A 72,089-nucleotide genomic window follows, 5' to 3' on the forward strand; every position below is an offset into this window, starting at 1 on the left:
TGCTCGAATGTTTGGTCTGGCCAAGGACTTTGTGAGCCTCATGCTCTGCCAGGGAGGAGGGGAGGCCGGGAGGAAGCAGAGACAGGACACCTGACCCAAACTGACCAAAGAGGTATTCCATACCACAGCACGTCATTCCCAGGATGTAACTGAGAGTGACCCGGAAGGGGTAGAGGGACTACAGGGTTGGACGAGGTATCGGTCGGTGCTTGGCTGGGGGGAGTGGGGTGAGTTATTGGTCGGCTGGTATTGAGGTGTTGTATTCTTTCCTCTTGTTATTTCCTTTAGCACTATTATTATTGGTGGTAGCAGCAGTGATTTGTGTTATACCTTAGTTACTAAACTGTTCTTATCTCAACCCGTGGGAGTTGCATTCTTTTTGATTCTCCTCTCCGTCCCTCCAGAAGCAGGGGGAGGGCAAGAAGGGGGGGAGTGAGTGGACGACCTGTGTGGATTGGTTTAAACCACGACACTCCTCCTTATCAATACCTGATAGGACAGAGGCAGAGGGTGCTCCTCTCGGAGGTACCTGTGATATATAATTTTCTTGATGACTGTCCCAATATCACAGGCTGAACAACATCTCTCCAGCTTAGCTTTCTGTTTTTCCCTGTCCTTTTCCAAAACCAAAATTAGGGATCTGGCAGAGTTATATTAATTTCACATTCTGTCTGCCACTCCAGGTGCTTTCTTAAAGTGAAACATATCTGCATACATTACTTCACTGCATTTTCTTGGCCACCTCAAAACCAACATACATTGAAAAAAAAAATGCATTAGAATTCAGAGTTCCATTTTCAGGCCATTTTCCTGATTTTCCAAAGTTTATAAAGGCCACCATTGGTTACAATATTTTACCAATGTTTTCTTGTTTACCGAGCCCCCAGAAGAACCTCCCAGTTCTTTCCAATGTGCCAAAATGTAACCCAATGGGCTTTTCTTCAGAATTCCCTTGTTTTGACCGGCTCCCATTTCAAACAATCTCTTACAAATCTCTATAGCTTCTCTTTCCCAGTGCTCTGCAAATGCACTTAAAATATGAGAGCACCTACACACAAGTTTTATGATATTCTCAGGGGATTCAGTAAGATAGTATCTCTGGGTTCTGCAGATCAACTCCCCTGTCATTAGAACATAGTTTCAGTTCCAGCAAAATTTACACTGCCCTAGTATCCACAGCAGGTTCCACTGTTCAAAACTTATTATGCACTCATATGTCAGGTTACGAAGGTTTTCCTAATATCCCCCGTTGATTGTCCCAAAAAGAGAGACATTAATTGTTGTATTCCCATTTTTTTTTTTTCCTTTGTAACCACATCTTCTCAAATTTTCTTTGATACCTTTTATAAACCCTTTCTCAGTTTTCCATTCTAACTTCCCGGAAGTCCGCCAGGATTTTGTGGCTTTTCTCCACAAAGTAATCTTTTATTTCTGGTCACCGATTAGATAATTATAATTTTCTACCTGGCAGTGTTTTGTAAGACACTCCGAGCAGTATCTGCCCCACCGGTGTCCTGAGTGGCAATATCCACGTGAAATGCCACCCGTCCCATACAGTTACACTCCTACAAGGCACATACTCTCACAGGGCATATAGGAAATTCCCTGCCCTTGTATTTCGTAAAATTATCCACTGCGGGAGGGGTAGCCGGACCTTCCCCCGCTTTCTAAGCTGCTTGATGGTTATACACAGACAAGACACAGGACAGAAAAACATAAACGCTTCGTCCGTCTCCGGCCGCTCCCCTCGCGGAGACACGGAACTGCGGATTAGGACTCCACACTCGCTTCGTAGCTACGCTACGTCTCAGTCACACAGAAACACATGGGATCCCACACACTCACGCTATGGTTCCGCTTACCCTTCTCCTGCTTCCTACACGGTCATTAGCAGGTCCGCCCTGGCTCCAAAACTTGGGATGCAGCGAAAACTCGGGCTCGCCCGATCCGCCTCCAGGATCGCTTGCAGCCGCGCTATCGGTCGACGAGCCCCCCCAGCTTGCAAGCCCTACCTGCCACGGGGAACTCCGCTGTGCGCCAGACGTCTCTGCACGCCTTACCAGCAGCCCCGGGCCACGCGTACGCCCTACAGGCCCCCCAAAGTACCTAAATTCCAAGCATACCGCCTCTCCGCAGCCGGCGCAGGTCGCTGTCTGTCCCCGCAGTGAGCGGATGAGAAGCGGAGCTCCTCCAGGCAAGCGGCCTGGGGGGGGCTTAGGATGTCCGCTCCTCACCCGATCCTGCAGCCGAACAGAGGCCTCCTGGCTGGCTCGCCAAATTGATACGCGGATTGACTCCACAACTCGTTAAAGTTGTAAAGTAGGTATGCTTTATTCAGCGCTGAGGTGCATGGGGATCGTTCCTCCAAAGTATGCACACCCAGGGTCGTTTTTCCTTTACACTTATTCCCTTACGCCTATACATATTTAGTATCTGTCCCCGCTTCATGTTATACCTTCTTTTTCTTTTGTTTAGTTTTTATCTCATTCAGCGGGTAAAGTCTAGCTCCCGGTCTTTTTAGCCACACTTCCGCATATTGACTCTCCTCTGGGTTAAGGGTTTTTTTTTATTATTAACCCAGAGGTTTAATTGCTGTCTTACCCAATCTTCTTCTGACCCATAGACTGGCCAAAAAAAAAAAAAAATTTTTAAAAAATCTTCTTCCCTCCCCATATCTTAGTACAATATTCTATCATTTTTTGCTTATCTTTCCCTAGGGTTCCAGGGAAATATCTCCAATTGTCTAAGATATATGCCAGAGGGGTATTCCTAGGTACAATGGGTACCCTTCCCATGGGAGTCGAAGGCTTGCTGCCCTTCGCCCCCATCTTCTGGAATATCTCCGAACACACACTCACTCGCTCCCCCTTGTTCCTGGCCCAGTCCCTCGCGGGAGATGGGAACCGCAGTACTTAAGGGTCCACACTCGCTTGGTTCAGTATATCGAACCTCTCATTCGTTATATTCCAGGAAACCCAATCCCGCCCGAACGGTAAACCTGCGAGCAACTCTGCCGTGAACAATCACTCTGCAGATCTGCCATGAACAATCTCACTCTGCAGATCTGCCGTGAACAATCACTCTGCAGATCTGCCGTGAACAATCACTCTGCAGATCTGCCGTGAACAATCTCACTCTGCAGATCTGCCGTAAACAATTTCACTCTGCAGATCTGCCGTGAACCAATTTCACTCTGCAGATCTGCCGTGAACAACCAATACCCCCCTTTTTGTTCCAAGACAGTTTTTACCATATGTGGTGCAAACACTTCAATATGTTTTCCCAGAGTCAGTTTTCTGGCCTCCTGTATTAGAACAATAGTTGCCGCTACCGCTCTTAAACATGAAGGCCATCCCGCACTTACCGGATCTAGTTGTTTTGAAAAATATCCTACTGGTCTTTTCCAGCTTCCAATTTTCTGGGTTAATACTCCCAACGTCAATCTCTGCCTCTCATGGACAAATAACTGAAAGTCCTTTGTCAAATCTGGGAGTCCCAATGCTGGTGATTTTATTAACGTCTTCTTCAGTTTTTAAAGGCCTCTTTCTGTGGTTTGTCCCAAACAAAAGCATGTGATTTTTGGGCTTCATACAGGGGTTTAGCAATAAGTCCGTAATTCATTATCCACAACGTGCACCATCCTGCCATGCTCAAAAATGTTCTTAACTCATGCAAATTCCGTGGTTCTGGAATGGCACAAATTGTCTCTATGCAGTTTTTCTTCCTAGCTGGTTCAGGATTTCAATAGTCACTTTTATGCATAATGATTTCTGTTCTGCCACAATAAAGATACCATCTATGTATTGCAATCGGAGATATTGTGATCTCGGTACCTGTACCTTTCCTTGAGTAGTCCATGTCTCCAGTTCCTTAGCCAATTGATTCCCAAAAAGGGTTGGATTGTTTTTGAATCCTTGTGGTAGTTTGGTTCACGTTAGTTCTGTTTTTCGTCCCCTCTGTGGATTCTTCCCATTGAAATGCAAACAGTTTCCTGCTATTTTTATTAAGAGGAATGCAGAAGAAGGCATCTTTTAAATCAATCACTGTAAACCATTTATATTTTTCCTTCACAGATGTTAACAGTGTATAAGGATTTGCTACTACTGGGGGGGATATCTTTTGTTATTTTATTTATTGCCCTCAGATCCTGTACTAACCTATATTCACTGTTTCGTTTTCTTACTGGAAAAATTAGTGTGTTATATTCTGATTCACATTCTTCCAAAATTCGATATTTCAAAAATTTCTCAATTGTTTTTATAATCCCAAACTTTGCCTCTAGCTTCGGAGGATATTGTTTAACTCTTACTGGCCTAACCCCATCTTTTAATTCCACTGTTACTGGTTGAGCTGCTTTTGATTTTCCCGGGATTTCTGTCTCCCAAACTGTCGGTATCACAGCCACTTTTACCTCTTTTGGAAATTGAGCAATGGGGTTTTTTTTAAGAACCAAAATCTGTCCTGCTTTTGATTTGGGGATTTGCATTATTAATTCACCATCTTCAAAATGATCATTGCATCCAATTTGGCCAATAAGTCACGTCCTAAATGGGGAATGGGGCATTCAGGTACATATAGAAATTCATGTGTCAATTCTTTTCCTTGAAATCGTAATTTTAGGGGTTGCAAAAATGGTAGCACTTCTTCTTTCCCTGTGGCTCCTACAATTGTAGCTTTCTTTCCTATTTTTCCATGCAAGTCATTTAAAACTAAGTGGCCCCTGTATCTATTAAAAATTTTACTTCCTCCTCTCCTAGTTGGATCTTTACAAGGGGTTCTTTATTTTCTGCTTGGCTTAGTCAGCTTTGATTAACAAAATCCCCCAACAACATTGTTTTAGCCATGTCGGATCCTGCAAAAGGATTTCTTGTTGACATGAACTGCCCCCCTTTTGACGGACATTCATTTTTCCAATGTCCTTCCTGCTTGCAAAGGGCACATTGATTATATCACATTCTGTCTACATTCATTCTCTCTCTTTTTTTTTTTTTTTTTTTTAATTACAAAATCCTCTTCCTCCCCCCTTTCTTCATTTAATGCTGGTGGGGCTGATGGGGCAACTGTCAAATCCAAGCTTTCAATATCTTTCTGATGTTGTAAATTATTCTTTAAAGCAAGACACCCTATACCTCTTTTCTTAGTAACACATCCCTTACATTGTTCATTAGTATTTACCTTAACAACAATTATTCCACAGGATTTCTGCCATTCATCTTTTCTCTTTTTTTTTTTTTTTTTTTTTTTCCTTTTCCTTTTTTTTTCTTTTTTCTGAAGGGAGGGAAAGGGAATGGGGACAGGAGAGGGGTAAAGGAGGAGGGGTAGGTGGGTGGGAGGAAGGCAGCAGCAGGGCTTTCCAGCTCGCTTCTGCCTCCCTTGAAACTCGTCCCATTTCCCTTCCCTTTTGCAATACAACACCAACTGCAAGATAGTATTATACTGTAAAGTTCCATTCTCAGGCCATTTTTCCTGGTCTTCTAATTCATATTGCATCCACCGTACATTACAGTAATCAATTAGTTTACTCTTTTGCATGCTCTGCCCAAACCGACCCTCCTTGCAGTGACTTAAAAAAAACAACCTAATGGAGACGACTTAGGGACCAATGGCATTTTGTAAATACAAAGAGATCTCCAAAACACACACAAACACTTACCACTACGTTACAGGAATTATACAGACAGATGCTGATCCTGCAGCACAAATACCAATACCATAACCACATTTGCCGAACCTGCAGAGCTTTCGCTACTGTCTTTCAGACGGCGCCTAGGCTTTTACCCCGAGAGCTCTCTAGCCCCAACCAAGCGCAGCTTTCACCGCGTCTAACAGGCAGGCTTTACTACTAGCCCAGCCAAACGCAGCTTTTCGCTGCACATTACAGGCAGGCTTTTACCAGACCTTACCAAAGGTCAATGCACCATACTTTTACTAGAAACCGGTTCTGTAACTTAAATAAAGCACCTTTCTTACCGTGTCAGAGGTCCGTCGTGAGCAGCAGAGGTCGGTCGCGGTCGATGGCTCCCCGAGAATTTCTCGGTGCCGGCTGGAGCGGGATCGAAAAGCGATCCGCCTCAGCAATGCCCGCGAGGTTCCATCTGGGTCGCCAAAATGTCAGCGTAAGAATAAACACATAACCACCGGAATGGTTATATGAGGTGCTTTACTGCAGCGCTGGGAAACCAGGGGCACTCGCCCAAATCTGGCTTCCACCTCGTCACATCGCGTTCGCAATTTATACACTAAAAATTTGGTTACTAATACATATTCAACACAGATTGCATCATTAACTAATACATATGTATCAAGGATTGCCACATCAGTCTATTACGACATCAGCCTCTTCTGCGCTTGTGCAGCCTCCTCTGGTGGTCGCATTGATGAAGTAAGAAGTCTTCCTCGCTCTGTCCTTCTTCACCTTTCTGTTCTTTGGATATATCCCAACCATTGTGTGGACGCCAGCATTGTCTTGTTCTCACTTGACTACCCTGGTGTGTCCATTAATTTCTACTTCGATAGACTTTCACAATACTTTTTAAATCCACCCGTATGCTCTTTACCATATGTAATTATGTTAGCTCTTGCCACCTAGCCTACCATTGTTAACATTGGTTACTGAATAACTCTGGTACAAAACTACAAACAGTACTGGAAAATTACAGTATTTCCAAACCCACACTACTGATTTATAAATTTTCAAATATAATCATTTCTAATATTTAGTTATCGTAAAATTTTGCCCTTTTCTCTAACATTAGTGCACCAGAGAAATGTTCGCGATGTCTGTCACACCCGAGTGATGCCTAGTGCAGAATGTCAAACAGACCACCGCCTTGTGCGTTGCAAACTTAACCTCCACTTCAAGTCCAAACCTAAGAGGGGTGGCATTCTGAGGAGGAGGCTCAATGTTAATAATCTTCAAATAGCCACAGTGAGGGACAGCTTTCAGGCTAACCTTCAAACTAGGCTTGAAGACCATCTTATAGATTCTTCTCCTGAAGTGCTTTGCCAACGTATTAAAAATAGCATCCTGCAGTCCTCTGGAGAATCCTTTGGGTTCTCCTTAAAGAAAAACAAAGACTGGTTTGACAATAACAATCAGGAGGTCCAGGAATTGCTGACAAAGAAGAGATCTGCTCACCAAGCACACCTCGCTCAGCCATTCTGCCATGTAAGAAAAGTAGCCTTTCGTCTTGCATGTAGTAAACTCCAACAGAAACTTTGAGACATCCAGAACAAGTGGTGGCTCAACCTAGCAGAAAAGACTCAATTATGTGCAGATTTGGGTGACCACAGAGGATTCTATGAGGCTCTGAAAGCAGTGTATGGACCCACATTTCAGGTTCAAAGCCCCTTAGTGCAGATGGCCAAACGCTTCTTACAGATAAAATCTCCATCCTGAATCGTTGGTCTGAACATTTTCAAACACTCTTTAGTGCTAACCATGTAGTCCAAGGCAAAAGAATTTTACAACATCTGGTGAAAAATGAATTGGATATAGCCCCTACCATGGGAGAGACTCTTAAGGCTATACAGCAGGTGAAAACTGGCAAGGCAGCTGGGGTCGATGGAATCCCACCTGAAATCTGGAAGCATGGAGGCCAAGCACTTCATGCTAAATTTCATGAGCTAGTTGTGCGCTGTTGGGAACAAGGTAAACTACCATTTTTGTGACGCAATCATCATCACTCTGCATAAGAAAAAAGGTGTAAAGGCAGACTGTTCAAGCTACCAAGGTATAACTCTGCTTTCCATTGCTGGAAAAATCCTTGCAAGAATACTATTGAAAAGATTAGTACCCGCTATTGCAGAAGAACTTCTACCCGAAAGTCAGTGTGGTTTCAGAGCTAATAGAAGTACCACAGATATGGTATTTGTTCTCAGACAACTGCAAGAGAAGTGTAGAGAACAGAATAAGGGGCTCTATGTAGCCTTCATTGACCTCATCAAAGCTTTTGACACTGTGAGCAGAAAAGGCCTGTGGCTGATCTTGGAACGATTAGGTTGTCCCCCCAAATTCCTCAAAATGATTATTCTGTTACATGAGGATCAGCACGGCCAAGTCAGATATGGTGATACACTCTCTGAGCCCTTCTCAATAAACAATTGTGTGAAACAAGGTTGCATTCTTGCACCAACTTTATTCACAATCTTCTTCAGCATGATGCTCCAAAGGGCTATTTCCTCAGATGCCACAATCGACAAAGACAACAGAATAGCAAAAGCATATAGAGCCTTCAGAAAACTCCATAAAAGAGTCTGGTGCAATAAACACCTGAAGTACAAAAATTAGTGTCTATAGAGCCATTGTACTGTCTACTCTTTTATATGGGTCTGAATCATGAGTTATCTACCGCCATCACCTGCGACTCCTCAAATGCTTTCATCAGTGTACATCCGTGGATGACGGTAGATAATTCATGATTCAGACCCATATAAAAGAGTAGACAGTACAATGGCTCTTAAAAAGACTCTTAAAAAGGCTCTTAAAGCCTTTAAGACTTAAAAAGCTTGTACGGCTTTAAGACTTTAAGCTCCGTACAAGACTGACTGGTCTGTTGATCCCTGGGTCTTACATTTTCCCCTTCTTGAAAATGGGGTTATAGTTCCCTTTTTTCAGTCATCAGGAACTTCACCTGACTGACATGATTTTTGAAATATGACAGCGGCTTAGCAACTTCATTCACCAGCTCCTTCAGGACCCGTGGATAGATTTCATCAGGTCCTATGGACTTGTGCATATTTAGGTTCCTAGGATGACCTTGAAACTTATCCTATCCTACAGTGGGCCTAAGGTTTTCATTCTCACAGTCCCTGCATCTGCCTTCCAGAACTTGAGTGGCGTCGTCAGAGCACTTGACAGTGAAGACTGAGGCAAAGAAGTCATCCAGAACCTCAGCTTTCTCCAAATCCAGGCTAGCCAGCTCTCCCATTTCTTTCTGAAGAGGGCTCACATTATCCCTAGTCTGTCTTTTGCTTGCTAAATGCCTATAGAAGCCTTTACTGTTATCCCTGACATCCCTGGCAGGACTCAGTTCTAACTGGGCCTAAGCTTTCCTGACCTGGTCCCTAGCTTCCTGGACAATATCCCTGTATTCTTCCCAGGACACTTGTCCTTGCTTCCACCTTTTATAAGCCTCTTTTTTCCCCCTCTAAGTTTCCTCAGCAGCTCCTTATCCATACATGGAAATCTCCTGGCCCTCCTGCTGCTTTTCCTTCTAGTTGGGATGGAACACTCCTAAGCTTGTAGCAGGTGATCACTGAATATCAACCAACAGTCTTGGGCCCCCCTGCCCTCTAGGGCTTTAACCCATGGAACCTTACTAAGCAGGTTCCTGAAGAGGCCAAAGTCTGCTGTCTTGAAGTCCAGGGCAGTGAGCTTGCTGTGTGCCCTTCTCACTGTCCTGGGGATCTCAAACTCCACCATCTCATGATCACTGCAGCCAAGGCTGCCCTGGAGTATCACATTCCCAAGAAGACCCTCCCTGTTGGTGAGCAGCAGGTCAAGCATGGCACCTCTTCTTGTCGTCTCCTCTATTACTTTCAGAAGGAAGTTGTCATCCACACAATCAAGGAACCTCCTGGATTGCTTGTGCCCGGCCATACCGTCCCTCCAACAGATATTGGCGTGGTTGAAATCCCCCATGAGGATAAAGGCCTGTGAGCTTGAGGCTGTTCCTCTCTGTCTATAAAGGGCTTCATCCAAACAGGCCTCCTGATTGGGCAGCCTGTAGCAGACCCCCACAGTAATGTCCCCCATTAATTTAATTAATTAAATAAATTAAAATTGGAGAACAGACTACCATGGATTTGGAGAAGGCTGAGGTTCTTAATGACTTCTTTGCCTTGGTCTTCACAAAGACATCATATTTGAAAAATTATGGCAGTCAGGTGAAGTTCCCGATGACTGGAAAAAGGGAAATATAACCCCATTTTCAAGAAGGGGAAAATGCAAGACCCAGGGAACTAAAGACCAGTCAGTCTCACCTCTGTGCCTGTCAAAATCTTGGAGCAGATTCTCCTGGAAGGCATGCTAAGGGACATGAAAAACAACAAGGTGCTTGGTGACAGCCAGCATGGCTTCACTAAGGGGAAATGCTGCCTGACCAATTTGGTGGCCTTCTATGATGGGGCTACGGAACTGATGGACAGGGGTAGAGCAGTTGATGTCATCTACCTGGACTTGTGCAAAGTGTTCGACACTGTCCCACACGACATCCTTGTCTCTAAATTGGAGAGATATCAATTTGATGGATGGACCACTCGGTGGATAAAGAACTGGCTGGACGGCCACACACAAAGAGTTGTGGTCAATGGCTCAATGTCCGACTGGAGACCGGTAACGAGTGGTGTCCCTCAGGGATCGGTGTTGGGACCGGACTTGTTCAACATCTTTGTCAGTGACATGGACAATGGGATTGAGTGCACTCTCAGCATGTTTGCTGATGACACCAAGCTGTGTGGTTCCGTTGATACGTTGGAGGCTGTGTGGAGATCTCATACAGCCTTCCAGTACCTGAAGGGAGCCTATAGGGATGCTGGGGAGGGACTCTTCATCAGGGACTGTAGTGACAGGACAAGGGGTAACAGGTTAAAACTTAAACAGGGGAAGTTTAGATTGGATATAAGGAAGAAGTTCTTTCCTGTAAGGATGGTGAGGCACTGGAATGAGGGACAGGGAGGAGAATCGAAAGAATATAACACCTATGGACTGAGATAAGAAAAGCCCAGTAACTATGGTATAACACAAAGCCACTACTGCTACCAACAATAATAATAATGATAATGGAAATAAGAAGGGAAGAGAATATAATACCACCCGCTGATATTGAGCCCAACCCGAGCAGCGATCAATGCCTTTCGGGTCATTGCCCCCAGTTTATGTACTGAGCATGACATGATGTGGTATGGAATACCTCTTTGGCTAGTTTGGGTCAGGTGTCCTGTCTCTGCTTCTTCCCGTCTTCCCCTCCTCCCTGGCAGAGCATGAGGATCAGAAAGTCCTTGGCCAGACTAATCATTCGAGCAGTAACTAAAAGCATCACTGTTATCAGCGCGGTTCCCAGGGCAAAAGTCAAAACCACAGCGCTGCACCAGCTACTAAGAAGGAGAGAAAATGACTGCTACTGCTGAACCAGGACAGTATTCACCCCTTATTCCATACCATTCATGTCATGCTTAGATCCCACATTTTCAATATACCAACGCTCTTACATATGTACATATATACATATATATATATACATCCACACACACACAGAAAGAGAAACCATTCCTTAGTGCATGGACCAATTCCTATAAAGCTGACGAGTCCATTTGGTCCATGATGTCGGGTTCCATATCTTGTAACAGTATTTCAGAGCAGGAGAGGATGCGTACAGTGTTGGATCGTTGCCTGCTGATGCTGATCGTTCCTTTATCGCAGAACTCATCTGGTTCTATCAAAGTTCATTCTTTGTTGGGATGATGGTCGGAAGGAAGCCAGGCCAGTCCCTGGTGACCTGAAGATATTTAGTTGGTGGTCTATGAAAGTGCTACATAGCAGGCAACAGCATGTAATTGAATTCATTGGCTGTTTTCCCCTAAAATCAAATCCCCTTGAGGTATACATCGGACTTCCCCCTCTTCCCGCATTGCCCACCAAGTATATCCGGGTCCCTGAGCAAAAGCAATCCCACGAGTGGGTTTGCCTTCACCTGAAGCAGGAATAACCCAGACTGTTTTCCCCAGCAAATTCTTAATGTGCACCACAGGAACTTAAAAAAAACAACCTAATGGAGACGACTTAGGGACCAATGGCATTTTGTAAATACAAAGAGATCTCCAAAACACGCACACACACTTACCACTACGTTACAGGAATTATACAGACAGATGCTGATCCTGCAGCACAAATACCAATACCATAACCACATTTGCCGAACCTGCAGAGCTTTCGCTACTGTCTAATGGACGGCGCCTAGGCTTTTACCCCGAGCTCTCTAGCCCCAACCAAGCGCAGCTTTCACCGCGTCTAACAGGCAGGCTTTACTACTAGCCCAGCCAAACGCAGCTTTTCGCTGCATATTACAGGCAGGCTTTTACCAGACATTACCAAAGGTCAATACAACATACTTTTACTAGAAACCGGTTCTGTAACTTAAATAAAGCACCTTTCTTACCGTGTCAGAGGTTCGTCGTGAGCAGTAGAGGTCGGTCGCGGTCGATGGCTCCCCGAGAATTTCTCGGTGCCGGCTGGAGCGGGATCGAAACGCGATCCGCCTCAGCAATGCCCGCGAGGTCCCATCTGGGTCGCCAAAATGTCAGCGTAAGAATAAACACATAACCAACGGAATGGTTATATGAGGTGCTTTACTGCAGCGCTGGGAAACCAGGGGCACTCGCCCAAATCTGGCTTCCACCTCGTCACATCGCGTTCGCAATGTATACACTAAAAATTTGGTTACTAATACATATTTAACACGGATTGCATCATTAACTAATACATATGTATCAAGGATTGCCACATCAGTCTATTACGACATCAGCCTCTTCTGCGCTTGTGCAGCCTCCTCTGGTGGTCGCATTGATGAAGTAAGGAGTCTTCCTCAGATGAAGTAAGAAGTCTTCCTCGCTCTGTCCTTCTTCACCTTTCTATTCTTTGGATATATCCCAATCATTGTGTGGACGCCAGCATTGTCTTGTTCTCACTTGACTACCCTGGTGTGTCCATTAATTTCTACTTCGATAGACTTTCACAATACCTTTTAAATCCACCCGTATGCCCTTTACCATATGTAATTATGTTAGCTCTTGCCACCTAGCCTACCATTGTTAACATTGGTTACTGAATAACTGTGGTACAAAACTACAAACAGTACTGGAAAATTACAGTATTTCCAAACCCACACTACTGATTTATAAATTTTCAAATATAATCATTTCTAATATTTAGTTATCGTAAAATTTTGCCCTTTTCTCTAACACCTGGGCATACGTACATTACGTCATTTTCCAGAAAGTTCTGCGCATGCGTACAGAATTGTGCTGGTGGTCTCTGAGGGTCGTTTACTTCTTCCAACAATCTTCATCACTTCTGGCAGCCTTTGGAGCACGTGCAGTAGATGCTCATACCAGTTTAATTGGTTCGTTAGCACCGGAGACATCATAATCCTCCTATTCTCCTAGTTATCAGTTAGTTTAACTGTAGCCCATCCTGGACACCTGCCATTCCCAGATACTCCTTATCCCTGTGTCCTGTTCTTCTTGCCTGTTTTTCTTAAAACTCTGTCAACTATAACAATTTATCTTGTACAAGAATGCTCAGTGTGTTCTCTAGGTGCACTCTATTTTTTTTTCTATGTATCATGCACTTTAGTAATTTTCCATTGCTACTGTTACAAAGCCATCAAACTTAACATTACTTAAAACTGATTCTAAAGGTTTTTATATTCCATTTTGTGATTTTCTGTTCCCCTTGTTTCAATAGTGGATATTTCTAATGCCCAAAGCTAATCCAGTGCAGGACTTAATATGCACAGGATTTCCAAAATGCTTTCATAGAATCATAGAATCATAGAATAGTTAGGGTTGGAAAGGACCTCAAGATCATCTAGTTCCAACCCCACTGCCATGGGCAGGGACACCTCACACTAAACCATCCCACACAAGGCTTCATCCAACCTGGCCTTGAACACCGCCAGGGATGGAGCACACACAACCTCCCTGGGCAACCAATTCCGGTGCCTCACCACCCTAACAGGAAAGAATTTCCTCCTTATATCCAATCTAAACTTCCCCTGTTTAAGTTTTAACCTGTTACCCCTTGTCCTGTCACTACAGTCCCTAACGAAGAGTCCCTCTCCAGCATCCCTATAGGCCCCCTTCAGGTACTGGAAGGCTGCTATGAGGTCCCCACGCAGCCTTCTCTTCTCCAGGCTGTACAGCCCCAACTTTCTCAGCCTATCTTCATACGGGAGGTGCTCCAGTTCCCTGATCATCCTCGTGGCCCTCCTCTGGACTTGTTCCAGCAGTTCCCTGTCCTTTTTATGTTGAGGACACCAGAACTGCACACAATACTCCAGGTGAGGTCTCGCAAGAGTAGAGTAGAGGGGCAGGATCACCTGCTTTGACCTGCTGGTCACGCTCCTTTTGATGCAGCCCAGAATAAGGTTGGCTTTCTGGGCTGCGAGCGCACACTCCCGGCTCATGTTCATTTTCTCATCGACCAGCATGCCCAAGTCCTTCTCTGCAGGGCCGCTCTGAATCTCTTCTTTGCCCAGTCTGTAGCTGTGCCTGGTATTACTCCGACCCAGGTGTAGGACCTTGCACTTGTCATGGCTGGACTTCGTAAGGTTGGCATCAGCCCACCTAACAAGCGTGTCAAGGTCCCTCTGGATGGCATCCCTTCCCTCCAGCATATCAACTGGACCACACAGCTTGGTGTCATCGGCAAACTTGCTGAGGGCGTGCTCAATCCCGCTGTCCATGTCAGCGACGAAGATGTTAAACAAGACCGGTTCCAACACCAATCCCTGAGGGACACCACTCGTTACCGGTCTCCAGCCAGACATCGAGCCATTGACCACAACTCTTTGTGTGCGGCCGTCCAGCCAGTTCTTTGTCCACCGAGTGGTCCATCCATCAAATCGGTATCACTCCAATTTAGAGAGAAAGATGTTGTATGGGACAGTGTCAAACCCTTTGCACAAGTCCAAGTAGATGACATCAACTGCTCTACCCTTGTCCATCAGTTCTGTAGCCCCATCATAGAAGGCCACCAAATTGGTCAGGCAGGATTTCCCCTTAGTGAAGCCATGCTGGCTGTCACCAAGCACCTTGTTGTTTGTCACGTGCCTTAGCATGCCATCCAGGAGAATGTGCTCCAAGATTTTACCAGGCACAGAGGTGAGACTGACTGGTCTTTAGTTCCCCGGGTCTTCCATTTTCCCCTTCTTGAAAATGGGGGTTATATTTCCCTTTTTCCAGTCGTCGGGAACTTCACCTGACTGCCATGATTTTTCAAACGCGATGGCCAGTGGCTTAGCAACTTCATTCGCCAGCTCCTTCAGGACCCGCGGATGGATTCCATCAGGTCCCACGGACTTGTGTGCGTTCAGATTTTGAAGATGGTCTCGAGCCAGACCCTTTCCCACAGTGGGCCCAAGGTCTTCATTCTCATAGTCCCTGCGTCTGCCTTCTGAGACCTGGGTGGTGCAGTCAGAGCCTTTGCCAGTGAAGACCGAGGCAAAGAAGTCATTCAGAACCTCAGCCTTCTCCAAATCCTGTGTAGCCAGTTCTCCCGAGAGCTTCCTCAGGGGGCCTATTTTGTCCCTAGTCTGTTTTTTGTTTGCTATGTACCTGATCTTCACATCTTCAAAGCACTATGCCAACTTTAATTAAACTTTAATTAGTGTCTTGATAAGTAAAAGGTTTTGTATTTTGTTTGTAGCTACTGCTCATTCATCACCAATGGAAATCACCTAAGGCCCCAACCAAAACACTCTCAGGGTAAACAAACTGGTTTTCTGCATACATACCCCTTGTCCTATCACTACAGTCCCTAGTGAAGAGTCCCGCCTCAGCATCCTTATAAGCCCCCTTCAGATACTGGAAAGCTGCTATGAGGTCTCCATGTAGCCTTCTCTTCTCCAGGCTGAACAGCCCCAACTTTCCCAGCCTGTCTTCATACCAGAAGTGATCCAGCCCCCTTGTGGCCCTCCTTTGGACTTGCTCCAACAGCTCCATGTCCTTTTTATGTTGAGGACACCAGAACTGCACACAATACTCCAAGTGAGGTCTCACGAGAGCAGCGTAGACGGGCAGGATCACCTCCTTCGACCTGCTGGTCACTCTCCTTTTGATGCAGTCCAGGATACAGTTGGCTTTCTGGGCTGCGAGCGCACACTGAAGCTGGCTCATGTTAAGTTTTTCATCAACCAACACCCCCAAAGTCCTTCTCTGCAGGTGTATTTACTTATCTTTAAAAAAAAAATATTTCCTTTTTCTTTCACTGCACAAAGATAAATAAATAGAAAGCTGGAATGAAATGACAGAATATATGTAAAACAGAGGGGAAAGGTTAAACACCAAAGTGAAATTCCAGGCACAGCTGCAGGTTGGGCGGAGAAGAGATTTGGATCAGCCATTTGGAGAAGGACCCCTTTGGCTAGTTTGGGTTGGGTGTTCTGTCTCTGCTTCCTCCCAGCTTCTTGTTCCCCTCCTCACTGGCAGAGCATGAGACCGAAGAAGTCCTTGATCACAGTAAGCATTACTTAGCAACAACTAAAATCATCAATGTGTTATCAGCACTGTTCTCAGACTAAGCAGCACTGCACCAGCTACTAAGAAAGAGAAAAATAACTGCTGCAGCTCAACCCAAGACATTTAGAAACTCAAGGCTATCAAAGTAAGATCTTAATCATGCTGACATTAGCAAGGAAGGAGAAGTCCTGGTGCCTGGAGGCACTCCAAGGTCTCATCATTTTTTATTCAACATTTCAGTGCTAAAAACCTTCTTTCAGTTGTTTACAGCCAAAATCAAATTGCAGCACGACAGGTTTGTTGATGTCCTCTTCTTCAATCTGCTGCACAGTTCCTTTTGGAAGAGAAACCCTCAGGGGCACCTCAATTAGATGGCCTATGCCCTGCAAGAAAAACAGCATGCTATGGCCCATGCTGTAGCATAGAAATATTTGTTCTTTGACTCCTGAAATGGAAGTGGTTTTGTGGCAGGAACATGGGCCCAAATGCCAAGTAGAAAGTCCATGTTACATTGCCTCCTGGTAGTTTGAAACACCTTCCAGTAAGAGAGCAAGGCTGCATGGTCATGTGGACATACTCCAGTACATATAGACTCCACCTGTGGTTTGGGTGTACCACAAAGACAACATAGGAATCGGTGCCTGCATTGGTCCACCTTGCTGGGAATTCTGGTCAGAACCCACTTCAAGAAAACAGGACCTGGACCAGCTTGTCTTATATCACTTTATGTTTGTGCTGGAAATGTAAATTATGCTTCTTCCCTCTTTTATCACACCTCTTGTGTTCTAAGTACAGCACATCGGTGGTGTGTTCTGGCAGGGTTTGCTGAGTAGTATTTTGAAATTCTGGAAGGAGGGAGGATGCAGCCTTAAAGTCTCAGAAACCCACGTTCATTTGTGGCTGAGAGGTTTTTGAATATAATCACTGCATTTTTAATAACAAGACCATTGAAGTCACACTGCCATTGAGTTCTGCCGTACCGGACATGCTAGAACTTCAGTATGAATTAGAGTCAAAGGCAGCCAAGTGGTATGCCATGATTGATATTGCCAATGCATTTTTCTCAATTCCTTTGGCAGCAGAGTGTAGGCCACAGTTTTCTTTTATTTGGAGGGGTTTCCAGTTCACTTGGAACCGACTGCCCCAGGGGTGGAAACACAGCCCTACCATTTGCAATGGATTGATCCAGACTGCACTGGAACAGGGGCAAGCTCCAGAACACCTGCAGTACATTGATGACATTATCGCGTGGGGCGATGCAGCGGAAGAAGTCTTTGAGAAAGGGAGGGAAATAATCCAAATCCTGCTGAAACCTGGTTTTGCCATAAAACGGAGTAAGGTCAAGGGACCTGCACAAGAGATTCAATTTTTAGGAATAAAGTGGCAAGATGGACATAGCCAGATCCCCACAGATGTGATCAACAAGATAACAGCAATGTCTCCACCAACTAATAAGAAAGAAACACAAGCTTTCTTGGGTGCTGTGGGGTTCTGGAGAATGCACATCCCAAATTACATTTCGATTGTAAGCCCTCTCTATCATGTGACCCGGAAGAAGAATGATTTTAAATGGGGTCCTGAACAACAACAAGCCTTTGAGCAAATTAAACGTGAGACAGTTCATGCAGTAGCCCTCGGACCAGTCCGGACTGGGCGAGATGTTAAAAATGTACTGTACACAGCAGCTGGGGAAAATGGTCCTCCCTGGAGCCTTTGGCAGAAGGCTCCAGGGGAGACTCGAGGTTGACCCCTCAGCTTTTGGAGTCGGTGGTACAAAGGATCTGAGGCCAGCTATACCCCAACTGAGAAAGATATACTGGCAGCCTATGAAGGGGTTCGAGCTGCTTCGGAAGTGATTGGCACTGAAGCACAGCTCCTCCTGGCACCCCGGTTGCCCATATAGGGCTGGATGTTCAAAGGCAGGGTGTCCTCTACACATCATGCAACTGATGCTATATGGAATAAATGGGCTGCACTAATTACACAACGAGCTCGAATAGGAAATCCCAGTCGTCCAGGCATTCTAAAAGTCATCATGGCCTGGCCAGAGGGCAAAGATTTTGGAATGTCACCAGAGGAGGAGGTGATGCTGAAGGGGCCCAACCATATAATAATCTGTCAGAAAGTGAAAAGCAATATTCCTTGTGTACTGATGGGTCCTGTCATATTGTGGGAAAGCATCGGAGATGGAAGGCAGCCGTATGGAGTCCTCGATGACAAGTTGCAGAAACTGCTGAAGGGGAGGGTGAATCGAGTCAATTTGCCGAGGTGAAAGCCATCCAGCTAGCCCTGGACATTGCTGAACGAGAAAAGTGGCCACTACTTTATCTCTACACTGACTCATGGATGGTGGCAAATGCCCTGTGGGGGTGATTGCAGCAATGGAAGCGAAGCAACTGGCAACGCAGAGGGAAACCCATCTGGGCTGCTGCACTGTGGCAAGATATTGCTGCCCGGATGCAGAACCTGGTGGTGAAGCTACACCATGTAGATGCTCATGTACCCAAGAGTCTAGCCACTGAGGAAAACCCGAACAACCAACAAGTGGATAAAGCTGCTAAGATTGAAGTGGCCCAGATGGACTTAGATTGGCAACATAAAGGTCAATTATTTTTGGCCTGGTAGGCCCATGACACTTCAGGCCATCAGGGCAGAGATGAAACATATAGATGGGCTCGTGATCGAGGGGTGGTCTTAACAATGGATGCTATTCCCCAGGTTATTCGTGACAGTGTAACGTGCTGCAATTAAACAGGCCAAACGGTTAAAGCCTCTTTGGTATGGAGGACAATGGCTGAAGTACAAATAGGGGGAGGCCTGGCGGATTGATTATATCACACTCCCACCAACCTGCCAAAGCAAGCGCCATGTGCTTACCGCGGTGGAAGCAACCACTGGATGGCTGGAAACATACGCTGTGCCCCACGCCACTGCCCAGAACGCTACCCTGATCCTTGAGAAACAGATTTTGTGGCGACATGGCACCCCAGAGAGAATTGAGTCAGACAATGGGACTCATTTCCGGAATAACCTTATAGACATTTAGGCCAAAGAGGATGGCATTGAGTGGGTATATGACATCCCCTACCATGAACCAGCCTCTGGGAAAATCTACCAGTACAGTGGTCTGTTAAAATCTACGCTGAGATCAGTGGGTGGTGGAAATTTCAAGCATTGGGATACACATTTACCAAAGGCCTCCTGGTTGGTCAACACCAGAGGATCTGTCAACAGAGCTGGTCCAGCGCAGTCGGAACTTTTACATATTGTAGAGGGGAACAAAGTTCCTGTGGTGCACATTAAGAATTTGCTGGGGAAAACAGTCTGGGTTATTCCTGCTTCAGGTGAAGGCAAACCCACTCGTGGGATTGCTTTTGCTCAGGGACCCGGATATACTTGGTGGGCAATGCGGGAAGAGGGGGAAGTCCGATGTATACCTCAAGGGGATTTGATTTTAGGGGAAAACAGCCAATGAATTCAATTACATGCTGTTGCCTGCTATGTAGCACTTTCATAGACCACCAACTAAATATCTTCAGGTCACCAGGGACTGGCCTGGCTTCCTTCCGACCATCATCCCAACAAAGAATGAACTTTGATAGAACCAGATGAGTTCTGCGATAAAGGAACGATCAGCATCAGCAGGCAACGATCCAACACTGTACGCATCCTCTCCTGCTCTGAAATACTGTTACAAGATATGGAACCCGACATCATGGACCAAATGGACTCGTCAGCTTTATAGGAATTGGTCCATGCACTAAGGAATGGTTTCTCTTTCTGTGTGTGTGTGGATGTATATATATATATGTATATATGTACATATGTAAGAGCGTTGGTATATTGAAAATGTGGGATCTAAGCATGACATGAATGGTATGGAATAAGGGGTGAATACTGTCCTGGTTCAGCAGTAGCAGTCATTTTCTCTCCTTCTTAGTAGCTGGTGCAGCGCTGTGGTTTTGACTTTTGCCCTGGGAACCGCGCTGATAACAGTGATGCTTTTAGTTACTGCTCGAATGATTAGTCTGGCCAAGGACTTTCTGATCCTCATGCTCTGCCAGGGAGGAGGGGAAGACGGGAAGAAGCAGAGACAGGACACCTGACCCAAACTAGCCAAAGAGGTATTCCATACCACATCATGTCATGCTCAGTACATAAACTGGGGGCAATGACCCGAAAGGCATTGATCGCTGCTCGGGTTGGGCTCAATATCAGCGGGTGGTATTATATTCTCTTCCCTTCTTATTTCCATTATCATTATTATTATTGTTGGTAGCAGTAGTGGCTTTGTGTTATACCATAGTTACTGGGCTTTTCTTATCTCAGTCCATAGGTGTTATATTCTTTCGATTCTCCTCCCTGTCCCTCATTCCAGTGCCTCACCATCCTTACAGGAAAGAACTTCTTCCTTATATCCAATCTAAACTTCCCCTGTTTAAGTTTTAACCTGTTACCCCTTGTCCTGTCACTACAGTCCCTGATGAAGAGTCCCTCCCCAGCATCCCTATAGGCTCCCTTCAGGTACTGGAAGGCTGTATGAGATCTCCACACAGCCTCCAACGTATCAACGGAACCACACAGCTTGGTGTCATCAGCAAACATGCTGAGAGTGCACTCAATCCCATTGTCCATGTCACTGACAAAGATGTTGAACAAGTCCGGTCCCAACACCGATCCCTGAGGGACACCACTCGTTACCGGTCTCCAGTCGGACATTGAGCCATTGACCACAACTCTTTGTGTGTGGCCGTCCAGCCAGTTCTTTATCCACCGAGTGGTCCATCCATCAAATTGATATCTCTCCAATTTAGAGACAAGGATGTCGTGTGGGACAGTGTCGAACACTTTGCACAAGTCCAGGTAGATGACATCAACTGCTCTACCCCTGTCCATCAGTTCCGTAGCCCCATCATAGAAGGCCACCAAATTGGTCAGGCAGCATTTCCCCTTAGTGAAGCCATGCTGGCTGTCACCAAGCACCTTGTTGTTTTTCATGTCCCTTAGCATGCCTTCCAGGAGAATCTGCTCCAAGATTTTGACAGGCACAGAGGTGAGACTGACTGGTCTTTAGTTCCCTGGGTCTTGCATTTTCCCCTTCTTGAAAATGGGGTTATATTTCCCTTTTTCCAGTCATCGGGAACTTCACCTGACTGCCATAATTTTTCAAATATGATGTCTTTGTGAAGACCAAGGCAAAGAAGTCATTAAGAACCTCAGCCTTCTCCAAATCCATGGTAGTCTGTTCTCCAATTTTAATTTATTTAATTAATTAAATTAATGGGGGACATTACTGTGGGGGTCTGCTACAGGCTGCCCAATCAGGAGGCCTGTTTGGATGAAGCCCTTTATAGACAGAGAGGAACAGCCTCAAGCTCACAGGCCTTTATCCTCATGGGGGATTTCAACCACGCCAATATCTGTTGGAGGGACGGTATGGCCGGGCACAAGCAATCCAGGAGGTTCCTTGATTGTGTGGATGACAACTTCCTTCTGAAAGTAATAGAGGAGACGACAAGAAGAGGTGCCATGCTTGACCTGCTGCTCACCAACAGGGAGGGTCTTCTTGGGAATGTGATACTCCAGGGCAGCCTTGGCTGCAGTGATCATGAGATGGTGGAGTTTGAGATCCCCAGGACAGTGAGAAGGGCACACAGCAAGCTCACTGCCCTGGACTTCAAGACAGCAGACTTTGGCCTCTTCAGGAACCTGCTTAGTAAGGTTCCATGGGTTAAAGCCCTAGAGGGCAGGGGGGCCCAAGACTGTTGGTTGATATTCAGTGATCACCTGCTACAAGCTTAGGAGTGTTCCATCCCAACTAGAAGGAAAAGCAGCAGGAGGGCCAGGAGATTTCCATGTATGGATAAGGAGCTGCTGAGGAAACTTAGAGGGGGAAAAAAGAGGCTTATAAAAGGTGGAAGCAAGGACAAGTGTCCTGGGAAGAATACAGGGATATTGTCCAGGAAGCTAGGGACCAGGTCAGGAAAGCTTAGGCCCAGTTAGAACTGAGTCCTGCCAGGGATGTCAGGGATAACAGTAAAGGCTTCTATAGGCATTTAGCAAGCAAAAGACAGACTAGGGATAATGTGAGCCCTCTTCAGAAAGAAATGGGAGAGCTGGCTAGCCTGGATTTGGAGAAAGCTGAGGTTCTGGATGACTTCTTTGCCTCAGTCTTCACTGTCAAGTGCTCTGACGACGCCACTCAAGTTCTGGAAGGCAGATGCAGGGACTGTGAGAATGAAAACCTTAGGCCCACTGTAGGATAGGATAAGTTTCAAGGTCATCCTAGGAACCTAAATATGCACAAGTCCATAGGACCTGATGAAATCTATCCACGGGTCCTGAAGGAGCTGGTGAATGAAGTTGCTAAGCCGCTGTCATATTTCAAAAATCATGTCAGTCAGGTGAAGTTCCTGATGACTGAAAAAAGGGAACTATAACCCCATTTTCAAGAAGGGGAAAATGTAAGACCCAGGGATCAACAGACCAGTCAGTCTTGTACGGAGCTTAAAGTCTTAAAGCCGTACAAGCTTTTTAAGTCTTAAAGGCTTTAAGAGCCTTTTTAAGAGTCTTTTTAAGAGCCATTGTACTGTCTACTCTTTTATATGGGTCTGAATCATGAATTATCTACCGTCATCCACGGATGTACACTGATGAAAGCATTTGAGGAGTCGCAGGTGATGGCGGTAGATAACTCATGATTCAGACCCATATAAAAGAGTAGACAGTACAATGGCTCTATAGACACTAATTTTTGTACTTCAGGTGTTTATTGCACCAGACTCTTTTATGGAGTTTTCTGAAGGCTCTATATGCTTTTGCTATTCTGTTGTCTTTGTCGATTGTGGCATCTGAGGAAATAGCCCTTTGGAGCATCATGCTGAAGAAGATTGTGAATAAAGTTGGTGCAAGAATGCAACCTTGTTTCACACAATTGTTTATTGAGAAGGGCTCAGAGAGTGTATCACCATATCTGACTTGGCCGTGCTGATCCTCATGTAACAGAATAATCATTTTGAGGAATTTGGGGGGACAACCTAATCGTTCCAAGATCAGCCACAGGCCTTTTCTGCTCACAGTGTCAAAAGCTTTGATGAGGTCAATGAAGGCTACATAGAGCCCCTTATTCTGTTCTCTACACTTCTCTTGCAGTTGTCTGAGAACAAATACCATATCTGTGGTACTTCTATTAGCTCTGAAACCACACTGACTTTCGGGTAGAAGTTCTTCTGCAATAGCGGGTACTAATCTTTTCAATAGTATTCTTGCAAGGATTTTTCCAGCAATGGAAAGCAGAGTTATACCTTGGTAGCTTGAACAGTCTGCCTTTACACCTTTTTTCTTATGCAGAGTGATGATGATTGCGTCACAAAAATGGTAGTTTACCTTGTTCCCAACAGCGCACAACTAGCTCATGAAATTTAGCATGAAGTGCTTGGCCTCCATGCTTCCAGATTTCAGGTGGGATTCCATCGACCCCAGCTGCCTTGCCAGTTTTCACCTGCTGTATAGCCTTAAGAGTCTCTCCCATGGTAGGGGCTATATCCAATTCATTTTTCACCAGATGTTGTAAAATTCTTTTGCCTTGGACTACATGGTTAGCACTAAAGAGTGTTTGAAAATGTTCAGACCAACGATTCAGGATGGAGATTTTATCTGTAAGAAGCGTTTGGCCATCTGCACTAAGGGGCTTTGAACCTGAAATGTGGGTCCATACACTGCTTTCAGAGCCTCATAGAATCCTCTGTGGTCACCCAAATCTGCACATAATTGAGTCTTTTCTGCTAGGTTGAGCCACCACTTGTTCTGGATGTCTCAAAGTTTCTGTTGGAGTTTACTACATGCAAGACGAAAGGCTACTTTTCTTACATGGCAGAATGGCTGAGCGAGGTGTGCTTGGTGAGCAGATCTCTTCTTTGTCAGCAATTCCTGGACCTCCTGATTGTTATTGTCAAACCAGTCTTTGTTTTTCTTTAAGGAGAACCCAAAGGATTCTCCAGAGGACTGCAGGATGCTATTTTTAATACGTTGGCAAAGCACTTCAGGAGAAGAATCTATAAGATGGTCTTCAAGCCTAGTTTGAAGGTTAGCCTGAAAGCTGTCCCTCACTGTGGCTATTTGAAGATTATTAACATTGAGCCTCCTCCTCAGAATGCCACCCCTCTTAGGTTTGGACTTGAAGTGGAGGTTAAGTTTGCAACGCACAAGGCGGTGGTCTGTTTGACATTCTGCACTAGGCATCACTCGGGTGTGACAGACATCGCGAACATTTCTCTGGTGCACTAATGTTAGAGAAAAGGGCAAAATTTTACGATAACTAAATATTAGAAATGATTATATTTGAAAATTTATAAATCAGTAGTGTGGGTTTGGAAATACTGTAATTTTCCAGTACTGTTTGTAGTTTTGTACCAGAGTTATTCAGTAACCAATGTTAACAATGGTAGGCTAGGTGGCAAGAGCTAACATAATTACATATGGTAAAGAGCATACGGGTGGATTTAAAAAGTATTGTGAAAGTCTATCGAAGTAGAAATTAATGGACACACCAGGGTAGTCAAGTGAGAACAAGACAATGCTGGCGTCCACACAATGGTTGGGATATATCCAAAGAACAGAAAGGTGAAGAAGGACAGAGCGAGGAAGACTTCTTACTTCATCAATGCGACCACCAGAGGAGGCTGCACAAGCGCAGAAGAGGCTGATGTCGTAATAGACTGATGTGGCAATCCTTGATACATATGTATTAGTTAATGATGCAATCTGTGTTGAATATGTATTAGTAACCAAATTTTTAGTGTATAAATTGCGAACGCGATGTGACGAGGTGGAAGCCAGATTTGGGCGAGTGCCCCTGGTTTCCCAGCGCTGCAGTAAAGCACCTCATATAACCATTCCGGTGGTTATGTGTTTATTCTTACGCTGACATTTTGGCGACCCAGATGGAACCTCGCGGGCATTGCTGAGGCGGATCGCTTTTCGATCCCGCTCCAGCCGGCACCGAGAAATTCTCGGGGAGCCATCGACCGCGACCGACCTCTGCTGCTCACGACGGACCTCTGACACGGTAAGAAAGGTGCTTTATTTAAGTTACAGAACCGGTTTCTAGTAAAAGTATGGTGCATTGACCTTTGGTAAGGTCTGGTAAAAGCCTGCCTGTAATATGCAGCGAAAAGCTGCGTTTGGCTGGGCTAGTAGTAAAGCCTGCCTGTTAGACGCGGTGAAAGCTGCGCTTGGTTGGGGCTAGAGAGCTCTCGGGGTAAAAGCCTAGGCGCCGTCTGAAAGACAGTAGCGAAAGCTCTGCAGGTTCGGCAAATGTGGTTATGGTATTGGTATTTGTGCTGCAGGATCAGCATCTGTCTGTATAATTCCTGTAACGTAGTGGTAAGTGTTTGTGTGTGTTTTGGAGATCTCTTTGTATTTACAAAATGCCATTGGTCCCTAAGTCGTCTCCATTAGGTTGTTTTTTTTAAGTCACTGCAAGGAGGGTCGGTTTGGGCAGAGCATGCAAAAGAGTAAACTAATTGATTACTGTAATGTACGGTGGATGCAATATGAATTAGAAGACCAGGAAAAATGGCCTGAGAATGGAACTTTACAGTATAATACTATCTTGCAGTTGGTGTTGTATTGCAAAAGGGAAGGAAAATGGGACGAGTTTCAAGGGAGGCAGAAGCGAGCTGGAAAGCCCTGCTGCTGCCTTCCTCCCACCCACCTACCCCTCCTCCTTTACCCCTCTCCTGTCCCCATTCCCTTTCCCTCCCTTCAGAAAAAAGAAAAAAAAAGGAAAAGGAAAAAAAAAAAAAAAAAAACCAGAAACCTTAAAAAAGAAAAAGAAGCCAAAAAAAAAAAAACCCTTTAAAAAAAAAAAAAAAAAGAAAAGATGAATGGCAGAAATCCTATGGAAGAATGGTTGTTAAGGTAAATACTAATGAACAATGTAAGGGATGTGCTACTAAGAAAAGAGGTATGGGGTGTCTTGCCTTAAAGAATAATTTACAACATCAGAAAGATATTGAAAGCTTGGATTTGACAGTTGCCCCATCAGCCCCACCAGCATTAAATGAAGAAAGGGGGGAGGAAGAGGATTTTGTAATTAAAAAAAAAAAAAAAAAAATTAAGGAAAAAAAAAAAGAGAGAATGAATGTAGACAGAATGTGATATAATCAATGTGCCCTTTGCAAGCAGGAAGGACATTGGAAAAATGAATGTCCGTCAAAAGGGGGGCAGTTCATGTCAACAAGAAATCCTTTTGCAGGATCCGATATGGCTAAAACAATGTTGTTGGGGGATTTTGTTAATCAAAGCTGACTAAGCCAAGCAGAAAATAAAGAACCCCTTGTAAAAATCCAACTAGGAGAGGAGGAAGTAAAATTTTTAATAGACACAGGGGCTACATATTCAGTTTTAAATGATTTACACGGGGGGGTAGGGGAAAGAACTATGACAATTGTGAGAGCCACAGGGAAGGAGGAAATACGGCCATTCTTGCAGCCCCTAGATCTGCGATTTGGAGGGAAGGAATTAACACACGAATTTCTATATGTACCTGAATGCCCCATTCCCCCTTTAGGATGGGACTTATTGGCCAAATTGGATGCAATGATCATTTTGAAGATGGTGAATTAATAATGCAAATCCCCAAATCAAAAGCAGGACAGATTTTGGTTCTTAAAAAAAACCCCATTGCTCAATTTCCAAAAGAGGTAAAAGTGGCTGTGATACCGACAGTTTGGGAGACAGAAATCCCGGGAAAATCAAAAGCAGCTCAACCAGTAACAGTGGAATTAAAAGATGGGGTTAGGCCAGTAAGAGTTAAACAATATCCTCCGAAGCTAGAGGCAAAGTTTGGGATTATAAAAACAATTGAGAAATTTTTGAAATATCGAATTTTGGAAGAATGTGAATCAGAATATAACACACTAATTTTTCCAGTAAGAAAACGAAACAGTGAATATAGGTTAGTACAGGATCTGAGGGCAATAAATAAAATAACAAAAGATATCCCCCCCAGTAGTAGCAAATCCTTATACACTGTTAACATCTGTGAAGGAAAAATATAAATGGTTTACAGTGATTGATTTAAAAGATGCCTTCTTCTGCATTCCTCTTAATAAAAATAGCAGGAAACTGTTTGCATTTCAATGGGAAGAATCCACAGAGGGGACGAAAAACAGAACTAACGTGAACCAAACTACCACAAGGATTCAAAAACAATCCAACCCTTTTTGGGAATCAATTGGCTAAGGAACTGGAGACATGGACTACTCAAGGAAAGGTACAGGTACCGAGATCACAATATCTCCGATTGCAATACATAGATGGTATCTTTATTGTGGCAGAACAGAAATCATTATGCATAAAAGTGACTATTGAAATCCTGAACCAGCTAGGAAGAAAAACTGCATAGAGACAATTTGTGCCATTCCAGAACCACGGAATTTGCATGAGTTAAGAACATTTTTGAGCATGGCAGGATGGTGCACGTTGTGGATAATGAATTACGGACTTATTGCTAAACCCCTGTATGAAGCCCAAAAATCACATGCTTTTGTTTGGGACAAACCACAGAAAGAGGCCTTTAAAAACTGAAGAAGACGTTAATAAAATCACCAGCATTGGGACTCCCAGATTTGACAAAGGACTTTCAGTTATTTGTCCATGAGAGGCAGAGATTGACGTTGGGAGTATTAACCCAGAAAATTGGAAGCTGGAAAAGACCAGTAGGATATTTTTCAAAACAACTAGATCCGGTAAGTGCGGGATGGCCTTCATGTTTAAGAGCGGTAGCGGCAACTATTGTTCTAATACAGGAGGCCAGAAAACTGACTCTGGGAAAACATATTGAAGTGTTTGCACCACATATGGTAAAAACTGTCTTGGAACAAAAAGGGGGGTATTGGTTATCCCCTAGCCGAATGATGAAATATCAAGCAATCTTAACAGAACAAGATGATGTGAATCTAAAGACTACTAATTTGTTAAATCCAGCAGCTTTTCTAGGAACTGACCTAGAGGAAGGAACTCTTGAACATAACTGTACAGAGGTCATCGAGCATATATATATGCAACCAGAACAGACTTAAAAGAGGTACCTCTTGAGCAACCGGACTGGGAACTTTTCACAGATGGAAGCAGCTTTGCGGAGAACAGAACACGGTACGCAGGATATGCTGTAACAATGCAACAAAAGGTAATTGAGGCAAAAACATTACCTCCTGGGACGTCAGCTCAACGGGCAGAGCTGATAGCTCTTACAAGAACGTTGGAACTGAGCGACGATAAAAGGTGAATGTATGAACTGATGCAAAGTATGCGTTTGGTATAATACATATACACGGAATATTGTAAAAAGAACGAGGACTGTTGTCTTCACAAGGGACTAATATAAAATATCAAGAAGAAATTTTGAAACTGATAATTGCTGTACAAAAACCCAAACAGATAGCCAGTATGCATTGTAAAGCACACCAAGGAGGAACTTCGAAGGTATCCGAAAAAAATACACTGGCAGATTGGACAGCTCGACAAGTTGCCCGAAAGGTATGGAACATGATGGCCCTGATACCTCTCAAGGTAAGCCCACTCCATACCTATCTTTCACAAGATCCTAATTATTTAAAAGAAGATGAAAAGCTGGCAGGACTATTGGAGGCTCAAAAGAATTCTGAAGAGTGGTATACAACAACAACAACTGGACAAATAATAGTACCACCAGCAATAATGCGAAAAGTCCTACAAACTGAACACCAAAAATGTCATTGGGGTGCAGAAGTATTGGTAACTTATTTAAGGCTAGGAATAATTTCCACACAGATGTTAACGATAGCAAAAGCAGTGGGATCAAAATGTGAAATTTGTTTGAAAAATAATCCAGTAGTAAAAGACAAATTAAGATGGAAAGAATTAGGATAGAAGTGGAACCAGGAGATTACTGACAGGTTGATTTTGCAGAACTACCAAAAGTACAAGAGTACAAATATCTGCTAGTAGGGGTTAACACCTTGTCTGGATGGCCAGAAGCCTTTCCCTGTCGCACCAATCAAACAAAAGAAGTGGTGAAATGGTTACTTAGAGAAATCATCCCACGGTTTGAAGTTCCTTTAGGAATATCATCAGATAGGGGTCCACATTTTATTGCCAACCATAGTACAAGAAGTTAGTAAACTATTAGGGATATCATGGAACTTACATACTCCCTGAAGGCCCCAATCTAGTAGACAGGTAGAAAAGATGAATCAAACAATAAAGAGACAAATCAGTAAAATATGTCAAGAGGCCAGAATAAAATGGCCACAAGCATTACCTATAGCTCCGTTACGAATCAGAGTAAAACCCCGAAGTGGAATGTCAATAAGCCCCTATGAGATCCTCTATGGAAAGCTATACTTGGCAGGAACCCTCCACAGGAACTAAAGTAGGATGGGCTATGGAATCCTTATTTACTCAAGTTGCAGTATATCAGAATAGAGGAATGATTTTTGATCTAATTGGTCAGACAGAAAGATTAGCTAAAATAACAAAAAGGGATTCAAAGATATAAATTTGCAATTACAAGCCACAACTAAAATGACCTTGCAGAACAGAATGGCATTGGACATGTTACTGATTAAAGAATATGGTGTTTGTGAATATTTGAAAGATAGAATAGACCATTGTTGTATTCATATTCCCAATGTAACTGCGAACATAGAATATAATATTTCCCAATTGACTAAAGTTGAACAGGAAGCAGAAAAAAAAAGAGAATATATTGAACAAAATTGGACTGGAGCGCTCTTTGATAGTTTGGGCCTTCACCTCACAGGATGGGTCCATTCCCTCGTACAAACTATAATTGTGATACTGATTGTATTTTTTAATGCTATATTTGATGTATCTTTGTATTCGAAAGGAAATAGCCCAAAACAGAGCATGGACCCATCGAATCATAGAGGCAGTAACTAGGAAACATCTGAAATACCCTACACCTCCACTGACTTATCAGGAGACAGCTACCTAAGAGAATGAAAATACTTACTTAAGTTAAGTGAAGTATTTTCAAAGGGGGGAAATGTTAGAGAAAAGGGCAAAATTTTACGATAACTAAATATTAGAAATGATTATATTTGAAAATTTATAAATCAGTAGTGTGGGTTTGGAAATACTGTAATTTTCCAGTACTGTTTGTAGTTTTGTACCAGAGTTATTCAGTAACCAGTGTTAACAATGGTAGGCTAGGTGGCAAGAGCTAACATAATTACATATGGTAAAGAGCATACGGGTGGATTTAAAAAGTATTGTGAAAGTCTATCGAAGTAGAAATTAATGGACACACCAGGGTAGTCAAGTGAGAACAAGACAATGCTGGCGTCCACACAATGGTTGGGATATATCTAAAGAACAGAAAGGTGAAGAAGGACAGAGCGAGGAAGACTTCTTACTTCATCTGAGGAAGACTCCTTACTTCATCAATGCGACCACCAGAGGAGGCTGCGCAAGCGCAGAAGAGGCTGATGTCGTAATAGACTGATGTGGCAATCCTTGATACATATGTATTAGTTAATGATGCAATCCGTGTTGAATATGTATTAGTAACCAAATTTTTAGTGTATAAATTGCGAACGCGATGTGACGAGGTGGAAGCCAGATTTGGGCGAGTGCCCCTGGTTTCCCAGCACTGCAGTAAAGCACCTCATATAACCATTCCGGTGGTTATGTGTTTATTCTTACGCTAACACTAAGACATAATCAATAAGGTGCCAATGTTTAGATTGAGGATGCCTCCAGGTTGTCTTCCGGCTGTCTTTCTGCTGGAAAATAGTATTGGTGATGGTAAGCTGCTGCTCTGCACAAAACTCTAGCAAGAAGCGACCGTTATTATTGCAGCTACCAACACCGTGCTTGCCTAGTACTCCTTTCCAGGCTTCAAAGTTCTTACCTACTCAGGCGTTGAAGTCACCAAGGATTATGATCTTATCACCTATAGGAACCTTTTGGGTGAGGCAACGCAGGTTGGAGTAGAATTTGTCTTTTTCTGCAGGGTCAGCTTACAGAGTTGGAGCGTATATGCTGAAAAGAACAACATGTTGCTTATTGCATAGTGGAAGACGTAAGGAGATAATATGATCGGAATGACCTGTCCGCAAATTTTCAAGTTTAGAGACGATGGAGTTTTTAATCATTAAGCCAACTCCAGAAAGATGACTTTCAGTTTTGGATTTGACTGACCAGTAGATTGTATAGCTGACACCATGTTCTTTAAGGCTACTTTCCTCGTGAAGGTGAACTTAACTGAGAGCAGAAATATCGATGTTGAGTCATGACAGTTCGTGGTCAATTTGCACAGAATGGCGCTCAGGACTCCTACTATTTGCTGTATCAAGCATGGTTCTGATGTTCCAACATGCAAGTGTCAATCTGGACACACCTTTAGAGGCAGGTGTATGCCTTTGTCCCTTTGTCTTTGATCGACCGCAACAGAAGATGCCCATTGTCCGCGGCTAGCCAACCAGGTGGAGGAGGAGATGAGCTTTGGTTAGGCCACCTTTTCTAGGCCTCTCTCCATATGGAGCAAGCAGTACTCTCCTTGAAAAAAGGCTGCTTGGTCATTCAGGATGTTGCCGAACAAGACTGTCATCTCCTGGGTCAGTCTCAAGTGACCAGTGTCCTGAACCACCTGCGTGCAAGGTTGGGTCTGTGGCTTCCAGTGCACCTGCCATTTCGTCCCTTGCCTGTCACTACAGGGCTTTGCAAGTGTGGGTAAACCCTTCGGGCCTGCGCAGTGGATTTTTTAGGTGAGGCACAGAGTGCATAGAACTGGCCCCACCCTTTACACCTGAGGTTTATCTGCCAGGGCCTAGCACGCTTGGACAGTAACAGAAAAGTCCCCAGGTCATAGGTTTGATTAGAGTATCCTTCTCTTAGATGGATGGCCTTACAGGGCTAAATGAGCTCCATCTGCCCGGGTTTGAAGTTAGAGTTTTCCTTCTCCTAGGATGGTTGCCCAAAGGCTAGTGAGCCCATCCTGCCCATGGACACACTTTGTCTGACCCTTCAGTTGAGACCTGCCTGGCATGGGAGACCCTACTGGAGTCATATGCCACCACCAGCATAGCTCCCAACCTCACAAGGACACGCAAGCTCTTTCCCCACGACAAGGGGGTGTCTGTGAAAGAGATGTTTTGTCACTGCTTTGTCATTTGCACACTAATGACACTTAAATCCAACTGAGCCCTATTTATCTCTGCTATAAACTAAAATGGGTTGGTTAAATCTCAGGCCCTTAATTCTAGACCTTTGTTATTCATGGAGAAGTAGAAGAGCTGCAAGTGTGTTCTGACTCCAGGGTGACTCCGGTGATTTGGGAACCTGGGTTGTCAGTCCTCCACAAATGCATTTGCAATCTCAGGATCCAACTGGAAACATTTGTCAGTACCCCTTACATAGTACTGGATTTTATGGAAAAATTGAACCTTCCGGTACATGCAGAGGAAATCCCAGAGTGAGCTTACTGACAGACATGTCTTGGAAGTTAGATGGTTATTTTGGCAGAGACCCAGGATTTTTTTCTCCTTCTTCCCCTACACCCTTAAAAAAAAGAAAAAAAAAATAGGAAGAGAAAATCTCTTTGGAGAAGAGGGTCTTGAAACCCAGGAAACCCCTCTTGTGCTTCACTTTCAACTCTCTTGAGAATATTTGTTGTGAGTCAAAATGGTACATGCAGAAAAAAAGCACGCCATTTCTGAAACAGAAAGCTGTCAGTAAGAGAAACCTCTAGAATAACATCATCTTCCTGGACAGACTTGACCCGCAAAGAGTGGTCAGCAGTGAACCACCAAAGGCCTTTCACATCTCCAGCAGGTGCAGGGAGGGTTTCTGTAAGTGCTATTATCACTTCAACACCTCCAAAGCTGACAATGCCAATTGTACACTGTCATGGGCTGCATTTCAGGGACCACCTTCAATGCTTTGGCTCCAAAGAGCTGCTTTTTTCTAGTTCATTGATACAGAGGGATATATATTTAAAAACTTGGCTGCAGCAGTGAGTGCATGCCTTGAGGATTACATAACAAGTGAACTTTGTCAGTTTAAGGTCTAGTTAATAGGAGGAATTAAGTAGAAAGACCTCTATTGTTCCAGCCAGCCTTCTGAAGGCACTGATTTGCAGTAAAATGTCTTGTGACAGGTGTAAATATTACCTATGCCAAGTCTCTATATTACTTTGATTACCCACCATCAATTTGTTCTTTGCCTTGTAACAATAGCAGCTGTTATACTTTAGAGCCCTCTGACGAAGCCTGAAGTACAATTGATTAACAAACTGAAAATAAAGGTTACACAAATGACAGCAAAATGTATCTCAGAAGAAAAATGAGATTATTGTCTCTGTGCATGCGTGTGCCTGAAGTACCTTACCTATTCGAAACAGAATGACATACCTTCAACAAAATATATATATACATATGCACACATGCATACACATATACACATGCACATGCATATATCCCTTTAAGCCAGCCAACTCCCTCATTAAACATTAAGTCAGTATTTGTAATATCCCCATGGATTTTACAATTGCAAAATGTCAGGAAGTATAAGGAAAAATGCAGTACTGAGGTTATCTTGTGAATGAAAATGAAACTGGAGATGAAGATGCTGTACAAGGAGATAACTGGTACATCTGATGTACAGCACAGCTACAAGCATTAATACAGTTTCTTGCTTCCAGGGGTTATTTGGGGCCCACTGCAACATCCTTTTTCCCCTTCATTTGTTTTAAAATTAACCGGTGCTTACAGCATTGAAGATCCATTTGCATTACTTACATGATAGGGAATGGCAAAGAATATTCAACTCCCTCAAGGTTAAGGAAAACAAGTTTTTGGAGGTAAAGAGTGCACACACTCATGCAAGGGATTCTCAAGGTGGCCCATGTATGGCCATACCCAAGTAGAGTGGGAAATACTCTGAACACACACTGCCTTAGATGTCCCCCAATGCCCTCAGTCTTCTTCCCACTAGCTGTGACAGCAAATTTAATACTCAAAGCATTTGTCCATATGCAAAGATGTAAGAATGACCACATAGGATCATGTTTTCTTCCTCTGACAGGACCAGTAACAGGCACTAAGTAGAATACCATAAACAAACAAACAAAATAAACAAAACCCCAACAACAACAACAGCAACAAAAAAAACCAACACCCTAAGAGTAGTGCCTTCAATATTCTCACAGTTTATGGTTAGTACCAGTGCAGGGATTTCCTCATCTGGAGGCTACATGTGAGTCATTGCTAGTCATGGTCACTGATGGATATGTCCCATTGGGATTTCTCTAAACTCTTTTTCAAGCTACGTCTTCTCTCCAATATCCTGTAGCAATGGGTAGCATGGGGTTTAAACAGAACAATACTTTCTGGATTTGTGCTTAAGCCCTGCTCTCTGCTAATGTCACTGCATACCCCAAGGTCAGCATGAGTCCACAGGGTTCCCATTCTGCTCCAAGGGCAATTGTGCAGCTCCTCCGGTGACCCAGTGGTGGGCCAGCTGCCTTGTCCTGAGGGCACACAGGGGTCTGGGCCATCATTTGGACTACCAATAAAAGTATGTGACAAAGAAATGTGACTTCAAAATATAAGGAAGGTAGAAGCAACCGTTTCTCAAAGGACTGTTTCATCTCAGAAATGTCTCTGCAATGACAGAAAGCCCACCATGCTCTGTTAATAGCTGTTACTGGCTAGTTTTTGACCCTATGTTTGTGTTTAAGGTGTGTTACAGCGCTTTATTACCCTGTGAATCATGATAGTCAAGCACCTTGCTTAATAATATTTATAGAATCATAGAATAATTAGGGTTGGAAAGGACCTCAAGATCATCTAGTTCCAACCCCCCTGCCATGGGCAGGGACACCTCACACTAAACCATCCCACACAAGGCTTCATCCAACCTGGCCTTGAACACTGCCAGGCATGGAGCACTCACAACCTCCCTGGGCAACCAATTCCAGTGACTCACCACCCTAACAGGAAAGAATTTCCTCCTTATATCCAATTTAAACTTCCCCTGTTTAAGTTTTAACCCGTTACCCCTTGTCCTGTCACTACAGTCCCTGACGAAGAGTCCCTCCCCAGCATCTCTATAGTCCCCCTTCAGATACTGGAAGGCTGCTATGAGGTCCCCACGCAGCCTTCTCTTCTCCAGGCTGAACAGCCCCAACTTCCTCAGCCTGTCTTCATACGGGAGGTGCTCCAGTCCCCTGATCATCCTCGTGGCCCTCCTCTGGACTTGTTCCAGCAGTTCCCTGTCCTTTTTATGTTGAGGACACCAGAACTGCACACAATACTCCAAGTGAGGTCTCACAAGAGCAGAGTAGAGGGGCAGGATCACCTGCTTTGACCTGCTGGTCACGCTCCTTTTGATGCAGCCCAGGATAAGGTTGGCTTTCTGGGCTGCGAGCGCACACTGCCAGCTCATGTTCATTTTCTCATCGACCTGCACCCCCAAGATTTAAATTACGTATATTTCAGGATTCACTTCACATAGTCCCTCTCATGGGTTGGTTTGGGATAGGCATTTGCAGACAGTGGAACCAAGTTCACATGAAAGTGATTTTATACCTCTTCTCAGCTCTAGCAGCCTCAGTTCAGCATGTGCCTAAGTAATGGAGATAAGCATCCTTGATAAATAGGTTTCCTGATTTTCCCTAATACATTGGGGACCAGGCCACTGATAGGCTGAGGAGACAACACGGTAAGAGAGAGATATAAAACTGGGAAGAGTAAAAGATCAAAGAGGAGGAGAAAGCAGGCATGGGAAAGCCATTTGGAAACAGGATTAGATGCTATCCTAAAAGTCATGTTCACCTTTTGTGTCACGGTCCTTTTGTGGTTTAAGCTCAGCCAGTAACTCAAAAGCACTCAATTGCTTACTCACTCCCCCCCTTCTTCCCCCCCACTCCTGGCAGGATGGGGAGAAGAATCAAAAGAATGTAAGCCCCATGGGTTGAGATAAGAACAGCCCGATAACTAAGGTGTAATAGAAAACTACCACCAATAATAATGATAAGGGAAATAAAAACGGGAGAGAATATAAAACTAAAAAGGGAAAGGGGAAAAACAGCAATAAACACAAGTGATGAACAATACAAGCGTGACCAGCAGGTCAAAGGAGGTGATCCTGCCCCTCTACTCTGCTCTTCTGAGACCTCACCTGGAGTATTGTGTGCAGTTGGTGAGAGCTTTTTAACAAACAATGGGCACGTGAGCGATCCAGGACTCTTGCCATTGGTTAGAGTTTGTAGTAAGGATTAACGGCCTAGTTCACAGATTACTTCAGGGCCAAGTTGTGGCCACGTATGCGGAAGTTCTGCAGGAGGGAAACAACTCCCGGATGCTGAAGAAGGGACCAATCAGCTAGTGTTGCTCCCGGATGCTGAAGAAGGAACCAATCAGCTGCCTATGCATTATGTGTAGAAACCAATCATTATAAAGCTTAAGCACGGGACCAAGCTTGGAAGCTATAAAAGGCAGTGCTCTGAAGTGAATAAAGGTCAGTTTCTGATTACATTAATCAGCGTGCTGTCTGTTGACCATCCACATGCAGTTCTGGTGTCCTCAACATAAAAAGGACATGGAACTGTTGGAACAAGTCCAGAGGAGGGCCATGGGGATGATCAGGGGACTGGAGCACCTCCCATATGAAGATAGGCTGAGGAAGTTGGGGCTGTTCAGCCTGGAGAAGAGAAGGCTGCGTGGGGACCTCATAGCAGCCTTCCAGTATCTGAAGGGGGCCTATAGGGATGCTGGGGAGGGACTCTTCGTCAGGGACTGTAGTGACAGGACAAGGGGTAACGGGTTACAACTTAAACAAGGGAAGTTTAGATTGGATATAAGGAGGAAGTTCTTTCCTGTTAGGGTAGTAAGGTACTGGAATAGGTTGCCTAGGGAGGTTGTGAATGCTCCATGCCTGGCAGTGTTCAAGGCCAGGTTGGACGAAGCCTTGGTTGAGATGGTTTAGTATGAGGTGTCCCTGCCCATGGCAGGGGGGTTGGAACTAGATGATCTTGAGGTCCTTTCCAACCCTAACTATTCTATTCTATGATTCTGTGAATTAAAATAGCCTGTTCTGATAAAACTAAGTCAGAAAAAAATACCTTCCTTTTTAACATACATAAAATGAATAAAATTAAATCACTTTTGTTATGAAAAGGCAAAAAAATAATTTCTCTCCAACAAGGTCCAAAGACAATACTTTAACCTAATCAAAACAATGCTTTTTACAAAACTGAAACAACACTTCACTGACAATAACCTATTCTTATAGGAAGTTGTGATTTCAATAGGATGGCATTTTCCATTGAGAAATTGCCAAGGAAAGTTTTTTTTTCCTGCTAGCTCTGATCTGATGTTATCAAGTAAACAGCACTTGGAGTTAAATATTACAGCACTTAGTGGAGCACTAAGCAATGGAAAATGTGTTCAGCAGCCAAGGTGCTCTTACAGATGGTTAATTAACTGGTAATCATCACAGAGCAGTGCCATGAGGTTAGTCCCACCATGGAAGGAAGCTTTCCAGGAGGGTCCGTGGATTGTTCCACATAAGATAATCTGTGGATACTCTCTCAAAACGCCCCTAACACACAACTTGAAGTCCATGCTGTATTTTCCCATGCTATGCCCCAGAAAACTCCTTGTAAATAAGTGGGAAATGGGAACACAGCCTCTGGAGACAGAGACACAACTTCTCTCTTTCCTCCCACTTGATGAAACCCATTAGAACTGCTACCATTAGGGCATTACGTGCATGGGATGATGACAGATCCTAGAAAAGGTTTACTATTCATGGCTAGAAACCATTGCTAGAAACTGGCTTGCATCAGTGCTCTGCAGATCTGAATAGGCTGACCATAAAGGGATGTCACTTTTAAATTTACAACTCATTAAAATTGGTGGGGAGTGTACAGTTGTGCAGAGACATGGATGAGAAATTTAACATGACCCAGAAGTGTGCTCTCACAGCCCAGAAAGCCAACCGTATCCTGAGCTGAATCAAAAGGAGTGTGACCAGCAGGTTGAAGGAGGTGATTTTGGAGGTGATCTATGGATTATGGAAGGAGGGGCTGGCCGCTTGGGAGGAATATAGGACAGTTGTTAGAGGATGTAGGGAGGCAATTAGGACAGCTAAGGCCTCCTTGGAACTCAATCTTGCTAGTCGGGTTAAAGACAATAGAAAGGGCTTCTTCAAATACATAGCAAATAAAACTAAAACAAGAGGCAATATAGGCCCACTGCTGAACGAAGTGGGTACCCTGGAGACAGAGGATATAAAGAAGGCAGAGGTGCTGAATGCCTTCTTTGCCTCTGTCTTTACTCCTGCAGACTCTCGCCGAGGGCCCCGGATTTCTATAGCCCCAGAAGGAGTCAGGACAAAGGAGGAGTTTGCTTTGGTAGATGAGGATTGGGTTAGGGATCAGCTATGCAAACTGGACATCTGTAAATCGATGGGTCCGGATGGAATGCACCCACGGGTGCTGAGGGAGCTGGCGGAGGTCATTGCTAGGCCACTCTCCATCATCTTTGGTAAGTCGTGGGAAACGGGCGAGGTGCCTGAGGATTGGCGGATGGCAAAGGTCACACCAATCTATAAGAAGGGCAAGAAGGAGGACCCGGGTAATTATAGACCGGTCAGCCTTACCTCCATCCCTGGAAAGATGATGGAACAACTTATTCTTGACTCCATCACTAGGCATATCAAGGATGAGGGGGTCATTAAGAACAGCCAACATGGTTTTATGAGGGGGAAGTCATGTATGACCAACCTTATAGCCTTCTATGAGGAAGTGACTAGGTGGAGGGATGATGGTAGAGCGGTAGATGTGGTTTTTCTTGATTTCAGTAAGGCATTTGATACTGTCTCCCACAGCATCCTCATAGATAAGCTGAGGAAGTGTGGGCTTGACGATCAAGTAGTGAGGTGGATCGAGAACTGGTTGAAAGGAAGAAGGCAGAGAGTTGTGGTCAATGGCGCAGAATCTAGCTGGAGGTCTGTGACTAGTGGAGTTCCTCAGGGGTCGGTGCTGGGACCGGTGCTGTTTAATATTTTCATCAATGACCTGGATGAGGGAACTGAGTGCACCCTCAGCAAGTTTGCTGATGACACAAAACTGGGAGGAGTGGCTGACACACCAGAGGACTGTGCTGCCATTCAGCGAGACCTGGACAGGCTGGAGAGTTGGGCGGGGAGAAACTGGATGAAATTTAACAAGGGCAAGTGTAGAGTCTTGCATCTGGGGAAGAACAACCCCATGTACCAGTACAGGTTGGGGGGTGACCTGCTGGAAAGTAGTGAAGGGGAAAGGGACCTGGGGGTCCTGGTGGATAGGAGGATGACCATGAGCCAGCAATGTGCTCTTGTGGCCAAGAAGGCAAATGGCATCTTAGGGTGCATTAGAAAGGGAGTGGTTAGTAGGTCAAGAGAGGTTCTCCTCCCCCTCTACTCAGCCTTGGTGAGGCCGCATCTGGAATATTGCGTCCAGTTCTGGGCCCCTCTGTTCAAGAAGGACAGGGAATTGCTTGAAGGAGTCCAGCGCAGAGCCACAAAGATGATTAAGGGAGTGGAACATCTCCCTTATGAGGAGAGGCTGAGGGAGCTGGGTCTCTTTAGCTTGCAAAAGAGGAGACTGAGGGGTGACCTCATCAATGTTTACAAATATGTGAAGGGTAGGTGTCAGGATGATGGAGCTAGGCTTTTTTCAGTGATATCCAGTGATAGGACAAGGGGCAATGGGTGTAAACTGGAACATAGGAAGTTCCACGTTAACATCAGGAAGAACTTCTTTACTGTAAGAGTGACAGAGCACTGGAACAGGCTGCCCAGGGGGGTTGTGGAGTCTCCTACACTGGAGATATTCAAGGCCCGCCTGGACAAGTTCCTGTGTGATGTACTGTAGGTTACCCTGCTCTTGCAGGGGGGTTGGACTAGATGATCTTTTTAGGTCCCTTCCAACCCTTGGGATTCTGTGATTCTGTGATTCTGTGATCCCGCCCCTCTGCTCTCATGAGACCTCACTTGGAGTATTGTGTACAGTTCTGGTGTCCTCAATGTAAGAAGGACATGGAACTGTTGGAACAAGTCCAGAGGAGGCCATGAGGGTGATCAGGGGGCTGGAGCACCTCCCGTATGAAGACAGGCTGAGAAAGATGGGACTGTTCAGCCCGGAGAAGAGAAGGCTGTGTGGAGACCTCATAGCAGCCTTCCAGTATCTGAAGGGGGCATACAAGGATGATGGAAAGGGGCTCTTCATTAGGGACTGTAGTAATAAAACAAATGGTAATGGGTTCAAACTTAAACAGGGGAAGTTTAGATTGGATATAACGAAGAAGTTCTTTACTGCGAGGGTGTTGAAGCACTGGAACAGATTGCCCAAGTGCCCTGGGTTCAGCAGTAGCAGTCATTTTTCTCAGTCTTAGTAGCTGGTGCAGTGCTGTGGTTTTGACTTTCAGCCTGGGAACAATGCTGATAACACCAATGTTTTTAGTTGTTGCTAAGTAATGTTTACTCTAACCAAGGACTTTCTGAGTCTCATGCTCTGCCAGGGAGGAGGGGAAGCCGGGAGGAAGCAGAGACAGGACACCTGTCCCAAGCTAGCCAAAGAGGTATTCCATACCACAGCACATCATGCCCAGTATTTATAAACTGGGTGCAGTTACCCGGAAGGGCTATATCACTGCTCAGGTCGGGCTCAATATCAACGGGTGGTATCGTATTCTCTTCCCTTCTTATTTCCATTATCATTATCATTATTGTTGGTAGCATTAGTGGGTTTGTGTTATACCTTAGTTACTGGACTGTTCTTATTTCAACCCATGAGAGTTACATTCTTTCAGTTCTCCTCCCCATCCCTCCAGGAGCAGGGGGAGGAAGGAGGGGAGTGAACTAGTGGCTGCATGGTTCTCGGTTGCTGGTAGGGCTTAAACCACAACACCAAGGAAGTTGTGAATGCTCCATCCCTGATGGTGTTCAAGGCCAGGTTGGACAGAGCTTTGGGTGATATGGTTTTGTGTGAGGTGTCCCTGGCTGGAACCTGATGATCTTAAGGACCTTTCCAACCCTAACTATTCTGTGATTCTATGTACAGAAAAGTTATCAGGGTCTATAGAAAGAGATTTTGTTATGGTTATGTCAGGGAAAGTGGCATCAAAGTAGGACTTATACATTGGACCGAGACCAGTAGGGTATTTGGTGGTCTTTAGCTCCTATAGAGTGATTATACCATATCACTCATCGCTAGATACATATGTCTGGGAAGAAGGCACAGATGTTTTTTATATGTAAACTGTTGTACTGCTGAAGACAAGTCCAGGAGTTTGCAAACCTCTGCATACCTTTGAGTATTTGAGCACTCTTGGCAGCATCGCTGCTGAGGTAGGTCTCATTTCACACATTAATCTGAGTCCACATGATGCCAGTTTTGAGACAAGAGTTTTTTATCACAACTTGAAGCCTGTTTGTACAGAAATTAAACTCACTCATGCACACAAGGAGTTGGAGTCGTTATTTGCCTTTTGAGATCACAGTTTTCTGTGCAACGGGTGCTAGATGAGGTGATGGCACAGCTTCCCTGGTCTCGTGGAGAACCTGCTGCTCTACAACATCCTTCACACTGCTCAAAGGCACAAGGATGCTTGGAGACACCGCAACTGCCCCGGGTTGCTTGATAGAACAGCTATCCAGAAAATACCCTTGAAAGAGTCTGGTAGTCCTAGATGACCCATAGGATCCCACACTTTCATTAAAATCTCAGCATTGCTCAAGCCAGAGCTCTTAAGATGCTATAAAAGGCAGAAAAGGATCATGGGGAAAGATGAGCATTGTGGGTGAGAGAGAAATGAAAAAAACTGTCAAAACATTTATAGACTCCCTGATAATTAAACTAGGGTGGGGAGGATCAATTTACAGAGAGTGTCTCTTTCTCTCCTCACTTCTTCCTACAAGAAAATAAATGATGAACTGAAAAGGCAAACAAGTGAGAAAGTTTTGGAGAGAGTAGCCAAGAGTTTTATTATAAGCCTGCTCCTCATTAAGTCCTTAGCAGCCTCACACGCAAAAGTTAATTACTGTTTAACTGTCATGTTATTTTGATTCATATTTCCTGTCTGGAAAACAGACTGGGGTTCTGTGCAGCTGCCCAAGGCAAGGGCCACAGTATAGCACAAGCAGGAACCTGCCCTGACTGTGGAAGAGACAAGATCCTTTTTATTTTTGTTTGATTTTTTTTTTTTTTGTGTTGTTGTTTTGAGGAGGAAATGGGAACTTTCCATGTAGGCATAGTTTGCTCCCAAAAAACTGTTGCTTTCCAGGGGTAGTGGAAAGAAAGAGATGTCCCACCAATTGCTTCTGGTCAGGAAGTGCCCCTGCAGACAGGGAAGTGTGGCTTTTCAGTCCTGGTTACCAATGCTTGGATAAAAGGGAAAGTGATAGCTTCACAACCAGTGCAGTTTTTAGAAAATAAATGAATTCTCTGAGGACTTAAATGCTATTCTTGTCCCTCTTATCAACACACAGATGCCATGCGGTGCTCTCCACCAGGCTCATGTCTAAGTGCTGTGGGGGGAAAAAAACCCAAGTCACCACTGCTGATGCCCTGGGTTTCTATGAGGTGGCAGGAGAAAAAAAAAGGCTCAGTGAATTACTTCACTCCTCCACAAGAAATTAATCCCAGAGATTTTCTGCCTAGGTAAATATTTCACCCTTATTTATATCATCATTTCAATAGCATCAAGGTGCTTCACAAGCAGACCTGAAACCAGCTTCTTTCCCCCTCTTCAGGGAGCTGAGTGGAGTTAATTTACAATTTGGGAGAGAGAGAACAGAATAAATGAGTTGTCCAAGGCCACATAATTTTGCTTTCCATTTGATCAATAAAAAAAATCTCAGCATCAGCATCAGTAGAGCTCTTCTTCTGCGATACAGTATTCCAGATACCCTGTAAACGCAAAGATACTGTGTGCATTTTAAGAGCTCCAAATTTTAGCTGAGAAATGGTGATGGCTAGGAAATTACTGGTCAGAGCTATTATAAATATCTGCTATAAATGGGTAACATTAAAAAATCTTCTATAAAAATTAAAAGATTATATAAAACCCATAATTAATTATACCATTCCTGAATCATGTCAATTGCTGAGGTGAGTAGCTCGAGAGAGGATGCCTTCAACACCTGAGCCGGGAGAAGCTCAGCGTCCAGGAGCCTCAAATTCAGAGCAGCAAGAGCCACCGAGGGAGCCTCAAGTCCTCGACAGGACTTGCCCAGGAGCTGGCAGCTCAGCTGATGCGAGCAGCTGACTCACAGGGGGCAGAGCCAGGAGGGATGTGATTCAGAGAAAACTCCAGGAACAAACTTGCCAACAAAGTTTTCAAGCTGACAAGCAGGTATTCTTTATTGCAGCGCTGGGAGACACGGGGGATAGCTCCTGCTAACGTGTGTCTCCGTATTGTTATACAAGACGTCCTTATATAGTCCCTGGGCATACATACATATTCATGAGGCTACATATGGATTACATTATTTTCCAGAAAGTTCCCCGCATGCGTACAGAATTGTGGTGGTGGTCTCTGAGGGTCGTTTACTTCTTCCAGCAATCTTCATCACTTCTGGCAGCCTTTGAAGCATGCTCAGTAGATGCTCATACCAGCTTAATTGGTTCATTAGCATGAGACACATAATAATCCTCCTATCCTCCTACTTATCTGTTAGTTTAACTGTAGCCCATCCTGGATACCTGACGTTCCCAGATACTCCTTATCCCTGTGTCCTATTCTTCTAGACTGTTTCTCTTAAAACTATGTCAACTATAACAATTTATCTTGTACAAGAATTCTCAGTATGTTCTCTAGCTGTACTCTATTTTTTTTCTATGTATCCTGCACCTCAGTAATTTTCCATTGCTACTGTTACAAAGCCATCAAACTTAACATTACTTAAAACTGATTCTAAAGGTTTATATATTCCATTTTGTGATTTTGTGTCCCCCCTTGTCTCAGATGGCACCAGCCCTGACTGGTTAAAAACACTCCAGGGAACAGGAGCGACCAGGAATGCAGTGCGTCAGTGGGCAGGCGAGCAGGATGGTGAGCACTCGCCTTATGACCAGGGCCCAGTCTGGGAGTTCTGTTCTGGCTGCCCTGGCAGTGGCCAGTGTAGGCACCCAGATAGAGCCGATAAGAAGGGAGGCTGCAGCACAGAGCTCAGAGTGTAGAGAGTGCCTGCACTGGTCTCGTGAGGTGAGGGTGCACAATGGGCAGGGCCGCACTAGGTGCGTCCTAGTGGAGGTCCTCCTGCAGCAGGTGGCTGACCTGCAGGATGCTATTAATAGGCTAAAAGATGTCAGGGAAGCTGTAAGGAAGTAGGAATGCTTGCTCCAGGCCCAAACTGTGCAGGGGCCTCAAGAGTCCATCGTAGCTCATGCAGGAAAGGAGGCCATTAACCCAGGAAGCTGGGAACTAGTAACAAAAAAAAAAAAAAAACAACAAAAAAAGGAGGAAGGGGACAATTAAAAGCAAGGGGCTTCCTCCTAAATCTGATGTCCCCAACCAGAACCACTTTGCAGTTCTGTAGGGGGCTAATGAGGAAACACACACCTCGCAACATGAACAACTGGCTGACGCACTGGTAAAGAAGATCGCTCCTGGTACTGCCAGGAAAAAGCAGTGGGTCATGATAGTAGGGGACTCTAAAAGGCACAGAGGCACCCATCTGTTGAGCTGACCCAGTCTCAAGGGAGGTGTGTTGCCTACCAGGGGCTCGGATCAGGGATGTTGCAGAGAGGCTGACTGCTCTAGTAAGTCCCACTGACTATTACCACTTCTAGTGATCCATGTGGGTGCTAGTGGTATAGATAGCAGTAGCCCAGAGAACATTAAGAAGGAATACAGAGTCCTGGGAGAAGAGGTTAGGGGCTCTGGAGCTCATATCAATGGTCTTTTCATCAATTCTCCAGGATAAAAGGGAGGACCTTAAAAATGCTAGGTGGATTTGCCAGGTTAATAAATTGTTAGAATAGTGGTGCCATAGTCAGGGGTTTGGCTATTTAGAACATGGGACTCTATTTGGGAGGCCAGGTCTACTGGAGGCTGGCAGAGCCGGTCTGACAGTGAAGGGGAAAAGCAGTTCTGGTAGGAGGCTTGCCAGGCTGGTCAAAAAAAGCCTTAAACTAGATGTGTTGGGGGAGGGGGGCATCATTCCATCCCAACACACCCAGCCAGTTGCCAACACCTATAATAAATGCTCGGAACAATGTAGAGATATTTCAGCTGCTCCAGCCAATGAGCTGGCTTCATTTGGAGCTCAGATCAGATGCCTCTATACAAACGCCCGTAGCATGGGGAGGAAACAAGAGGAATTAGAGATGTGTGCACATCTACGGGGGTATGATATAATAGGCATCACAGAAACATGGTGGGATGGCTCCTATGACTGGAGTGTTGGAATGGAAGGTTACAGGCTCTTTAGAAAAGACAGGCCCAGCAGGCAGGGAGGGAGAGTTGCCCTTTATGATAGGGATAGGCTGGAGAGTATGGAACTCTGTCTGGGGACAGGTAAGTAGTTTACAGAGAGTTTGTGGGTCAGGGTTAAAGGGAGAACAGCAGTGGGGGACATTACTGTGGGGATCTGTTACAGGCCGCCTGATCAAGACGAATCTGTGGATGAAGTGCTCTACGGACAGATAGGAACAGCCTCACGCACACAGGCCCTTGTCCTCATGGGGAACTTCAACCATCCATGATATCTGTTGGAGGGATGGTACAGCCCAGCACAAGCAATCACAGAGGTTCCTTGATTGTGTGGAAGACAATTTCCTTCAGCAAGTAATAGAGGAGCCAACAAGGAGAGGTGCCATGCTTGACCTTGTGCTCACCCACAGAGAAGGGCTGGTTGGAAATGTGATGCTCCAGGGCAGCCTTGGTTGTAGCAATCATGAGATGGTCGAATTCGATATCCTCAGGGCAGTGAGAAGAGCGTGCAGCAAGCTGTCCTGGGTTTAGCAGTAGCAGTCAGGTTTTCTCCTTCTTAGTAACTGGTGCAGCACTGTGTTTTGAATGTTAGCCTTAGAACATAGCTGATAACACCGATGTTTTTAGTTGTTGCTGAGTAATGTTTACCCTAACTAAGGACTTTGTGAGTCTCATGCTCTGCCGGGGACGAGGGGAGGCCGGGAGGAAGCAGAGACAGGACACCTGACCCAAACTAGCCAAAGAGGTATTCCATACCACAGCACGTCATGCCCAGGGAGGTAACTGGGAGTTACCCGGAAGGGCACGGTCTCTCTTCGGGGGGGTTGAACTCGCTCAGCGGTGGTATCGTGTTCTCTTCTCTTGCTATTTTCTCTTATCAGTATTATCATTGGTGGTAGCAGTAGTGATTTGTGTTATACCTTAGTTACTGGGTTGTTCTTATCTCAACCCGTGGGAGTTACATTCTCTCAATTCTCCTCCCCATCCCTCCAGGAGCGGGGAGGGTCGGGATGGGGGTGAGTGAACAAACTTTTGTGGTTGGGTTTAAACCACGACAATACCACAGCACATCATGCCCAGTATATAAACTGGGTGCAGTTACCCATAAGGGCTAGATCACTGCTTGGGTAGGGCTGGGTATTGGTCGGTGGGTGGTAAGAGGTTGTGTTTTTTTCCCTTGCTATTTCCCTTATCATTATTATTATTGGTGGTAGCAGTAGTGGTTTTGTGTTATACCTTAATTACTGGACTGCTCTTACCCCAACCCGTGGGAGTTACATTCTTTTGATTCTCCTCCCCATCCCTCCAGGAGTAGGGGGAGGAAGGAGGGGGAGTGAGTGAACAGCTGTGTGGTTCTGGGGTGCCACCTGGGCTTAAACCACGACAATCCCTTGCTAATAGCAATTTCTCCAGTTTTCTTTTCAGGGTTTTTTCTTGATTTGTTTGCTGTGGTTCTTGGTTTTTATTATGGAAACAACCATGAGTAACCTTAACATGTTTTCTGTTTACTCTCAGGTGTTGCATCTTACTAAATTAAACCTTTCACTCTTCATTTCTTCTTGGAATAAAATAAAATTGCTTAACTGTATTTATTACAGGCAAAACCCATTAGTAATTACATCATTTTATGAATAATATTATTGATAATGGTCAAAACCTATGAAAAAAGTGGAAAAACCCTGGAAGACTGTGGTGGTGCTATGCTCACTACGGGGGAGCTCACACACATGTATTTGCATGGGCAGTGGTATTTAACAACTGGTTTTTCCTTCTTCCCTCCCTCCAATCCTAAATAGCAATTAGCACCCCCTTGTCTAGGGACCTATGCTTAGAAACCTCACCTGTGAAGTTGCAGCAGAATGGAAAGCAGGATCGAGTGCAATGTAGAAAGTCACAAAAATAGTGTTGTTTGCTCATGAATGGCTGAAGAGCTTGTGTTTACCTCTGAAGAGCTCAAGAATCATGGACAAATTGAGGCTTGGTCTTAATGGGGGCACCTCCTGCTTTTCTTAGGTTTGAATTTGACTTATACTGTTTATGAACCCTGGTGATAAAGCTATTTAAGATTTGCCAATCTTTTTAATTGTAACTTTAATTCCTTGCAGTGCTGTGTCTTGGTTTCCATAGGGTGATTAGATTTCCACCAGCCTCTGGAGTCAGCATAAATGCTTGTTTCTCAGTGGTGGAGACCAAGGCCTTCCAGGACCACAGCCATGATTATGAACACTTGTGTCCTGGGTTCAGCAGTAGCAGTCATTTTTCTCCTTCTTAGTAGCTGGTGCAGTGCTGTGGTTTTGACTTTCAGCCTGGGAATGTTAGCGTAGGAACAAACACGTAACCACCGGAATGGTTATACGAGGTGCTTTATTGCAGCGCTGGGAAACCAGGGGTACGCACCCAAATCTGTTTCCAATCTCGTCACATCGCGTCTGCAATTTATATCCTAAAAGTTTCACAATTAATACATATTCAACATGGGTTACAACATTTAACTAATACATATGCATTAAGGATTGCCACATCTGTCTATTACAACATCAGCCTCTTCTGCACTTGCGCAGCCCCCTCTGGTGGTCGCCTGGTGGTTGTTCTGATGAAGTAAGAGTCTTCCTCAGATGAAGTATGAAGTCTTCCTCAGGTTGTCCTCTTCACCTTTCCCTTACTTGAATATATTCCAATCCTTGTGTGGATGCTAGCATTTTCTTATCTTCCTTTGACTGCTTCTGGTATGTCTTCTGGCTATCTTATGCACAGGTTCTACTTGGGTATAGTCTCCAGTACATACTTTTCTAAATCCACCTATACACCTTTCACCCATACATGGTTATGTTAGGTTTTTACTAAGACTACCATTGCAACACTGGTTACAGAACAGTCATGATACAAAACTACAAAGTTATAACATTTTCTAATATACAAAACCCCACTACTGATTTATAAATTTCTTAAACATAATAATTTCTACTATTTTATACAATTGTTTTTATCATACAAAATTCTGCTCTTTTCCAACAGGAACAACACTGATAACACACCAATGTTTGTAGTTGTTGCTAAGTAATGTTTACTCTGACCAAGGACATTCTGAGTCTCATGCTCTGCAAGGGAGGAGGGGAAGCCGGGAGGAAACAGACAGGACACCTGTCCCAAACTAGCCAAAGAGGTATTCCATACCACAGCATGTCATGCCCAGCATATAAACTGGGGGCAGTTGCCAGGAAGGGCTAGATCACTGCTTGTGTCGGGCTGGGTATCGGTTGGTGGGTGGTGAGCGGTTGTATTCTCTTCCCGTGTTATTTCCCTTATTATTATTATTGGTGGAAGCATTAGCGGTTTTGTGTTTTACCTTAGTTACTGAACTGTTCTTACCTCAACCCGTGGGAGTTACATTCCTTTGATTCTCCTCCTCATCCTTTCGGGAGTGGGGGGAGGAAGAAGTGGAGGAGTGAACGAGCGGGTGCATGATTCTGGGTTGCTGGCTGGGCTTAAACCATGACAATACTTTTTAGCATCCCAACGTGGGGCCTGAATGCTTGAGACAACGACAAATCTGACCAGAGGGTGTCTAATCTTATTTGTGATAAGCATTCATTGTTTCAGATTAATAGTCACATGTCACAATGCTGATTTATTGGCTTTCAAAGTTGTTTCTCTTGATCTCAGAGTTTCAGCATGTCGTACCTTACTTATAGGCAATATTTTCTGTTTTAGTGTTTATTGGCTGGGGGGCCTGGGCTAAGTTTCTTGTTTTACTCTACGTTATGGTGGTGACTCGTAATACAATAGACTCATTGATCATAAAACTGATCTGGCCTATGGTCTGGCTTGTTGATCTGACCACTGTGGTCATCACCTCTATACTTTGGGAAGTATGTAATAGAAGTGTTTAGCAATTAAAAATCTTTTTTCCTCTCCTAGGTGGTCAACCTGTGAAGGAGACATTCCCTTACGTTCCCAGCCCCCCCCAACAGACTATTTACAGCATCATTTGAGAATTCTAAAGGTTTTGAATGGCCTTTGGGTACCCTTGAGACCTGTTTGCTGATTGTGATGGGGATCACCATGTTGGCACGCATACAGAGTGTGTTTTGCCCATGACCATTTTGTCTGATCTCGAAAGTTAAGCAGAGTCGGGTTTGGGTCTTGTCTAGGGTTAGATGACAATATAGGAGGAAAAAGATTTTCCCCGAGGCTGGACAGTCATGAGTGGCAGGGTATGCGGAATAGTATAGGCAAGTATCTAGGCCACTGGGCCCCTCCAGTGCTTTGGAACCTCACCACTACACAAGTGGAAAGTCCAGAAAAATTAGTAAAACACTTAAATGAGGTGTGTTGTCATCCTGGTCATACCAGAGAGGGACAAATCATGGCAACGTGCTGGGGCTTGGCCTATGCCAAGGATGCGTGGAGCCTCTGGATCAGTCACAATAGGGTGCTTTTGCCACTCCTTCCCAGTTAGGCTGATTTCAGCCTCCAGTACAGTCATCTCTTGGGATCCTCCTGTCACTCCAGAAATAAAAATGAGTTTAGCACTGTTTATATAAAAATAACTGTTTAAATAAAAATGAGATAGCACTGTTTATTATCTCATACAGTGTGGTGTATTCACGACACGGACTCAAGTTGATGAGGAGACTCAAATCCAACTTTATTACAATCAAGCCCTTTTTATCCCTTTGTTCAGTGCTTTCCCAACTTGCACAAGCATGCCATGTTCAATCTCATTGGCTCCTGTAAAAATCCCCAGGTAAATAGTCCAATCACAATGCTGAGCATACCTTGTCTATATGGCAACACTTTCACCTTGTTGTTTCAGACCCTCTCACAACCCCCACATCCTCTGTCCTCCAACTGAGATTCCCCATCACAACAACATCCTGGCTTATCCCCCCAAGGCTTGCTTGTTTACCTTTCCTGTCTTTCTACATTCCAACTTATCGCCCCAGGGCTTGTTAAGCACCAAGGCCTCAGGGCTCATTCCCAGACATTTTTTCATGCAAATCTTATCGCTTTCACTCCCCACAATAGAGACCATTGTAAATAGATGCTGTTAAAGATAATGCTACCTTGTAAATAAAGGCACCATATGAAATAACAATATTTAACTAACTGCTGTCAATGTAATTCTTTTCAAGAGAAAAGTGTTCAACAGCCAACATTTTGCTGAGGTGAAACCATCCAAATCATCTTGATGACAGCTCCTTTGTAAAAATACTTTCATTTATACAAGAAATAGTTCCTTGCATGTGTCTTTTTTATCTATTTAAGTGGATGTATTGATTTGGAACCCTAACTGATCCAAAACCTGTCATTTTAAAAATCTACAAAACCTTATAATAGAAAGTTTGTTCCTGTAACAGGAAAACTGAGACATGGGAGTCTTGGGTGACTTGGGGGTGTGGTGTTGATACGTGGATTGACTCCACAACTCGTTAAAGTTGTAAAATAGGTATGCTTTTATTCAGCGCTGAGGTGCATGGGGATAGCTCCTCCAAAGTATGCACACCCAGGGTCGTTTTTCCCTCTACATTTATTCTCTTAAGGTATACATATTGTCGTGGTTTAAACCGATCCACACAGCTCGTCCACTCACTCCCCCCACTTCTTGCCCTCCCCCTGCTCCTGGAGGGACGGAGAGAAGAATCGAAAAGAATGCAACTCCCACGGGTTGAGATAAGAACAGCTTAGTAACTAAGATATAACACAAATCACTACTGCTACCACCAATAATAATAATGCTAAAGGAAATAACAAGGGAAGAGAATACAACACCTCAACACCAGCCGACCAATAACTCACCCCACTCCCCCCAGCCGAGCACCGACCGATACCTCCGATACCTCGTCCAACCCTGCAGTGAACCAGCCCTTCCGGGTAACTCCCAGCTACATCCTGGGCATGACGTGCTGTGGTATGGAATACCTCTTTGGCTAGTTTAGGTCAGGTGCCCTGTCTCTGCTTTCTCCCGGCCTCCCCTCCTCCCTGGCAGAGCATGAGACTCACAAAGTCCTTGGCCAGACCAAACATCTGAACAGCAACTAAAAACATCGGTGTTATCAGCTCTCTTCCCAGGCCAAAAAATGAAAACATAGCACTGCACTAGCTCCTATGAAGGAGAAAAATTACTGCTGCTGCTGAACCCAGGACAACATATGCATTAGATTTAGTGATACGCTTATACATATTTAGTATCTATCCCCGCTTCGTATTATAATGAGCTAGAAGGTCCTTTGTGCCTGTGCAGTGCCCCCTCTGGTCATGGGCAGGGGTCTGAAGATGAAGTAAATGAGTGTTTCTCCTGTGGGTAGGGGTTTTCAAGATGAAGTAAATGAGTCTTCCTCTTCTTAAACTTTTCACCTTTTAGTCTTCACGCATGGCCTTAGGGTTTGGTCGGTATCCCAGCCATAAACAATCTGCTTCTCCCCCTTATCAGTAGACTCAGACATCTGCTTTTCCTTACCAATAGCTGCTTATCAATAGAACCAGGTGTCTGCTTTTCCTTATCAATAGAAAAAGGCATCTGCTTCTCCCCTTATCAGTAGTTAGTGCCTTTATTCTGCTTAGTAGGCATAATAGGTATTTACAGCAGACAATACTTTTGTTTAAGGAAGTGAATTCCTCTAACCCCCTTGTACACCCCCCTGTACAACCCCTCTGTACTGTAAAGAATACGAGAATGATTCGTGTCAGGAACTTGGGAATCATTGTTACCAATGCACCTGTGACCAGTGTACCATGTATGGGATGTATAAAAATGACTTTGATTATAATAAATGTTGCTGTCAATATAATGAAGGGAGAGAAGAAGAAACAAAGGAAATGAATAGTCTTTAATAATTTTTGACTGTTAAAATAATAAGGTTTTGTTTTACTGCTTGAGTGCTTTAAGGAAGGGGTTTGTGAAACCTATGCTTTGACTAAATAACCATATAAGGATAGAACTAGGGCAGTGATTAAGCTTGTGATAAACGATTCTTTATTAATAAATTACCAAGGGGTTCAGTACCTCTTCCAAGAAGTTTCTTCACCAAAAAGCAGACCTCGGCAACAACAAAAGAACAATGAAAAGGGGCCGCGTCAGCATCTGGGTACAGATGAAGAAGGGACTGGCTGAGACCCAAGACCAAAGAAGTATAAGAGACTGGACCCCAAAGACCCCGGTGTGCGTCTTGATGGAGCAGAGACTCCCCTACGCACCCAGCGCTGCTTGCTTATTGCCTCTCTATATTAATCAATTGTAATAAAATAATTAAATCAGACCATAGCCAAGAAGTAACTTATAACATGTACTACCCCCCTGTACATTAGTTGGACCCCCCTGTACATTGGTCAACCCTCTGCATTAGTGTCGCTGCCCATGGTAGGAGGGTTGGAACTAGATGATCTTAAGGTCCTTTCCAACCCTAACTATTCTATGATTCTATGTTGGCACCAGGATATTTACCAGGTTGCACATTCAGATTCAGAGTTATTAGTGTGGAGACAAACGTCCCTTTGGGGGAACTGAAACCAAATGCTGCTGCTGGTGTTTTACGCATCGCATTCATCAGAGAAAATACAAAGTTATCAAAAAATAGGAAATATACCCCCGCATAAAATTGTTACATCATTTACCTCAAAAGTGCCTGACTTCATCATACTCCCAGCACACATCCCCACCCTTTCCCCCTGGTTCCTAAATGAGTGGAAGCTAAAAATTACTTGTGAATTGCCCCTTCCCTAGGATTTGATGGCATCCCCCTTGGTACAGTCACTAACAACTTGGCCCCAGGCAGCCCTTCCCTTGCTAAGGATGTGGATGGGATGGTTCAGCACATAGCAAGGCCTTGGGGCTGAGATGTGGTGAGGATTCACCCCGAGTTGTGCAATTCCCACTGAAGTGTTCACAGAGACAGGACAGTCTCTTCAGGAAGTCTGATAGTGATATGCGGATAGACTCCACAGCTATAACCAGTCAGTCTCACCTCTGTGCCTGGCAAAATCTTGGAGCACATTCTCCTGGAAGGCATGCTAAGGCACATGAAAAACAACAAGATGCTTGGTGACAGCCAGCATGGCTTCACTAAGGGGAAATCCTGCCTGACCAATTTGGTGGCCTTCTATGATGGGGCCACGGAACTGATGGACATTGGTAGAGCAGTTGATGTCATCTACCTGGACTTGTGCAAAGCACTTGACACTGTCCCACACCACATCCTTGTCTCTAAATTGGAGAGATATCAACTCGATGGATGGACCACTCGGTGGATAAAGAACTGGCTGGATGGCCGCACACAAAGAGTTGTGGTCAAGGGCTCAATGTTCGGCTGGAGACCGGTAACGAGTGGTGTCCCTCAGGGATCGGTGTTGGGACCGGTCTTGTTTAACATCTTCATCGCTGACATGGAGAGTGGGATTGAATGCGCCATCAGCAAGACTGCCCATGACACCAAGCTGTGTGGTCCGGTTGATATGCTGGAGGGAAGGGATGCCATCCAGAGGGACCTTGACACCCTTGTAAGGTGGGCTGATGCCAACCTTATGAAGTTCAACCACGACAAGTGCAAGGTCCTACACCTGGGTTGGAGCAATCCCAGGCACAGCTACAGATTGGGCAAAGAAGAGATTCAGAGCAGCCCTGCAGAGAAGGACTTGGAGGTGCTGGTCGATGAGAAAATGAACATGAGCTGGCAGTGTGCGCTCGCAGCCCAGAAAGCCAACCGAATCCTGGGCTGCATCAAAAGGAGCGTGACCAACAGGTCGAAGGAGGTGATCCTGCCCCTCTACTCTGCTCTTGTGAGACCTCACCTGGAGTATTGTGTGCAGTTCTGGTGTCCTCAACATAAAAAGGACAGGGAACTGCTGGAACAAGTCCAGAGGAGGGCCACGAGGATGATCAGGGGACTGGAGCACCTCCCGTATGAAGACAGGCTGAGGAAGTTGGGTCTGTTCAGCCTGGAGAAGAGAAGGCTGCGTGGAGACCTCATAGCAGCCTTCCAGTATCTGAAGGGGGCCTATAGGGATGCTGGGGAGGGACTCTTCGTCAGGGACTGTAGTGACAGGAGAAGGGGTAACGGGTTAAAACTTAAACAGGGGAAGTTTAGATTGGATATAAGGAGGAAATTCTTTCCTGTTAGGGTGGTGAGACACTGGAATCGGTTGCCCAGGGAGGTTGTGAGTGCTCCATCCCTGGCGGTGTTCAAGGCCAGGTTGAATGAAGCCTTGTGTGGGATGGTTTAGTGAGAGGTGTCCCTGTCCATGGCAGGGGGGTTGGAACTAGATGATCTTGAGGTCCTTTCCAACCCTAACTATTCTATGATTCTATGATTCTAAGTATGCCTCCTGCCTTTCTATTTGGGATCATTGTTATGAGAGAGTCCCGCACAGAAGTGAGTGATGAGGAGCCACAAAAACAGTTCAGAGGTCTGGCCATTTCCCTGTTCAGCCATGCTATTTGATGGAGTGTAGCTGAAAACATTGTTTAAGGACTCTACTGTTTTATCAAAACTCTTCAATTTTCCCTGGACCAAGAGGAAGATAGCTTTCCACCAATCTTCCCTTTCCTTACTTCTGATGAATTTAAAAGCAAGACCTTGCTATATATATATATTTTACTTCAAAATTAGTCTAAAGTTCTGGAAATGGTCTACAAAAAGATTGTTTGGGTTACCTATGGTACATGAACAGTAGACACTGAAATAACTAAATCCTGGTGTGACTAGAAAAGTCCCTATGCAGGAAAAAAAAGAGGAAAGAGAACCAGTGTACTCCTGGAGAGCCGAACATACCCTTTGAGACGTTCATGAGGCATCAGGTTTCTTTAAGCTAACAGTTGAAACAAGATGTCACCAAGGAGTAAGGCAGTTGGTGAAACACTTGTGGAAGGTGATAAATGCTCCATGGTGCTGTATTTGTTTTCCAGCCCTGCAGCTAGTTTGTGTATGCTACACATAGCTGTCCTGGAGAGCATGTCTGCAAAAACACCAGAGCAATAAATGTGGGCTGCAGATGCTGCTTTACGGGACATATGCCCAATAAATCCCTTCTGATAAGTACAGAAGGTGTGGAGATGTTACTCCTTTTACATGCCTCATTTTGCTATTTGTCACAGTTTTCATTCAACGCTTTCTCTTGGAGCATCAGTATTGACAGACCAGTGTGTTGGCTGCAGATTAAGTATACCTGTTTAGGTGTTTAAATCCTCTCATAGTCTCCCCAGAATCACCAGAAATGTTTAACATGTCAGAACCTGATAAGAAAATTTCTGTGTTCACTGCCACAATGTATAGAACCAGACTCTTCCACAACTGTCTGGAAAAATAAAGCCCAGATCAAATCTGCCCAGCAAAGATCAGTGTTTCCTGCAGAGATTATTACCTCATGACACACTCTGCAACTCTGGCACATGGGATGGCAGATGCTGCCACACCTCAGTGCTGGTTTTCATGAACTAAAAAGCAGCATTTTCAGATCTTCTGGAATCAGGATCTAATGCAAAACCTTATCAAACTCTGACTTCTCCAAATGAAGTGACTTGTCTGTGTTGAAGGTCGATCACTTTTGCATGAACAACCCTCCCTTCAAAATCACACACCCACACCACACCCCCCCAAAGTGAACACATCAGTTCCCACCAGGCAGAGACACATTTAAACCATCATGTGTTGGCACAGGGACTTGAGACTCTTCTTGGTCTGGTTTGGTTTTAAGCACTGAGATAATGCATTATCATGCTGTAAAGCCTGAAAAGGAGGTGGAGGGGCTAGGATTTGTGGAGAGAAGAAACTGATTTCATGAGATGAAGTGAGAAGAGGTAACGGTCCAGGTGTGCTGGCTCCAAGTGCCACCATAGCTGTTTACTCCATAGAAACACTGAAATTTCTCATCTCCGTTATGGTTTTGCAGTGGTACAGATGATATTTAACCATGGGAAAACCAACACCACCATCTTCCCAAGACAAAGACTAAGAGGTGGAGGTTTTATCAAGCTGTTATTGTTGGATGCCCTCCCAAATCCATGTTTCAGAAGATGTGGAGGCTGCTTTTCAGCACATTGCCTGAAGTTACAGTACACCTGTCCTGGGTTCAGCAGTAGTAGTCATTGAGCAATGATGGGTGGTGAGCAATTGTATTCTCTCCCCTTGCTATTTACCTTACTGTTATTATTACTGGTGGTAGTAGTAGTAGTTTTGTGTTCTACCTTAGTTACTGGACTGTTCAACCCATGAGAGTTACATTCTTTCGATTCTGCTCCCCATCACTACGGGAGTGGGGGAAGGAAGAAAGGGGGAGTGAAAGAGCGGCTGCATGGTTCTGAGTTGCCAGGTGGGCTTAAACCATGACAGTTCTTTGTGGTGCCCAACGTGGGGCACAAAGGGTTGAGATAATGACAGATCTGACCACAGTGTGCCTAATCATATTTGTGATAAGCATTCAATGTTTCAGATTGATAGTTACTCATCACAATGTTGATTTATTGGCTCTCAGAGTTGTGCTTGGTCTCAGAGTTTCAGCATGTCATGCCTTACTTACAGCCAGTATTTGTTGTTTTAGTGTTTATCAGCTGGGGGGCCTGGGCTAAGGTTCTTGTTTCACTGTACTTCATGTTAATGACTTGTAATACAATAGAATCATCGATCATTAAATTGGTCTGGCTTGTGTTCCCAGTGTAGTCATCACCTATTGTCGTGGTTTAAACCCAACCACAAACCTTGTCCACTCACTCTCCCCACTTCTTGCCCTCCCCCTGCTCCTGGAGGGACGGAGAGGAGAATCGAAAAGAATGCAACTCCCACGGGTTGAGATAAGAACAGCCCAGTATCTAAGGTATAACACAAATCACCACTGCTACCACCAATAATAACAGTGCTAAAGGAAATAACAAGAGGAAAGAATACAACACCTCAACACCAGCCAACTGATAACTCGCCCCCACTCCCCCCAGCCAAGCACCGACCGATACCTCCTCCAACCCTGCAGTCCCTCTACCCCTTCCGGGTCACTCCAAGTTACATCCTGGGCATGACGTGCTGTGGTATGGAATACCTCTTTGGTCAGTTTGGGTCAGGTGTCCTGTCTCTGCTTCCTCCCAGCCTCCCCTCCTCCCTGGCAGAGCATGAGGCTCAGAAAGTCCTTGGCCAGACCAAACATTCGAGCAGCAACTGAAAACATCGGCGTTATCAGCACTGTTCCAAGGCCAAAAGATCAAAACACAGCACTGTACTAGCTCCTAAGAAGGAGAAAAATGACTGCTGCTGCTCAACCCAGGACACCTCTATACTTTGGGGGTATATAATGGAATTAAGCAATTACACATGTTTTTTTTCCTCCTCGGGGGGTCAGCCTATGAAGGAGACATTCCCTCACATCCCCAGCTCCTCCACCGGGCTATTTACAGCATCATTTGAGAATTCTAAAGGTTTTGGATGGCCTTTAAATATCCTTGAGTCCTAACTGCTGCTTGTGCTAGGGATTGGCATGTTGCTACACATATGGCATGTGTTTTACCCACAGCCATCCCACCCTGAGAACACCCTATTTCATCTCATCTTGTTAGCTAGCAGGGCTAGGTTCAGGTCTGGTCTAGGGTTAGACAATGATATAGGAGGACCACCAACAGATTTTCCCTGAGGCTGGACAGTCATGAGTGGCAGGGTGTGTGGGACAGTATGGGCAAGCACTTGGGCCAGTGGGCCCCTCCAGTGCTTTGGAACTTCTTCACCCCTGAACAAGTGCAAAATCCAGAAAAATTATCAGAACACTTAAACGAGGTATGCTGTCATCCTGGCAATACCAAAGAGTGACAATTTGCTGCAACATGCTGGGGCTTGGCCTTTGCCTACAAAGCCCTGCTCAACACTATCCAGCACCTTCAAAGGGAAAAAGATGTCTCGGGATTTGATGGCAAAGCAACAGACAACGCAGCTACTCAACCCCCAAGAACAACAACTACACCAACCCCTACACTGCAGCCACTCCAGTCCTAGTGCACCACGACTTGGGAGATTTTTGCTTGTCCATCTGAAACAGAATTATACCATTGTTCTAGGGTGTAGGATTTTTTCGGTTACTATAGTAACTAAGTAACTGTGTCTGGTAACACAGCTTCTAGTGGTGGGATGTACTTGTTAAGTTCCCTATAGTTCACTGTCGTTCGCCATGTCCCATCACTCTTCTTAACAGGCCATATAGGATTATTAAAGTCAGTAGTTTTTGGTTTTGAAAAGTGGGGTTGATTGATTGAAGAATAGGGTGGATTGAAGAATGGGGTTGATTGAAGAATAGGGTTGTAAATAAGTAACTTCAAGGACTTTGTTAGCAACTATAGAGAATAGAAAATGATTAAGATAAGCTTTGCCAGAACTGGCCTGGTGGTTGCTGATATGACAACAATCCTAAGACAAAGTGATGAAGAAATAACCACCAGGGCTCCCAAAGCCCACTACCACATTTTTGTTTGCATACAGGAGGCATTCTCTAAAAGTATGATGCAATGTATGTAATCTAACGAATATGTATGTTTAAGGACAATATAAACACAGCCTGGTTGATGTTCGGATGAGACATGCTAGGAGGAGCTATCCCCTGTGTCTCCTGGTGCTGAAATAAAGAATACCTGCTTGTCAACTTAAACTTTGTTGGTGAGTTCCTGGAGATTTCTCTGAATCAATTTGGCACCCCAGATGGGACACTCTCTGCTCGGCTGCAGGACCCACTGAGGACAGGGCTCCCTAGGGCCCCAGGGAAAAATTTCCCCAGAGGGACCCCTCGACTCACTCGGACCACTGCAGGAGCAGACAAGGACCATCACCATCATTGTAAAGGTATTCTTTTGATTATTTTATTTTATGGCATTCTGTAAGGCATAGGAGACGTCCTATGCAGGAACGTGTGAACGTGGTTAATATTCCGTAAGGCGTATGCAGGAATAAGAAAGCCTTCTGTAAATAGGGAGAGAAAAATCTCATAGGTAAAGGCTTATACCTGGCTGCTAGCGTCCGTTTGGTATGCAGGTATACATTCTGAATTGTTCCGTAAGGCATACGAGATGTCATATGTGGGAACACGGTTGTATTTTTCTGGTATCTGACCCAATTTCCAAAAACTGGTATTTGATGCTGTACTTGAGTAATTAATGAATGGAGAACCATTTTTATTTTTTATCATGCTGCTAATTAGTATTTGTATACTTGACATATGTTTTTGTCTTTGCTTTCAAAATTGTGAGCAAGTGACTGGAAGTTTTGGGATCCCATGTGAGTGTGTGTATGTATAGTATGCATAAGAAAAATAATGGAAAATTGACAGAGAGGAGAAATAATAGAAAAGAGCCCTTTGGGATGTATTCTGGCTCATTGGAAAGAATTAGGAGGATCCCCCAGGGGCTCTGTAAATAAAAAGACTTCAATGAAATATTGTAACCAGTGGTGGCCTTTATATACCTTAGAGGATCAGGAAAAATGGCCCAAAAATGGGACTTTGAATTATAATGCGTTGTTGCAATTAATGTTATTTTTAAGGCAGCAAGGAAAATGGGATAAAGTAATGTATGCAGATATGTTTCTCACCTTAAGAAACCACCCAGAGTGGCAGATAGAATGCGAAATTAATATAGCTCTGCCAGATCCCTTTATTTTAACTTTGGAAAAGGACAGGGAAAAACAAAAAGCTAAGCTGGAGAGATGCTGTTCAGCCTGTGATATTGGGGAAAAATGTTTAAAGACAGAGTAATCCAGAAGATAGGTTGGAGGATTATGTATCGCAGGTGCCTCCAAGGGGAGCACCCTCTTCATCTGTCCTATCTGATATTGATAAGAAAGAAGAGATTGCTGTCACTGGCAACAAGTAGCAGATTCACATTCAAAGTTAAGAAAGGGTTAAAACAGAAGTGCGTTTGCAGAGGCAGGCATCTGTAGCCGCTGCAGAGCAGGGTGAGCAACTGTGGAAAAAAAAAAAAAGAGAAGGAGCTCACGCAGCTCCTGTGTTTAAACCTAAGATGATCACTAGGGCAAACAGACAAGTAACAACAGACATATTGACAGACTGTAGTCCTAAGGAGATTAAGAACTTATTGAATGAATACAAACAGAAATAGAGAAAGAAGCATGGAGAGCATATAGGAATCGGGAACATGTAGAGAAGAAAAAGCTGAATCGTGCTATAGCCACAACTATGGTGGCTGCTTTGGGACAAGTAGAAACTGATGAAGGGACTAATGTGAGAGGACGAGGCAGAGGTGAAAGAGGAATGTCAGGCAGAGGCGAAAGAGTGAATTCTTCTCCTGTGGGATGGGATCAGTGTGCATACTGTAAGGAATTTGGATGTTGGAAGTGAGACTGCCCTAAAAGAAATACCCACAAGGTGGATCTGGTGACTGAATTAGAACTAGACCGATGGGACCTGCGGAATCTACCCTAGCAGATCCACTGGTTAAATTAAAACTAGGGACTAGAGGAAATGAAGTGGGATTTTTTAGTGGACACAGAAGCAACTTATTCGGTGTTAAATCAGAGGGAAAAGAATTTGTTACAGTTGTGAGAGCTACTGGCCACCAAGAAAAAAAAGCATTCTTTCTGAAACCCTTAGAGTACAAATTGGGAAAACAAATAGAAATGCATATATTTTTATACATGCCAAATTCTCCGAAATCTTTATTAGGGTGAGAAGCAACATTTAAAGAAGGCAAAATGGAATTAAAAGCTAAAAATTATCAATTAATTGAAGTTTTGAGTTTATCTTTAATTCAACAGAAAAGTGAACAGGAAGACCTCCCTGAAATAGAAGAAATCCTTAATCAGGTATATCTGGGAGTATGGGCATCTGAAGTTACAGGTAAGGCGAAAAATGCTTTGCCTGTTAAAGTAGAAATCAAAAGGGGGGCCTGCCCAGTTAGAATAAAACAATATCCCTTAAAATTAGAGGATCGGAAGGGAATCAAAGAAATTCTTGATAAAGATTTAAATGCCAGTAAAGAAATCCAATGGGAAAAGTTACAGATTAGTTCAAGATCTCAGAGCAATCAACAAAATTGTGGAGGATATTCATCCAGTAGTAGCGAAATTGAATGAAAATCAGAAGTGATTTACCTTCCTGGACTTAAAGGATGCATTTTTCTGTCTGCACCTGGCCAAAGAAAGTAAAAATTTATTTCAAATGGGAAAACCCTGAAACAGGAGGAAGGACACAGAGAATTAGAATCCTGGGAAGCACCCACCCAGACAGGCACTTTGCTACAATATGTTGATGACCTGTTAATTGCTACCAAAACTGAGAGAGAATGTGTTCAATGGACTGTATAATTGTTAAACTTTCTAGGGCTAAATGGATACCACATATCTAAATCGAAGGCTCAACTAATTCGAACTCGAGTATCTTATTTAGGATGCAAAATAACAGGAGGACAAAAAGAACTTGGAGCAGCTCGGAAGGAAGCAATCTGTCAAACACCACAACCATCCACGGCTAAAGATCTCCGGATGTTTCTGGGAATGACAGGGTGGTGTCAACTCTGGATCCATGACTATGGTGTTCTGTATCTTTCCTTCAGGAAACCCCTACTGAACCGTTGGTTCACTATTGCTTGGCCACTATAGAGACAGAATACTTGAGACAACCAGAACTGAAGGAGGAGCCTCTGGAGGGTGCAGATTCCTGGTTCACCAATGGCAGCAGCTTTGTTAAAGACGGTAAACGAAGAGCAGGATATGCCATAACTACAACTTCAAAGATAATAGAAGATAAACCATTACCCTCTAACACCTCAGCACAAAAGGGAGAAATAATAGCCTTGACTAGAACCTTGGAGTTGTCAAAGGACAAGCGGATAAACATATGGACTGATTCCAAATATGCCTTTGGTGTAGTTCATGCACATGGAGCAATTTGGAAAGAACGAGGACTTTTAAATACCCAGGGAAGACAAATTAAACGTGCAATGGAAATTCTGTGATTTTCAGAAGCTGTACAATTACCTAATGAAGTGGCTATCATACATTGTAAAGGACATCAAAAAGGTAACTCTGATCAAGAGATTGGAAATAATTTGGCTGATCATGAAGCTAAATGGGGGGCAGAAACAGAAATAGTTGAGGTTATGTCCTTAAAAAAAAAGGGAGGTTGTGAGTGCTTCATCCCTGGCGGTGTTCAAGGCCAGGTTGGATGAAGCCTTGTGTGGGATGGTTTAGTGAGAGGTGTCCCTGCCCATGGCAGGGGGGTTGGAACTAGATGATCTTGAGGTCCTTTCCAACCCTAACTATTCTATGATTCTATGATTCTAATTCCTGATGGTAAACTGGTAATTGAGCAAAATAAACCTAGGTACTCTAAAGAAGATATGAAACTAACTGAAGACTTGGAAGGACAGGAAAATGAAAAGGGGTGGATAAAAATACCTGAATGGCGAATTGTAATTCCCTATAATCAACTCTGGAAGCTAGTTCAGGAGGAACATAATAAAATTCATTGGGGTAGCAATTCTTCATATAAATGCTTGGATAAACAAATTGTAGGAAGGAATCTATACACCACAGTTCAGTTAGTGACAAAACAATGTCAGTGACAATTGGGAGAGGAAGTCATTCAGGACAGCAGTGGTAAATAGAGTTTTCGAGTTTTCTGAATTAACGAGGAAAGGAGGCTATTGATATTTATTGGTGTCGTGGTTTAAACAAAAGTCAGCCATAAATCATGCAGTCGCTCTCTCCCCCACCCCCACCCCCCCCCTTGCCCTCACCCTACTCTCAGAGGGACAGAGAGGAGAATTGAAAAGAATGCAACTCCCACGGGTTGAGATAAGTTTAGTAACTAAGGTATAACACAAACCACTACTGCTACCACCAATAATAATAATGATAAAGGAAATAACAAGGGGAAAGAATACAACACCTCAACACCAGCCGACAGATAACTCGCCCCACCCCACCCAACTGAGCACCGACCAATATCTCGTCCAACCCTGCAGTCTACTAGCCCTTCTGGGTAACTCTCCGTTACATCCTGGGCATGACGTGTTGTGGTATGGAATACTTCTTTGGTCAGTTTGGGTCAGGTGTCCTGTCTCTGCTTCCTCCCAGCTTTCCCTCCTCCCTGGCAGAGCATGAAGCTCAGAAAGTCCTTGGTCAGACTAAAACATTTGTGTTATCAGCTCTGTTCCCAGGCCAAAAGTCAAAACACAGTGCTGTACCAGCTATTAAGAAGGAGAAAAATGACTGCTACTGCTGAACCCAGGACAATTGGTGTTAACAGATAGATACCTTTTCAGGCTGGCCAGAAGCATTCCCTTGTAGAGCAAATAATGCAAACAAGTAATCAAAACATTATTAAACAAGATAATACCTCACTCTGGGGTACCAGTGGCAATCTCTTCTGACCGAGGCTCACATTTCAGTGCAAAACTGTTATGAGAAATTAGCAAAAAACTGGAAATTGACTGGCAACTACATGTTCCATACAGGCCTCAGGCCAGTGGGCAAGTAGAAAAGATGATGCAACAAATTAGTAAAATATGAAAAAAGAATTTGTATTGGTATCAAGCCTTACCATTGGCTCTATTAAGGATTCAAACCAAACCTTGGTCGAAAGAAGAGGTTAGTCCATTTGAAATTCTATATGGGACACCATATCAGTCCCAGTTTAAAGAAGAAGGTCTTCAGGAAGTAGAAGTCTATCTCTAGCAGTTTCTGTTCAATTTGGGAAAACAATTTGAAGAAATACATAAGAGAATACTAGCGACAAGAGTGAGAGGTTTAGACTATCCGATACACCCTTTCAGATCTGGAGACTGGGTTTATGTAAAGAATTTTACAAGTAATCCCCTAGAAGAGAAGTGGAGCGGACCATACCAGGTATTACTGACTACCTTTACAGCAGTGAAGATAAAGGAACAACCTGCTTGGATACACTATTCAAGAGTCAAGAAAGCACCAGAGCCAGAGAAGATATGGCGAGTTGAATCTTCAGGACCCTTATGTATGAAATTGCATCGATCATAATTTGGACTTGTATGATAATTGATGTAAAAACCTGGAACCAAAACTTATACTTCAAATTGATGCAGAATGTAACTAAAGTCTTTAATCAAAGTGACTGTAGGATTTGTACGCAGTTGCCTAGATCAGGAGGGAAACCTGATCTTCCATTAACTGGAATTCCTATCCCCAGTAGTGTCTCTTGGACCAACTTACAGAGCAATACTAGTATTCTGGAGAAGTCCAGACCAGAACAAGGTCTTAGGATAATTAATCCTAATCCAAGTGGAAAATATTGTACCTGTGTACAAAGATGTATTACACCAGGAATCAGTGTGGGAGATGATGTCTGCTTACCTGCCACAGATATAGGTAACTATTCAAACTGCAATCACACTGTTAATATAGATGATATTGTAGTTCAGTAGTGGCTTGTTCCTGAAGGGAAAGGATGGTATTGGTTATATGGAGAATCATAGAATCATAGAATAGTTAGGGTTGGAAAGGACCTCAAGATCATCTAGTTCCAACCCCCCTGCCACGGACAGGGACACCTCTCACTAAACCATCCAACACAAGGCTTCATTCAACCTGGCCTTGAACACCGCCAGGGATGGAGCACTCACAACCTCCCTGGGCAACCGATTCCAGTGTCTCACCACCCTAACAGGAAAGAATTTCCTCCTTATATCCAATCTAAACTTCCCCTGTTTAAGTTTTAACCCGTTACCCCTTCTCCTGTCACTACAGTCCCTGACGAAGAGTCCCTCCCCAGCATCCCTATAGGCCCCCTTCAGATACTGGAAGGCTGCTATGAGGTCTCCACGCAGCCTTCTCTTCTCCAGGCTGAACAGACCCAACTTCCTCAACCTATCTTCATACGGGAGGTGCTCCAGTCCCCTGATCATCCTCGTGGCCCTCCTCTGGACTTGTTCCAGCAGTTCCCTGTCCTTTTTATGTTGAGGACACCAGAACTGCACACAATACTCCAGGTGAGGTCTCACAAGAGCAGAGTAGAGGGGCAGGATCACCTCCTTCGACCTGTTGGTCACGCTCCTTTTGATGCAGCCCAGGATAGCGAATCAAACAAGGGTATAACCCTACAGCTGAGCGGAACACCATATTTCACAGTTTTGTTAGATGGCTGATTCCATCACTAGGGGAAAGTGAAATAGAAAAGGCTATTGTGAATATTTCAGCTACCATAGAAGGAAAAGAAAATAAAACCATAGAGATGCAAATCAAGCAGAACAAAGAGAAATAAGCGGTTTATCCAAAGTAGTATTGCAAAACCAAAGAGCCTTAGACATGTTACTAGAATCACAAGGGGGAGTTTGCTCTGTAATCAATGACAGTTGTTGCTCTTACATAGATCAAAGCAGAAGAATCAAAACTGATTTAGAAGAAATTTGAAGCAACTTAGAATCATTGAATCAGAGAATAGTTAGGGTTGGAAACGACCTTAAGATCATAGAATCATAGAATAGAATCATAGAATAGTTAGGGTTGGAAAGGACCTCAAGATCATCTAGTTCCAACCCCCCTGCCACAGGCAGGGACACCTCACACTAAACCATCTCACCCAAGGCTTCTCCAAATCCTGTGTAGCCAGTTCTCCCGAAAGCTTCCTCAGGGGGCCTATGTTGTCCCTAGTCTGTTTTTTGTTTGCTACGTACCTGTAGAATCCCTTCCTGTTATCCTTAACATCCCTGGCTAGGTTTAATTCTAACTGGGCCTTAGCCTTCCTAACCTGGTCCCTAGCTTCCCGGACAACATCCCTGTACTCTACCCAGGCCGCCTGTTCTTGCTTCCATTTTTTATAAGCCTCTTTTTTCCTTTGAATTTTCCTCAGCAGCTCCTTATCCATCCAAGGAGGTCTCCTGGCCCTCCTGCTGCACTTCCTCCTAGTTGGGATGCAGCACTCCTGAGCTTGTAGCAGGTGATCCTTGAATAGCAACCAACAGTCTTGGGCCCCTCTGCCCTCCAGGGCTATATCCCATGGAACCTTACTAAGCAGGCTCCTGAAGAGGCCAAAGTCTGCTCTTTTGAAGTCCAGGGCAGTGAGCTTGCTACACGCTCTTCTCACTGTCCTGGGGATCTCAAATTCGACCATCTCGTGATCGCTGCATCCAAGGCTGCCCTGGAGTACCACATTCTCAACAAGCCGTTCCCTGTTGGTGAGCACAAGGTCAAGCACGGCACCTCTCCTTGTCGGCTCCTCTATTACTTGCAGAAGGAAGTTGTCTTCCACACAATCGAGGAACCTCCTGGATTGCTTGTGCTGGGCTGTACCATTGTTCCAACAGATGTCAGGGTGGTTGAAGTCCCCCATGAGAACAAGGGCCTGCGAGTGTGAGGCTTTTCCTGTCTGTCTGTAGAGAGCTTCATCCACAGGTTCTCCTTGATCAGGAGGCCTGTAACAGATCCCCACAGTAATGTCTCCCACAGCTGTTTTCCCTTTAACCCTGACCCACAAACTCTCTGTAAACTGCTCACCTGCCCCCAGACAGAGTTCCATACTCTCCAGCCTATCCCTAACATAAAGGGCAACTCCCCCTCCCTGCCTGCCAGGCCTGTCTTTTCTAAAGAGCCTGTAACCCTCCATTCCAACACTCCAGTCATAGGAGCCATCCCACCATGTTTCTGTGATGCCTATTATATCATATCCCTATAGATGTGCACACATCTCTAATTCCTCTTGTTTGTTCCCCATGCTACGGGCGTTTGTATAGAGGCATCTGAGCAGAGCTCCAATTGAAGCCGGCTCATTGGCTGGAGCAGCCGGAAAGTATGTACATTGTTCCGAGCATTTATTATAGGTGTTGGCAACTGACTGGGTGTGTTGGGATGGAATGATGCCCCCCTCCCCCAACACATCTAGTTTAAAGCCTCCTTGACCAGTCTGGCAAGCCTCCTACCATCTGTTTCCAACCAACCTGCCATGGGCAGGGACACCTCATACTAAACCATCTCACCCAAGGCTCTGTCCATCCTGGCCTTGAATACTGCCAGGGATGGAACATTCACAACTTCCTTGGGCAACCCATTCCAGTGCCTCACCACCCTCACAGCAAAGAATTTCCTCCTTATATCCAATCTAAACTTCCCCTGTTTAAGTTTTAACCCATTACCCCTTGTCCTGTCACTACAGTCCCTGACGAAGAGTCCCTCCCCAGCATCCCTATAGGCCCCCTTCAGATACTGGAAGGCTGCTATGAGGTCTCCACGCAGCCTTCTCTTCTCCAGGCTGAACAGCCCCAACTTCCTCAACCTATCTTCACAAGGGAGGTGCTCCAGTCCCCTGATCATCCTCGTGGCCCTCCTCTGGACTTGTTCCAGCAGTTCCCTGTCCTTTTTATGTTGAGGACACCAGAACTGCACACAATACTCCAGGTGAGGTCTCACAAGAGCAGAGTAGAGGGGCAGGATCACCTCCTTCGACCTGTTGGTCACGCTCCTTTTGATGCAGCCCAGGATTCGGTTGGCTTTCTGGGCTGTGAGCGCACACTGCCGGCTCATGTTCATTTTCTCATCGACCAGCACCCCCAAGTCCTTCTCTGCAGGGCTGCTCTGAATCTCTTCTTTGCCCAATCTGTAGCCGTGCCTGGGATTGCTCCGACCCAGGTGTAGGACCTTGCACTTGTCATGGTTGAACTTCATAAGGTTGGCATCAGCCCACTTTACAAGTGTGTCAAGGTCCCTCTGGATGGCATCCCTTCCCTCCAGCATATCAACCGGACCACACAGCTTGGTGTCATGGGCAGTCTTGCTGATGGCGCATTCAATCCCACTCTCCATGTCAGCGATGAAGATGTTAAACAAGACCGGTCGCAACACCGATCCCTGAGGGACACGGCGGAGCCAGGAGCAGCAGCGGGAGATTAAAATCGGGCATCACCAACCGTTGCCGGTCAATTGCTGAGCTTAGTAGCTCGAGAGAGGACGCCTTTAACACCAGAGCATGGGAGAGATCAGCGTCCAGGAGCCTCAACTCAGAGCGGCCAGAGCTACCGAGGGAGCTTCACCAGTTGCCTTAGCCAGGAGAGATTGGGTAACCATAAATTTAACCTTTTCCATATCCCTTCAAAACTCCAAGAAGTGTCATCCATAGCCATTTCATGAAATATTTTAGTTTGTTTCCAAATTTCCTCCAGATCTGTTTCAATTCTGACACTTTGGTATATATAGGAACAACAGCTTTCAATGATTATGGAACAAACCCCTCCTTGTGATGCCAATAACATGTCTAGAGCCACTCGGTTTTGTAATACCACTTTAGACAGGCTGGTTATCTCTTGTTGTTCTGCCTGGATTATATCAGTGTTTTTACTTTCCATTTCCTCTATAGTTGCTGAGATATTTACAATTGCTTTTTCTAATTCACTTACTCCCAAAGATGGAATTAGTCCTCTTACAAAACTACGAAATGCAGTGTGCCGTTCAGTAATAGGGTTAAATCCTCGCTTAATCTGTTTAGCAAAACTTCTAATCCAGGTCCTGGAAGGATACCTGTCGATAATAGTAAAATTGGGTATTACAGCACCTAAGGTGCATGCTCCCTTCCAGTTTGGGGGGTAGAATCTTGCAAGCATTTTCTCCACAGAACCAATACCATCCTTTCCCTTTAGGAATGGGCCACCACTGAACTATGATACCATCCATTTTAATAGTATGATTGCATTTTGAATGGTGACCTACATCTGTGGCATTTGAACAAGCATAATTTCCTACCCTGGTTCCTGGTGTAATATATCTTTGTGCACAGGTGTAATATTTATTACGTGGATTAAGATTAACTATTCCAAATTTTAACCTTTCCTTCGAATACAGATTGCTAGTGTTCACCCACAAATTTGTCCATGAGACAGTGTTAGGAACTGGAACTCCAATTAATGGGAAATCCAGGCTTTCTCCTGATTTAGGCAACTGTGCACATACCCAACAGTCACTACGATTAAAAATATTAGTAACATTCTGCACTAATTTCAGGTACAAATTCTGGTCCCAAGCTTGTGCGCCAGTTATCACATAAGTCCAAATCATGATTGACGCAATTTCATATGTAAGGGTCCTGAAGGTTCGATCTGCCATGTCTTCCGTGGCTCTGGTGCTTTATTTGTTCTTGAATAATGTATCCAAGCAGGTTTTTCCTTTATCTTCACTGCTGTAAAGGTGGTCAGTAATCTCTGGTACAGTCCACTCCACTTCTCCTGTAGAGGATCTCCTGAAAAATTCTTAACATAAACCCAGTCTCCAGATCTGAAAGGCTGAATCGGATAATCCAAACCTCTTGCTCTTGTCCCTATTATTCTCTTATTTATCTCTTCCAATTGTTTTCCTAGATTGATCAAAAACTGTCGGAGATAGCCTTCTCCCACTTCCTGAAGACTTTCCCCTTTAAACTGGGACTGATATGGTCTTCCATACAAAATCTCAAATGGGCTAACCTCTTCTTTCAACCAAGGTTTAGTTCGAATTCATGATAGAGCCAGTGGTAAAGATTGGTACTGGTATAATTTCATTTCCTGACATATTTTACTAATCTGTTGTTTAATCAGATGGTTCATCTTTTGTACTTGCCCACTGGCCTGAGGCCTGTATGGAACACGTAGTTGCCAATCAATTTCTAATTTTTTGCTAAAATCTATTTGCCAGTGCTGTCCCAGATAACTTCTTCTCACAATTTACCCAATTTGATTTCTATTTTCAGTCTTAGCATTAATTCTTAAGACATAGCTGACATTTTTTTTCACCAATTGAACTATAGTATATAGATTTCTTCATACAATTTGTTTAAGTATTTATACAAAGAGTTACTACCCCAATGAGTTTTTTTATGTTCCTCCTGAACTAACTTCCAGAGGTGGTTATAGGGGATTACAATTTGCCCATCAGATATCTGAACCCAACCTTCTTTATTTTCCTGTCCTTTTAGATCTTGAATCAATTTTCTATCCTCTTTTGAATACTTAGGTTTAGATTTCTCAATTGTTAGTTTGCCATCAGGGATTAAGGACATGATTTGAGATTGTTCAGCTGCTCGTTTGGCTTCAAAATCGGCCAAATTATTTCCAATTTCCTGATCAGAGTCACCTTGCTGATGCCCTCTACAGTACATAATAGCTACTTCTTCAGGTAGCTGAACAGCTTCCAGGAGCCGTAGAATTTCTGAAGCATGTTTAATCTGTTTCCCTTGTGTGTTCAGAAGTCCTTGTTCTTTCCAGATAATACCATATGCATGTACCACACCAAATGTGTATTTAGAATCAGTCCAAATATTTATCCTTTTATCTTTAGCCAATTCATGGACTCTCGTTAATGCTATTATTTCTGCCTTCTGGGCAGAGGTGTTCTCAGGTAAAGGTTTAGTTTCTATTACCTGTGAAGTGGTGGTAATGGCATATCCTGCCTTTTGTGCACTATTTTTCATGAAGCTACTAACATCAGTAAACCAAGAATCAACATCTTCCAGAGGTTTTTCTTTCAAGTGTTTTCTTTTCCAGGATGGGCTACAGTTAAACTAACTGATAAGTAGGAGGACAGGAGGATTATTATGTCTGTGGTGCTAATGAACCAATTAAGCTGTTATAAGCATCTACCCTGTGTGCTTCAAAGGCTGCCAGAAGTGATGAAGATTGCTGGAAGAAGTAAACAGACCCTCAGAGACCACCACCACAATTCTGTACGCATGCGGGGAACTTTCTGGAAAATAATGTAATCCATACGTAGCCTCATGAATATGTATGTATGCCCACTGACTATATAAGGATGACTTGTGTAGCAATACAGAGACACACGTTAGGAGGAGCTATCCCCCGTGTCTCCCAGCGCTGGAATAAAGAATGCCTGCTTGTCAACTTGAAAACTTTGTTGCCGAGTTTGTTCCTGGAGTTTTCTCCGAATCACCCTCAGTTTGGTTTTGTAATCACCTCTGCTGTGGTCTGTGTTTAATGAATCAGTGCTGCTTCTTTCTCTTTTCTTCTCTGAATGCAACTTGTATTTAATAACCTCCTTAGTTCTGCTGCTTATTTTTGTCCTTTTTCTAAGCTTTGCTGATACTGATGTGTGCTTACTCCACCTCTATGATTGTCTCTATCCTTCAAAAGCTTTTATTGTCTTAGATGATCCTTTTACCTCCTTGAAAAGCTTATTTTTACACAGTTCCTATTTTCTGAGACCAGGCACAACTGTTCTGTATTGCTTTATTGCTATCTATAGACCACATCAAATTAAAACCAGAAGGGTGGGAACTAAAAAGCAGAAGGTACCAGAGATTAAGACAATGAGGTTCAGAAATGTATTTCTGTAAATCGCCATTCTTCAGTTAATACTGAAGGGGTACATCTTAAAGTCAACCACACAGAGCAGGCAGAGAACCAGAGAGATAAGAAGGTTATTTTCTTACTTCAGATTA

This window comes from Lathamus discolor, chromosome W, assembly GCF_037157495.1.
Source record: "Lathamus discolor isolate bLatDis1 chromosome W, bLatDis1.hap1, whole genome shotgun sequence".
In the NCBI taxonomy this organism is placed as follows: Eukaryota; Metazoa; Chordata; class Aves; order Psittaciformes; family Psittacidae; genus Lathamus; species Lathamus discolor.